The sequence below is a fragment of the Rhinopithecus roxellana genome, chromosome 14, assembly GCF_007565055.1.
Source record: "Rhinopithecus roxellana isolate Shanxi Qingling chromosome 14, ASM756505v1, whole genome shotgun sequence".
Taxonomy (NCBI): Eukaryota; Metazoa; Chordata; class Mammalia; order Primates; family Cercopithecidae; genus Rhinopithecus; species Rhinopithecus roxellana.
Genome location: NC_044562.1, coordinates 8,449,937 through 8,522,025, shown reverse-complemented (window position 1 = coordinate 8,522,025; position 72,089 = coordinate 8,449,937). Strand labels below are relative to the sequence as shown.

At 37.1% G+C, this 72,089-nt stretch overlaps 1 protein-coding gene across 4 annotated transcripts; it reads left to right on the top strand.

Moving 5' to 3' along the window:
• Positions 1 to 14,945: 14,945 nt before the first annotated feature.
• On the top strand, positions 14,946 to 66,611 carry HNMT (histamine N-methyltransferase). 4 transcript variants are annotated; one of them, XM_030916886.1, is made up of 6 exons: positions 14,951 to 15,300; positions 20,961 to 21,013; positions 51,170 to 51,277; positions 52,310 to 52,440; positions 55,116 to 55,209; positions 65,730 to 66,611. In XM_030916886.1, exons 1-6 carry the CDS (start codon positions 15,164 to 15,166, stop codon positions 66,083 to 66,085), a joined length of 879 nt encoding a protein of 292 aa, XP_030772746.1. In that variant the 5' UTR covers positions 14,951 to 15,163; the 3' UTR covers positions 66,086 to 66,611. The 4 variants fall into 4 exon arrangements, with proteins under 4 accessions (XP_010374046.2, XP_030772746.1, XP_010374047.1 ...); XM_010375744.2 differs by lacking the exons at positions 55,116 to 55,209; positions 65,730 to 66,611 and adding an exon at positions 52,553 to 53,035 and having other exon boundaries at positions 14,946 to 15,300; XM_010375745.2 differs by lacking the exons at positions 51,170 to 51,277; positions 52,310 to 52,440; positions 55,116 to 55,209; positions 65,730 to 66,611 and adding exons at positions 31,349 to 31,483; positions 31,818 to 32,013 and having other exon boundaries at positions 15,077 to 15,300.
• Positions 66,612 to 72,089: the final 5,478 nt, after the last annotated feature.

The following is a 72,089-nucleotide window of genomic DNA, read 5'->3' as shown; positions in this document are numbered from 1 at the left end:
AATTCATACCTCAAGTCAAACTTTCACATCCTAGTCCCGCGACCATTGGCAATTCACTGTTCTGGACCATGGTCTCTTCAACTGGAAAATGCGGGCAATGTAGGTTGATGGAGTATTAAAGAAGTTAATTGAAGATGACCATAAACTATAACAATTTACAAATACAAGGTACGATTATTATAATATCCTCCTCTTCTTCCCTCTGTTTAGACTCACAGGGAAAATTAAAAAAAAAAATAATAATAATAATAAAAGAGTGAAAGCATGCCCCTCTCCCACACACACACACTTTCCCTGTGATCCTTTTTCATCAGCACATTCTCCTGACTTTTGGAACATTCCTTCTCAGGTGTGAATTCTTTAATCACCATGATTAATCTGAGGCCTTGGTTCTCAAAGTTGGTGTTTTTCTGTTTGTTTTGTTTGTTTGTTTGTTTTTGGTGTGTGTGCAAAGGAAGAGAAGTCAGGAAATCCTTGAAAAATTTAAGGAAGTGAGAAACTGAGGAGAGGTGGGAAGAAGGAATTAGGGAGGTGGAGGGGACAGGTTAAACGTCAAGCCTACTGATGAGCCTGTCTAACCCAAAGCAAAACTGACACACTTCTTCAAAGTTTCCAAGTTGACAATGTTAATTTGTTTATTTTTTAAAATTTACATACAGTAAAATCCATTCTTTTTGGTGTACAGTTCTAGGAGTTTTGACAAATGCCACTGAGACGAGAAGTCTCCCGATTGAAGGTCTTTTCTCGATCCAAGGGTTCGTGGTCTCACTGGCTTCAAGGAATGAGCCGACTGCAGCAGCGAATGTTACAGCTCCATGAGAGAAACGCGCGGAGCCAAAGAGTATGCAGGGTGGCAGGATTTATCAAAGTGAAAACGAAGGTAAAACGAAAGCGAAAGCAAAGTTTCCATGTGTGCCCTGGAAGGCTAGCCCTTTCTGGGTTGGGTGTCTTATGTTTATATCCCCTCAGGACCCCTCCTTTTTTCATTTTTCTGTCCTATAGAATTAGCTTATTTTCTATCCACTTGTGGATTGGCGGGCCTGATTGGTTAAAAACATCAGGCTGCAGCCCAGAGCTTAAACTACCTATATGATTGGTTGAAGTTTCAATTCCCTAGCTTGCAGCTGTGACTCATTTTGGCTCAGGAGAAAGTCTTCAATTGGTTGAAGTTTCAATCCCTTAGCTGGCAGCAATGACTCATTTTGGCTTAGAGGAAAGTCCCCTTAGGCAGGTCCCTATTGACCCAGGAAGTCCAGCCAACTTAGCCAATTAGTCCCTCGATCACCATCATGTTCAGAATGCAGAATGGTGCCATCTCTCCATACAGACTCCCTCTTGCTGTTCTTTTGTAGCTCACCCTCCCACAGCCTTTAACCCCGGAAAGCCACTGATCTGCTCTGGTTCTCTCTCGGAATTTAAAAATTGGAAACGAAAATGTTTTATCTGAGCAGCAGATGTGATTTGCCTCTTACCTCAGTATTGCCTGTGGTCTGGATTTTTGTTGTACTGTACTTGTAGTAATAAAATTTAGAGAAGAGCTATTGTCTTCAGAGCATTCCTATCATTATTTTGGCAAACGCTGTCCTGTCTGGGTGCTAAAGGAAGGTCCTGAGGGCAGGGAGGATATATTGTGTTTGCAAAAATGAACAAGAGCTCATAGAAAGGTCATTTTCAGCACAGAATTGCAACCCTGGTCTAAAATTAAAATTGCTTCTCCATGAGAAACAACCTTTATTAAAGTAAGAACAAATTCTTTGAGGAGAATCCCAGGTTTGATATAATTTTTAATTAAATTTCTCAAAAACTGGAGCTCATTTATTCTTCCCTTTTTTTGCCACCTAGCAGCAAGGTGCAACACCCTGTATTCATGGAGATCTTGCTTTGAATTCTAATTCCAAGTTGAATTTTCATACATGATTTTGGCTCATTTGATATTTACTGAAATTATTTTCTTGAATATCATCAATATCTACTTTCGGCTCACATTTTCACTATGGAAGTCTCCCTGGATATGGCTATTAAGAAGTTTGAGCTGTATCGCCTTTCAATACCGGATTGCAGTTAGTATTTTAAAACAAATTAAACGAAATGAATTCCCCAAACAAATTAAATTCCAATATGCATTAATTTCCTATCCTGACTAGAGATAAAATGGTGATAAAAATGAAACTTAGAAAAATGATTCTAGCAGCAATATTATGAAAAACATGAGCTTTTCACTGTTTATCTGACTAGTAAAAGACCATATACGTACTGTGAAAAGTTTTAATCAACTTTGACATTTTGTTCCTGGTCCAAACTCAGGGTAGGGCAGCTATTTCTTGCGGGCCAATAACAAGATGCAGATGAATTGGGGAGAAAATAAAAAGTTTTTATTTCCGTAACCAGTTACAGGGAGAAGGCCTGGATCACCAGACCGACTCAAAATGACAAAGTTTTCCAAAGCTTATATACCTTCTAAGCTGTATGTCTACATGTAAGTGTGCATTCATCTAATGATGTAAGTGATTACCTTCTTTTAATATGTACCTAAGACCTGAGTCCTGAAGACCTTTCTCTGGAGTCTCGGTAAATTTACTTTATGTAAATGGGTCCAGGTACTGGTGTGATTACCCTTATCTTGTCTCCTGCTAAATCATGTAGGTTCCTGGAGTTCCCACAGACCTCCAATAAACTTGTTTGTGGAGGCCTGGGGAGTTGCTTCAGACCCACAATAAAACTTGTTTAATCCTGAATAGGCTCTGTTAAGAGTTCCTTTGTTATTTTGTCACATTTTAAGGCCCAGGAAAGGCAAAACTGGTGGTGGGTGTTTGTTGCATTCCAGCAGTTATGTAAGGGTACCGGCTTTTAATATTTAACTTAACCACTCAGCCAGTACTGAAACAGTTGCTATGGAGGCCTGCGTTAGTGAGACCTGGCCTGCCAACATTTCAACTAATTTCATTAGGCACCATAACTAGAAACACAGTATAAAACAGAGCATACATTTGTGAGAGACAAAAATCACTGTACTTTAAACAATTGTCTTTTCTTCCTTTTTTTTTTTTTTTTTTTGTTTTAGTAGTATGGAGTTTTGGAGACAAGATAATCCACAAATCAATTCAGAATTATGAAAAAGCAAATTTTCAAAAATTATTGAGTTAATCTCCATAAACTTTCACCATCTCTGACCCAATCTGCATTTCACTACTGCTAGAACTGCACCAGTGGAAGTATTAATTTGGAGTAGTAGAGCAGAAAGGCTTTAAATACACTTTTGGGAACATTACGTCTCTGTTTTTAACCATAAATTTGTGTTTATTAACCGCAAATTTCACTCAATGGCACAAAATGTGTGCCAAATTGATAACTCTGAAATGTATTTTGCCAGAGATGATCTTTGAGCTACTTGAAGAGACTGACACCCCATGCATCCTGGTAGAAGAGCTACTTCTTCTATAGGCATTGACTACATTTAAAAACAACTGCTTTGGGAGGCCAATGCAGCAGGATTGCTTGAGGCCAGGAGTTCAAGACCAGACTGGGCAACACAGTAAGACTTCCCAACTCTACAAAAAAAAAAAAAAAAATAGCCAGCCATGGTGGCTTGTGCCTGTAGTCCTAGCTACTTAGGAGGCTTAGGCAGGCGGATTGCTTGAGCCCAGGAGTTCAAGGCTGCAGTGTGATGACGGTGCCACTGTACTCCAGCCTGGAGACCCTGTCTCTAAAGACAACAACAATAACAACAACAGCTCTTAGAGTCTTATGTAGGAAATAATAAAATAAACATTGAATACATATGCCTTTTGTTTTTAGCCATATTGATAAACAGACTTTAATTATTTTCTACTGCCTGAGAACATAGGGGTAATTACTTTGATCCCCTTATGTTTTCCAAATTGTTAGTGCATCACAATCGTATAATCTATGCTTAGAAATGCAAAGTAGCTTTGAATTTGTATTAGGGAAGGAGGAGCACCAAAGAGTCAGAGAATGAGATACATCGAGTGCCAAATGTCTTACAAATGACATTCATAATTCCAGCCTGAAATATGAGCCATGTCTCTGATTAACAGGTGTAAACTCAAGTAATCTTAGAATTTTAGAACTGGAAGTGAATGATGGCATCTAGTTCCCTACAATTGAAGAAATTCAAGGCAACTGAATTAAGTGCTTGCTCAAAGTCACACAAGGAGTTAGTAAGCAGAGTAACATGGAGAAACAGGAGTGAGAGTCGCCCATTAATCTATCTCCTGATCCCCTGGGAGCACAGGAGGAGAAAGGGACAGACAGCTCTGAAATTCTCAGATCTGAAAAGGAATCCCATCATCATGGGACTCCTAATGACCTCCCATTATCGGGTGCCCACTGATGAGTTTCCCAAAACACTGATAGATTCCCAAGAAATAGTTTTCAGTCAAATACCCTCATCAAACAAAGGCAGTCTTCTTAAAGAGTTCATGAGTACTAGTCCTCATTGACCTGTAGCTATCATAATAGCCACCTTTTGTTTTCACTATTTTATCTGGCATTCAGTGAGTACTTAATACATTCTTGGTATTTTGCTTTACGCTTTTTTTTTTCTTTTTCTTTTTCCACTCTCACAACAAATTAATGTACTATAGTACGCACTTGTTCTGGTTATTGCCTGTTTGATGCTAGATACCATTCTAGTCCTTCCCATCCTCTACTAAATACTTCAAAAAGTTGAATTCTGCAAGTTACATCACTCATGCTTTTTTACCAATTGGTTTTCAGCTAGTTTTAGGAAAGTGGAAAAATTGGTAGAGATGAGGGGTCAGGAAGAGGAGACACTGGGTACTTCTGTCCATGTCCTGGTGTTTCAGGCAGCATCCTCAAGAGTGCTTGTGTCCCCTCCATTGTTCTACCTCCCAGTAGGCAGCTTGAGCTCCAGATAACACCTGCTCCTACAGGTGGTACAGGTGGCAAGGGCATGCTGTCCTGAGGGCTTGCTCACCTTCCTTGTTTGCTTTTCAGTTCCAACACCTTTATCATGAGCTACCCGTATTAAAAATTATCTCTGGAACCCTGGACAGAGATTTTGTCATTTGTATTGAAACCTGACTAATACAGCATTACTGTGTTCATCCCATAAATGAAGGAACTGAAAGTTAAAGAAGTCAACCTCACACCAGAGAGTTTATTATATGCCAGGCATTAGGTTGAAAACTTGATACACATTATTTCTTTTAATTCTCACAAACTTTTATGAGGTAGGAATTATTATCTCTATTTCACGGGTAAGAAAATAAAGCTCAGGGAACATAAATAACCTGCCCAATGCCATACTAGTAACTGGTAGATGTAGGAACAATGATATCTCTGTCTCTAGATCATAGCAAGTGTACAATCAATTAATTAAGAGATGCTGGAAGATGGCACCACCCCTTCCAGTGGTGCCCACATACAGTCATTAGCCACATGCTTCAGGAAGTTCATGCTAGAGACTGGAGAAAGTTAGCCTGTATGGCATTACCACAACTCAGCCATTTTAAAAGAAGGTTCAAGTTCTCCAAAGCAGCATTGCAAATAATCACAGGGCTAAAAACAATAGTGCACTGCTAATTGTTTAACAATCTGCTCTCCAAGGAGATTTTTTTTTAAAAGACCTGATTCATAGAGTTTTCCAGTCTTCATGGTGTAAATGTAACTGGGCAGCTTAACTTCAAAATGCATTTTAAACTTTTTTTTTCCTTTCTCTTGGGTTTTAAGATATAACCTTGCAGCAAACTGCAGAAGCCTTTTTCCTTAGTCTTAAAATATACTTCATGTCCCTTTTTTTCTCACCATATACTCCCCTCACATTTATCTAAACTGGATGCTAGTATCCAAGTATGTGCCTTCTTAGAAGTCCCAGGGGTTAATCATGAGATAGACCAAGTCTGAAGACCCAGTTGCAAAATTCTAGAGATATGTCAAGGCTGCTAGTTAACAACTGGCCATTGTTGAGAACACATCTGCCAGAGATCAAGGTGAACCAGGACTCAAGATAGCCACCAGAACAAGACACACAGACACTGTACTCAGCCCAATTCTTGCCTGCCTTCCTTAGTAAGTTTTCCTTCTTTAAATTCCTGCCTTCCCACAAAAAATCAAAGTGGTTGCTTTACATGGGAATCTGGCCACTTCCACTTTACTCGTATTGATTAACGAGTCAATACGAGTCTCTATTTCTTTCTACCAGACATTGCTCTTGTTACTTGGACTCTGCAAGCAGTGAGCATCCAGACCTGTGTTCAGTTACATAAGTACTCCCACCATGGCTCATTTCTAGCTACTCATGTGGTATCAACCAGCTCACAAAATTCCTGAAATTCTAACAATCAGCTCCACCATATCATTGGTTAAAGATCTAAAAGGCAGTCAGTATTTGTTGACTAAAATATAGACACTGCTACATACTCCCGGAAGGGTAAAGCAAATGTGACTGGCAATACAAAAAATGTCCTATGACATAGCAATTTCACTCATGATAATAGAAATGAGTGCATATATCCATGAAAGACAGGTGCAGAAATGTTTCTGCTAGCATTACTCCTAATAGCCCAAACTAGAAGAAAGAGTGCAAATGCCCAATTAAGTAAAAGAAAATGGTTTTTAAAATTATGGAATATTTATACAATGGAATGTGTGTTGACACGAACGAACTGCCGATGCACAAAATGTGGGTGTATTTCAAACATGTTATGTAGAGCTAAAGAAGGCAGACACAAAAGACTGTAGTATGCATAGTACTCTGTATGACCCTTTCATATGATGGTCAAGACAAGCAAAACATATCTGGGAAAGTTAAAGTCCAAATGGTGTTTGTCTCGGGGTGGAGAGAGTATTGTTGATTGCAGGCATGAGTTAATCCTCTAGGAGACTAGAAATGTAAATATTATAGAAAGGAGACTTGATCTGGGCAATGGTTATATGGATATATACATATATGAAATTTCCTCCACCTGTACCCTTGAGATTTGTATAGTTTATCATATGAAAATTATGCTTAAAAGTTTTAAAAAGTAGTCTTTGGGCCCCACGGGCATATGTTCTCAGATCATGCCCAAGCAAGGTGTATTAATCCGTTTTCACGCTGCTGATAAAGACATACCCAAGACTGGGAAATTTACAAAAGAAAGAGTTTAGTTGGACTCATAGTTCCATGTGGCTGGGGAGGCCTCACAATCATGGCAGAAGGCAAAGAGGAAGAAATCACATCTTACGTGGATGGCAGCAGGCAGAGAGAGAACTTGTGCAGGGCAACTCCCATTTTTAAAACCATCAGATCTAGAGAGATCCATTCACTCTCATGAGAAGAGCATGGGAAAGATCTGCCCCTATAATTCAGTCACTTCCCACTGGATTCCTCCCATGACATGTGGATAGTGGGGGTTATAATCAAAGATGAGATTTGGGTGGGGACTCAGCCAAATCATATTACAAGGCATCTCAGATAGGAATGTTCTAGCCCAGGAGAATGTTCTAGTCCTGAGGTTTCATAGACTATATTTTTTGGTATATTGAGCACATACTTCTTCACCAGATGCCAGAGAAGTTTGCTTACCACAATCCCTCTATAAAATTCCTTTTACATGAAGCTTTTCCCTTCACCAGATCCCCACCTCCACACTACTGCTACCCCTTACAGTAGTCACTGAAGTTTGCATCATCTGTAACAAGGACAGTGAGGCAAAATCTCATTTCACAAATTGTATTATTGTAGCTTTGTTTGCTTTTTTGTTTTGATAGCTGTCTAGTTCTTGCTAATTTTCCAGGTTCTAAATACTTACTGACCTTTACCTTTGAGAGGAGATCTAGTACTTTCAAGGTGACTTAAAAAATTTTTTTATTATTAAATGGAAAGTTATTATTAAATGGAAACAGACTCTTTTTTGTTGTGCCTTATTCTTTGTTCACATCCTAAATATTTCATATAAGCTTTATATCTCTAGAATTTCACTGATTACTCTTTATGTCTTTTAACAGGATTTGTCTGTCCATGTTCTCTCTTCCTTCTCAATTAATTATCATCCAAGTATTTCATCTGTATCACAAGATGGTTTGGTTTGTCCCTGATTGGGTATTTTGGGCCTTTCTTGTTTTAAGTTAATTAAAATAAAACTATCATAAACTCCACATTAATAAAGTGTAATTGAAACAACTAAGTCATTAATAGTAACAAGATATATGGCATTATTACCAGTTGTGTGACCTTAAGCAACTCACATTGGTAAATTTGCCTAACACCATAAAGTCAAGGGGCTTCTTACATAGAGACCATCTTTAGGTTATCATTTATGATTTATTGACAATCTTTAGATACAGTGGCTCTACCAGCTATGAATATATATACAACTACTTTTAGTTTCACAAGTCCACAAAAACTTATCTTTTTAAAAGATGGAAGGCATTTAACTAAAACTTCAAGAAAGCTTAAAGATCATCTCACCTCTCATCTTTCCACATTTTTTTTTATATAAGGAAAAAAAAGTTTAGAGCAGATTTACCTAGTAAGAGGCAAGGCTTGTATAGCACCCAATTTTCTTGCTTCTTATTTCCATGTTTTTGAGAAACTTACATAAGTCTCCTGTGGAATGTAAGATTCCTGATGTCTATTATATTTCAGTGAAGTTACCAGTCTAATCAAGCTCTGAAATTTTATGTGCTATAATTCCAATCCTTCCTTTGAGATCACATTTGGATCAATCTTCCTGATAAATTTCAAATAAGCTAGCAGATCAAGTAAATCAATCAATTTGTATAAAATACTGTCTTCCTCCATTCTTGTCAAATGAAAAGAAAATGAGATTCTTTGACCTATTTGACTAAGATAGTTTAGCAATATTGCTGTTAACATATACCTACTATGTATTGTGCTATTTAGATGATCGGACATAAGAATAAGAAGCTAGACCAATGAGTATGGTGTTCGGAAGACTAAAGACCAGGATGAACAGAAATATCTGAACAATGCTGTGTAAAAGAAAAAGGGTCCTGAAGACTTTGCTATTGTTTTTTCTTCTCTTTTGTTCATGTGTTTATTTTTTGGTATACCACATACAGAGGAAGAAGAATGAACAAGGGAAAGCCTTTGTTTTTTGACCTAGCAAAGATGGTGTTCTATTAAAAGGTGATAGAAAGAACACAGAATTATTCCACTTTTTCTTTGCTCCTATCTTCTGTAACATGGAAAATAATCCTCATGTTGGAAAGACACAGAAAGGTGAGAGGTAATATGGCATATTTTTTTTTTTAAATGAGCCTTGGAATCAAACATTAATTTGAACCCAGGCTCTTCTCTTAGGACTTATGCGGTCTTATACTATTTATCTGCTCTGAGTCTCACTTGATGGTATCAATAGCTCCATCCCCCAGAGTGTTAGAAGTATGTAAGGCACTTTGACACAGTAACAGCTTAATAATTGATATGTAATAGGGGATGGATGCCCAAAATAGGTAAGAAAATAAATAAGGATTTTAAATTAGGCGATAATTTAAAGTCTAAAAAAATTACATTTCAGTGTGCTGAAAGAACTTATAAAAGCAATACTGATGTCATTGCTGGTAACTTTTGAAAAGTCATGGCAAATGATAGATGTGCTAGATTGTTGCTTCAATTTTCCAAAAAAAAAGGAAAAAAAGATTTTCAAGATTTGGTAATTCCAACCAGCCAGCTAGAAGGAAATTCCAGATGTAGTATGGATTATGAAACAGATATTCTATATGCAATTTTAAAAGGAAGTTGTGATTGCTGAAACCAGCACTTAATCAAACACAAATCATGCTGAAAGCAACAAGATTTCCTCTTTTTTTTTTTTTTTTATCTTTTGAGGGACTGCAAGACTAATCAGAGAAATGTCATAGTCATGATATATTTGTATCTGAAGAGGACATGTGACAAAGGTTTTATGAATCTTTAATATATGAATGTGCATTATAAATATCCAGAGGAAGCTACTCAATTCAGCACTTTTTAAATTATTTGACTGTGGAACCCTTTTTTTTTGCAGAGTAAAATCTGAAAGAAGTTGGGTTGGGCGGAACTTTGGGAAACACTAGTGTAAACCTGGAAAATAAATCTCCACTTTTTAGGTAGCTTTGGGGATATTGTGTTTATTTTCAAACATCACCTTTTAAAGAAACCCAGACAAACTAGAGTATTTCCAAAGGAGGGGCCAGAGTAATGAATGATATAACGTTATATTGCAGAAGAAATAATTAGGAACTATGAAAGAGACACCTTGGGGTTGTCCTGATGGTTGATTTCAAGTTTTTTAATGGTTGTTATATGGAGAAAGAACTGGATTACTTCTGTTTAGTTTAAGCAACCAGAAATAGGAGTACTATCTAAGAATTACAGGGTAGCAGGTTTTGGCTGAATATAAAGATTTTTGTGAGAGCGCTAGTCCTGGGATTTGACAGAACTACAATGTAACACCAGTCCTACAGTTTTTGGTTAGGTAGCTTAATCTCTCAGAAACTTGGTTTTCTCATTTGCAATAGGGGGAAGTTGATGGAGCTACTACAAAGAGTAAATCCTACATTAAATGTTATAAGGTCCATACAATTTCTGGCACATAGTAAGTGCTCAAGAAATGGAATTCTGGTGTTATTGGTAACATAGAGCTACTCAATAATGAAAAGGATGGAGGACATCTGATAGCAGAGAACATCTCAAGAGTGTAAATGTTCAAGCACATTCTTAATTATTTAAAAAAGAACTGAAAGTCTACTTTGGGCAACACATCGGGGAAGTAGCTCTGACTCAGTTCCTGTCTTTATGAGCTAAGTCACATGGGGACAAGCAGGGGAGTTAAGGCAAATATATTAAACAACAATAACACAAGGATGAATGCTTGCAAGAATATCAGATATTATGAGCATGAGTGCTGATTATTTTGAGGGAAATATGGAAGGATATATGAAAGTGGTAGCATATGAAGAACAGAAAATTTTTCAATGGATGGAACATATCCAGAGAAGCAGCACAATTTGAAGGGGATATAAATGCAAAACTAGAGATAAATGAGACACAATTCTGGATAATTATTGGGGGAGTTGCAGAATGGATCTTGTACTTGACTTGGGGGTCAGTGGGGAGACTAAATATTATGAGAGAAAGAAAAGACTGTCTTTATCCAAACTTAAAAAAAAAAAAGGCCGGGCGCGGTGGCTCAAGCCTGTAATCCCAGCACTTTGGGAGGCCGAGACGGGCGGATCACGAGGTCAGGAGATCGAGACCATCCTGGCTAACACGGTGAAACCCCGTCTCTACTAAAAAAATACAAAAAACTAGCCGGGCGAGGTGGCGGGCGCCTGTAGTCCCAGCTACTCGGGAGGCTGAGGCAGGAGAATGGCGTAAACCCGGGAGGCGGAGCTTGCAGTGAGCTGAGATCCGGCCACTGCACTCCAGCCTGGGCGACAGAGCGAGACTCTGTCTCAAAAAAAAAAAAAAAAAAAAAAAAAACATGAAGTTGACAGTGGCAATAAAATTGGTTAGGATCTGTGTGATTCCTAAAGCAGGAAACCCAATTTAAAAAATAGCACAGTATAGGATAACTGGCCAGCCAAATGCAGAAGGTTGAAACTGCACCCCTTCGTTATACCATATATAAAAATTAACTCAAGATGGATTAAAGACTTAAATATAAAATGCAAAACTATAGAAACCCTGGAAGACAACCTAGGCAATACCATGCAGGACATACACATGGACAAAGATTTCATGACGAAGACACCAAAAGCAAAAGTTCACAAATGAGAACTAATTACACTAAGGATCATCTCTACAGCAAAAGAAAAGAAAACTATGAACAGGAATAAACAACCTACAGAATGGGAGAAAATTTTTGCAAACTATGCACGTGACAAAGGTCTAGTATCCATCATCTATAAGGAACTTAAATAAATTTACAAGAAAAAAAACATTAAAAGTGGGTAGAGGACATGAATAGATACTTTTCAAAAGAAGACATATGTGCAGCCAACAATCACATGAATAAAAAGTTCAACATCACTTATCATTAGAGAAATGCAAATAAAAACTACAATGAGATACCACCTCACACCAGTCACAGTGGCTATTATGAAAAAGTAAAAAAATAACAGGTGCTGGCAAGGTTGTGGAGAAAAGGAAACACTTATACCCCGTTGGTGGGAGTGTAAATTAGTTCAACCATTGTGGAAGACAGTGTGGCGATTCCTCGAAGACCTAAAGACAGAAATCCCATTCAACCCAGCAATCCCATTACTGGGTATATTATACCCCAAGGAATATAAATTGTTCTGTTATAAAGACACATGTATGTGAATGTTTATTGCAACACTATATGCAATAACAAATACATAGAATCAACCTAAATGCTCCTCAATGACAGATTAGACAAAGAAAATGTGATATATGTATACCATGGAATACTAAGCAGCCGTAAAAAAGGATGAGATCATGTCCTTTGTGGGGACATGGATAGAACTGGAGGCCATTATCCTTAGCAAACTAATGTAGGAACAGAAAACCAAATAATTCATATTCTCACTTATAAGTGGGAGCTAAATAATGAGAAAATATGGAAACATTAGATGGGAAAAACACACACTGGGCCTATTGGAGGTGGAGTGTGGGAAGAGGGAGAGAATCAGGAAAAATAACTAATGGGTACTAGGCTTAATACCTGGGTGGTGAAACAATCTGTAAAACAAGCCCCCATGAAGCATATTTACCTGTGTAACAAATCTGCACATGTACACTTGAACTTAAAAGTTTTTTTTTGTTTTTGTTTTTTTTTTTAAATAGGACAATAAGTGAAAAATAAAGAGAATCTCAAGTAGGGTGGAAACAGTGGGAATGGAAAGGAAGTCCTCAATGGGATCCACATGAAGAACAGGCTCTGTTGGAGAATATTTGACAGCAGACAAGGGAGGTGATAGTCTCAGGAGACCAAGTTTCAGTTAAGGGAGGTCTTAGCAGCAGCTTCCAAGAGAAAGTCATGTCAGGAGTATTCCTAAGAAGAATAGCCAACAGCGACTCTTACTGAACATTTATTCAATAGATGAATACATTATTGGCCATTTTTGGTTTGGGTAAAAATGAAACAAAAACAGATAGATGTACACATGAATGAATGAATGATTTGGGTTGAGCTCTAAAGAGAAAAATGGAAGATGGTAATACAAGCAAAAGTTTGTCAGAGCCAATCTGAGGAAACGGAAGGCTGGCTGGATAGAGACGTGAGTAGAGAACTAGCAAAGACCTTATCCAAGGATGAGTGAAGGGCAGAGGAGCTAAATCAGGACCTGACCAAATAGGGCCTGTGGCTGAACCCAGCCCTACCCACCTGTTTTGTGCAGACCATGAGCTACTAATAAATTTTATGTTTTTAAATGGTTAAAGTAAATTCAAAGAATGATAGCATTTCATGACATGTGAAAATGATATGAAGCTCAAATTTCAACGTCCATGAATAAAGTGACGATTGTTTTTGATATTTTATTATTATTATTATTATTATTATTTGCAGAAAGGACTGGCTTGCACTTTTTAAACATTAGTTATATTATTCTCACTACAACCCTATGAGATAAAATTTGTTGTTCCCATTTTACTGATGAGCAAACTGCAGCTTATATTTCAGCCAAAGTCACACAGTTCATTAAGGACAGAGTCACCCATGGCAATCTGCCTATCCAGATGTTCCATTTTCCCCTAGGGTAAAAGCACTGGCTCTAAGAATAGTGAGAACAAAACACACTTATAAAAGAGAGTTGGGGGAGGGGGTTGGGGGCTGGGCATGGTGGCTCATGCCTGTAATCCCAGCACTTTGGGAGGCCAAGGTGGGTGGATCACTTGAGGTCAAGAGTTCAAACCCAGCCTGGCCAACATGGTGAAACCCCGTCTCTACTAAAAATATAAAAATTAGCCAGATGTGGTGGCGGGTGCCTGTAATCCCAGTTATTCGGGAGGCTGAGACAGGAGAATCACTTCAGCCCAGGAGGCAGAGGTTGCAGTCAGAGGAGATCGCACCATTGAACTCCAGGTTGGGCGACAGAGCGAGACTCCATCTCAGAAAACAAAAACAAACAGAAAACAAAGGGAGTTGGGGAGTGTTTTGAATGCTTAGAGGGCAGTTTGGGAACTCAATTAGAAGGGGACGGTTTAAACAGACATATTTCTAAGAGACTTATAATGAGTTAACTCATTTGATCCTCACAACTCTTCCATGAGTTGGATGCTATTATTAAGAACCCAGTATTAGATAAAGGATGAGATACCTTCTTAAAGACCACTTCCCAGGAGAAAGACTGTGTGTGAGTGCTCTGAAGTTTTGGGTCTTCTAGTGGGTGACACCACTAGGTTTCCAAAGGCTCAACCAGCCAAGCGAAGTGTATTTGACCTAGTCGTGTTCAAAGTGCTTAGGGAAGGATTCTACAGACTGGGCTTTTACCCTGGTGTCCTGCATTCTTGCTCCAAGACTTCTCTCACCACTCTCAATCCCCTAAATGCAGCTTCTGACAGCTTCTAGCTGCAAGTTCTTGGGCTCCTCCTTGGTGATTTCTTCTTAAGATAATTTGAGTTACCACAAATCAGCATTTGAAGAAATGCAGCAGATAAGTTGAAAATTCAAGTGCTGAGGGATGTAAAGGCCAAAACAATCCTATAGAAAGCCTAGAGGCAGATGACAGTCTTTCGTCAAAGATTTCACTGCTGTAGATTTCTGAGAGTGTTGTGTAGCCCTCCTTTTCATCCTGTAGCCCTCCTTTTCATCCTGCGTTTGCCACTTTGAACAGTCACTTTCCCACTTGGAACTTACTTGTGGCTCTGCTGACAAAACAGGAAGTGATTTGAATACAGTCTGTTTTTATGACCTTTCAACATCAGGAGTTTGAAAAGTTTTAGCCGTGTAGTTACAGCCTTGCTTTAGTACTTTCATTTCTTATAAAACCGTGTAGGGGTTAAAGTATCAGTGTAAAGTGCTGTTCAAATATTGAGTCAGTAATGACCTCTGCACACCAGCCTTTGGTGCATGTTAAATTCAAAACAAGCTTAGCGTTTTTTTTTTTTTTTTTTTTTTTTTTTTTTGGATAGAAACTGGTGGGGGTGGGGAAAGACTGAGGGAACTGGGAAGAGAAGGAGGGGAAGTTAAACCTTGCTTCCCACTCTGTCTTTCTCAGAAAACCAAACATGGCATCTTCCATGAGGAGCTTGTTTTCTGACCACGGGAGATATGTTGAATCTTTCCGGAGGTTTCTCAGCCATTCCACGGAACACCAGTGCATGCAGGAATTCATGGACAAGAAGCTGCCAGGCATAATAACAAGGTAACAAAAGGGACGTTGTTGTCAAAGGGACAAGCCTGAGACTAGCTGTGCGTCAGTGATAGATGGGTCTAGCTCAGCCTCGCAGGCTGGGCACGGGGATAAGGGCGAGTTACTGATAGCAACTCCCCCTCGTCCCCCTCCTCGCTGCCCTGCCCTGCCTTTCTCCTGCGGTGCTTTGGTTCCACGTTTGCTTTAAACACTCAAAGGCTCCCATTTGTGCTGTATTTCCAGCTGCATAGAGATAAGCGTTAACCATTTGAAGGCACAAATCCATGTTCATTTGGAAAAAGATAAGATGCTAATCTTCAAATTCAGACTTTTCAGCCCTCCTCCAAATTTTACATCCCCAAAAAGGCCCAAAGGGCGTCTGGTATGCTTTTCATTAGAATCAAATATAAATAATTGCCAAAGTACGATTTGCCCTGAGGACTGAGTCCCTCAGTTCTCATAATATCCATTTAAATTCATTTTCCTTATCCATTGTTATAGTTATCACTCTCTTCCCCAAAATTGTCTTTTTCTTTCAACTTAATATTAGCAATATGTTCCTTAAAAGAAGAACCATTTTCCCATTATCAGTGAAACTCACTGGTTGCTATCCTTCTTGCAGAGTTCTTTTTTGGGGTGATTAATGTGTTCAATTTGTGCCAGAGCTGATAAGCATTATGAGAGTAACAGATTCCACATGCTAAAGATAATCAAATCACCTATCTGGGGGTGATTTGCTGTAACTCACTCTGCTTCAGGAAATAATAATGGAAAACTGGGAAGAAATGACTATGGATCCAATTTGCAAACAGCAAAGGAAAGTGGTATTTTATCTTTTGCTGAATTTCTCTATTGTAGGCCTGAAATTCTTTCACCAGGGCAGTACCTATGTCTGACCAGAGCAGGCATTATTAGATGTATATAAAATTTTATTTCCCTTTCTATTTAACATGATGCAGATTTTAAATGTTAGCTTTCAAAAAATAGGATATTACATATTAAAAATTAATATATAATAGGATAAGGATGCCAAACATCAAAGCAGATGGCAAACACAGATAACTTCTTATCTAGGAACTAATTATAGTTAACCTCTTTGTGTTTCTTTGCTCACTTCTAAAGTTAAAGGTAATGAATTAATTTCTCAATTCTTTTCCAGTACCAAAAGTATTGCTCATGTCTGTAGCTTACCGGATCCTTGGTTTTCTTCAGCCACACACAGTTTGGTTTGAAGAGGTGCTGTGGATGGAGATAACGTAATAAATGATGAATGACCCTTTCCTTATCTTCAAAGTTTAAATCTAACTGGAAATATTATAAAATCTGTGAAAGACTGAAGAATTTTTAAGGGCACACTGTTCGTCTTTTAACAATAGTATATAGTTAGGAATGATCAGACTCAGTGTCATTTATTTAAAAAGTAATTTTTTCCTGAAGGTAGTGTTTGAAATAAGATTTAGCTGAAGAACCTTTAAAATTGTTGCTTAAAGTTGTCTATGAGTGATGAAGTACCAAAACGTGATTAGGATACGCTTTGTGTATGTTAGGGCAGGGTTTGTTGAGTTGGTGGCTCACTGTGCTAATTGAGTGTGGAGCGAGCATATTAAATTTTTATTAAAGCAAGACATGCTCATATTTTAAAACATCAAATGGTTCTAAAAACAATCAAATGGTTCTAAAGTGGGTGAGACCTATAACAAATCCCACCCACTCCATTCTTGATTCTCACTCTCCAGAAGCAACCACTTTCAGCACTTTGAAATCTTTTAGTTATTTATGGAATTTTCTTTCATAATTCAAAATAACATGTTATTTTTCTATTTCTTCATTTTGCTGTATTAAAATAGCTAATTAGCATGCGTATTTCCCACCCTTTCATGTCACTATATTTAGTCAAAATTTTGGTTAAATAATTTGAGTGTTCATGTTATTTTGCCTATGTATATATTATTAATAATTGAGCAATATATTAGACTATACTTACATTTCCTTTTATGTACAACTTTTTGTTTTCCCTAGAGTTGACTATTGCCTTAATTTTGGTTTCTTTTCTTAGTTCTCTATGTACCTATTACTACTTTGATTCCGAAGCAGATATACTAATCTCGTCTCAATATATGCAAACATATCAAGGAATCTGTTTATTTTACCCCAAAGGAACAACTTTTCTGAAGCCCTCTGTTCTTTTTTTCAGTTTAGGAAGATCTGCTTTGGCCTGCTATACAACTATTAAGGAGGGAGTTTATTTCACTTTCTGAGAATCATTTTCTTTCTGAAGTATTTGATTCCCTGATTCTGTGTCTCATGCCTTTCTTTTGTTTCCTCAGTCCTTTGTTTCCTGAACTAATGCTTTAAAAGCTTTAAGAGTGAATGAGAGGTAAACTTTTTGAGACTTTGTATGTTTAAAAATCCCTTGGTTCTATGTTCATCATTAGACAGTTTGACTGGATATAGAACTGTATACTGAAAATGGTTTTGTATCATAGATCTAAAGGTAATTTTACATTGTCTTTTAGATACCAGAATTGCTGTTAACAAATAAAATACTGGCCAGGTGTGTTGGTTCGTGCCTGTAATCTCAGCACTTTGGGAGGCTGAGGCGGGAGGATTACTTGAGCCCAGGAGTTTGAGACAAGCCTGGGCAACACAGCAAGATCCCATCTCTACAGAAAAAGTAAAAAAAATTAGCTGAACAAGGTGGCGTGCACCCGTAGCACTGGCTACTCCAGAGGCTGAAGTGGGAAGATTGCTTAAGTCTGGGAGATCAAGGCTTCAGTGAGACATGATTGCAACACTGCACTCAGTCTAGATGACAGAGTGAGACCCTGTCTCACACAAGAGAAAAAAAGTACAGACATGCTACTCAAAATTCTCATCCTTGGCTTGTGGAATAACTTTTACATTATGTGTTTTGTTTTCCCTATTTTGAACTTTTTAGAATCTTCTTATCTCTAATACTCTGAAATTTTAAAATAGTGAGTTGTGAAATGATTCCTTTTCACCCATTTTGTGGGTACTCCCTGGGCTATTTCAATTGAGATTCAGACCCTTCAGTTATGAGGAACTTTGGTAATCATTCTTCCCCTCTGTTTTCTTTTTCTGAAACTTTTACTCATCAAATACCTCCTGGATTGATTACCTAATTTTCTTGTATTTCCAGTTTGATACGACTTTCTCTTTCAGCCCATCTATTAATTTTTTCTATTATATTTTTAATTTCTAAGAATGTTTTCTATAGCATTATTTTCATCATTCTCAGATGTAATACCTTCTTATTCATTACAAAATGTTCCTCTGCTCTCTTTGTTTCTTTCAGTCTCTGTTTCTTATGTTCGACAGCTCCCTAACCGCCTAGTGAGCCTTGGTTTTCTGTTCAATCAAATAATGACACACGAAAAGGTAGTCAGATCCTCTTTGTGTAAGTCAGGGCAGGGTTTGTTGAGTGAGTAGCTCACTGAATAATTGAGTGTGGCCTCAGCTCTTTCCTATGTGATCCTCAGATATAAAATCATGTTAACTTTATTACTGAAATGATTTGTTTCCCTATGGAGGAATTCTTCAATTCCCTATTTGGGGGTAGATGGTGGGGCAGGGCTAGAGGGCAGGAAAAATTATAGTATATAACTAGTAATTATAGTATATAAATTATATATATAAATAGTAAAATGTATATATTATATATATGGTATATAAATTATAGTATATAAATAGTAAACTTGGTTATTGGTGTTGCATATAAAACTTTTAAATCCTTGGCTAGAAAATAGTAAGTTTTCAACAATTATTAGATGTCATTATAATATGTGAAATGGGATGAATAATAATATCTAACTCATAGAGGAATTTTAAGGATTCAAAGAGGTAATTCACATAAGTCACTTACATGTGCCTAGAATCATAATAATTTCTAATATATGTGGAGTGCTTGTCATGTGCAGTTACATTTCTAAGAGCTTTAAATGAATTAAATAATTGAATCCTCACAATTTCTCCATGAATTAGAAACAGTTACTAATAATCCTACAAGAGAGGTGATATTATTATCTTATTTCACAGAGATGTCAAATAACTTGCTCAAGGTAACATATCAGTAACCTGGGATTTCAACTTGGGTCCTCTGCTTCATAGCCTCCCTATGCTGTCATAGATGTAAGCATTTTAAAGAATGAACAAAAGGTTAAGATAGAAATGGATGTGTTAGGATGCAGGATTATGAACTGGAGGATAATTAGAACTGAAAAAGGCAACTCGTTTATAGGTGTTCTTGACCCTAGACTTTGCAAGATTCCTTTAGAACCTTACTTCAACCTTTGTTCCCATCCTGTGACTGTGCAAGCTTTTGCAATGAAGACAAAACACAGGTTTGTTTACCATCCCATGGTCCAAAGAAACAAACACCATCCTTTTCCCTTCATGGTTCCCCTGTAGCAGTCATCTCTTTTCCTTCTCTCTTTCATCCTTTTTCAACAGACTCCAGATCTGCTTCCTCATTTTTGAGCTCACTTTTAATCCCATTGCCATCTGACTGCAGTCCTCAGTCTTCTTTTAAAACTGCTATTATTAAAGACACTCGTATTGCCAAAGTCGATATAGATTTTTCCTTTTTTAAGTAGTACACTCTGCTGCTTTTGCCACGACTAAGGGCTTTCTCTGCCTCCAGTTACTCTAGTACTTCTCTGTGCTTTCTTTACTTCTCTGTCTTCTTTGTATATTCTTCACAATCCAGTTATCTTTAGAAGTTGGTATTGGATCACCATCCACTACTACTCTAACTCTGCAATATCTTTGGTTGATGGAATCTACTCTTCTAGCACTGACCATTACTTTATGATGATGATTCTCCAGAATACATCACTGACCCTGATTTCTCTTCTCCCAGCTTAAATCTTGCAAATTCAAATGTTTGCCGAATTCTTATTTATTTTTTTAAAAAGCCCTGACAAAAACATAAGCTTGCTACCAAACTATATTTCTCAGCTTCCTTTTTGGCATCACCCTTTTCCCAGTCATCTAAGCCTGAAACAGGGAAGTCATTGCGCACTCATGTTTTCTTTTCTGACGTCTTCACATCAATCTAACAGCAAGTCCTACTGGCTTATTTCCCAATCTGTCTACTGCATTCTATTTCTAGTTCCTGAATTATAATTCAGGGCTTTATTATCTCACATTTCATTTTGAGAGCAAAGTGATATCTGTTTTTTTAATGCCTAGGATAGAATACACATAATACATGTTTAATAAACACTTGTTCATTAAAAGGAAGGTAAAAAAAAGGGGTGGGGGAGGAAAGAAGGCAGACATTATAGATAGTGGGAACCACCTGAGCCTTTCCCCTATCTGCGATGGGTGGCTTATTTTATTACCAGACTCGAAACTCCACTTTTTCTATTCTTGTTCTCCAAACAATATTCAAACAAATGGCATTTTCTACCTCTGAGATGTACATACTGCCATTTCCAAGTCTCCCAGCTCAAGATTGTTAATGAATAAAACCTGTATTTTGAAATATACTCTAAAGATGGCAATATAACTGGTATAATTGGGAACTTTCATGTTGGCCTAGTTTTTGTTCATTGTATTTTTAGTCTGTTCTCTTCAACTAGACTAGATAATCAGATTTCACAAAGCACCTAACACATTTTTCTAAAACTACATAATTTTTTTTCTTTCAGGATTGGAGACACAAAATCAGAAATTAAGATTCTAAGCATAGGCGGAGGTGCAGGTATGAATAATATATTTTTAAAGTTAATATTTCACTTCAAACATTATGCTGTGTTATGACAATATTGTTCATTTTTTAAGGAAGATTTCTTTTTCTTTTTCTTTTTTTTTTTTTTTTTTGCTGTTGGAAGAGATCAGCTTATTAAACCTAGCAATATTACTTCAACTAACATTAATTCCCCCAGAGATTTACAAGGTATAGGACACTAGCCTTCATTACTACCTCTATTGTGAATAAGGGATGTGACTTATTCTTTTGATAAATGAAAGATCAAGTAGGATAATTTTAATCCAAAATGATTAAACTACTCACAGAAAAGGAAAATCTCATAAGAAGCTTCTTAAGCTTATGCCACTTAAAGCCTTGTTCATGGACTGGTTACTGCTTTTCAAACTGTTATTTGTCCATGTGAAGATTAGAAATATGCACTGGAATATAAACTGATGCATAGCTTTTTTCATTGAGAAAGTCTCACCATGGGGAAAAATTGTGCTCAACAACAGAGTTAATTTACACTCTTGTGGACGCATTCTGTGACTGGCATGGGCCTAATCTGTTCCTTTCCTCTTAGTTCCAAAACTGAATGTTTAGAATTATCTCTAACATTCCGAACACTCCTAAGCACCAGCACCCCAGTTTTTTTTTTTTTTTTTTTTTTTTTTTTTTTTTTTTTTTTGACGGAGTCTTAGTCTGTCGTCCAGGCTGGAGTGTGCAGTGGTGCAATCTTGGCTCACTGCAGCCTCCACCTCCCGGGTTCAAGCAATTGTCCTGTCTCAGCATCCTGAGTAGCTGGGATTACAGGCGCCAACCACCGCACCTGGCTAAATTTTGCATTTTTAATAGAGACGGGGGTTTCACCATCTTGGCCAGGCTGGTCTTGAACTCCTGACCTCATAATCCACTCACCTTGGCTTCCCAAAGTACTGGGATTATAGGCGTGAGCCACCACACCCAGCCCTAAGCACCCTTTTACAGGCATTTTATAGTCTCATTACTTTTAGATCCAGCGTTTTCATTCTAGGGGAAAATTGAAAGTCTGGAAAGGTAGATGAACACAGGTAACTCGGCCTCCAATGAACTGTATGATCTTGGTTGAAACATCAGTAAAATGAGAAAAATGAATTTTATCTCATAAGGTTGTAGTGAGAGTGATATAGGTAGCATTTACGAAGTGCTTAGGACATCTTATTGCTCCTGGAGGGTGAAGGCTATTCTCTTCTGCAAAAGTGAAATAAGTTTCATCTCAAGACTTTTCCTCATATCAACTCCTGAACAGTGTTTGCTTCATTTTTAAGTTGCTACTCATCTGGAAGTTTGGGTTAATGCATTAATGTATAAAATATGTAGATATATTATTGATATATTTATCTTTAATTATTTTATTTTGCCTGAGTGATAGTTCAATAATGGTTACAATTTGATATCAAGCGGACCCTATTGTCACTTGTAACTTAATGCCAAGTGGTAATCCCTTGAACCTCTTAAGTATAAGTGTTCTAGTGCCCCATGAATGAGTTCAATTGTGGCTCATATTAACACAAAGATAACTAAGAGCTCTCTAATGAAATGAGATCACTGATTTTTTGTTTTTTTGTTTGTTTGTTTTTTGAGATGAAGTCTCATTCTCTTGCCCAGGCTAGAGTGCAGTGACACGATCTTGGCTCACTGCAACCTCTGACTCCCAGGTTCAAGCAATTCTCCCTGCCTCAGCCTCCCAAGTAGCTGGGATTATAGGAGCCCACCACCACACCAGGCTAATTTTTGTATTTTTTAGTAGAGATGGGGTTTCGCCATGTTGGCCAAGCTGGTCTCGAACTCCTGACCTTGAGTGATTTGCCTGCCTCGGCCTCCCAAAGTGCTGAGATTACAGGCATAAGCCACCATGCCTGACAGAGATCGCTGATTTGTAATGTCATTATTTGTTAATTTTTCTTGAAATACACTGTGATATAGTGTAATAAGAACTAATCCTTCAAATCATTTTACTTTATTATCATCTTTCACCAAGAAAATAGAAACCAACAAAGACAGACAATGAAGGGGATTGTCATGAACAATACCATGAAGGGTATTTAAGCTAAAATACTTTGCTATTGGTTACAGGTACTTTAAGTCCCCAAAATTATAATACTTACAAATTGTCTAAAGAATGTCTTATTAATTCATTTAACCAAGACAGTTATTTCCTGTGTGTTTTGGATACGAGTTTCAGGCAACCAACAGGCAATGAGACTATCATTTGATAGTGTCACTTGTGCTTGGACAAGAAGAGAAGGCCTACAAGAAAAAGTAATTAAAAACAATCTCTATCATGGCCAAGTTAATTGACCTTTTAATATAAAGTTAATTGAATTTCTAATGCAAATTTATCCAGATGCTTATAAGCTATCTAGAGAAAGGAACATTTGGCCTGCACGGTGAGTCCTTACATAAAGGTGCGCATAGAAGCTGATACAGAGAACTTAACAAAATAACGGGAGCAACTCTTGGAGTTCTTCTGACTGAGCCCTAATAATGTATTAATAACAAGCTCCGCCTTGGGGAGAATGTGGGTGCCCTTTAAGGTCATTTTTCATAAGAAATCAATCAGAAATGTAAGAAAAACTCCAAGAAAAATTCAAGTTATATATACTTAGTTTTCACTACCCAACTAAGTTATATGAAATCAAAACAATGCATTTAAAATCCCTAGGTCTAGGTGTCTGTTGCTTGAAAAACCAGTGTTTTGAGGAGAGAGGACACTCTACTTTAGTTAGTTTGAGTGCTCATGTAGCAACTGAGAGATGGTTACCTAATCACCTATTATTGGCCTGACTGCAGAACAATGCATTACTATACAGCAAGGAACTTTCTATCCTTGCCTTAGAGAAATGGTCTCCCCACATATTCTGTGATCTACAGGGTGCCTGAAAGTTTTGTATTGTCCCATGGCTTGAGTATCCTTCCAAATCATTCATTAAACTCCAGTCCCTAGCAAATGAAGCCGTTGATCCTGTTCAGTCCTTTGTGCTCAGCTCCTGTAATGCATCTCAGAGGGTCCCATTTCTGTCTTAGTTTACAGGTTTTACTGCCTCAGTTTTCTTTCCTTGTTTGCACAGATAGGTAGGCACATGGCTTTGATGCAAATATTCTCTAAGCATTCATAATGGTGCTACCACTTCTCCCGCTGTGCTTCAAAAACACACAAAAGCAAACCAGCTAAAAGCCTTCCTAGATGAAATTGCTACTTTTATACCACTTAATTATCATGTTTTGAGGTGGGGGGGTCTATTTGATTTTTTTCAGAAACATGAGCAGGGAGGGGATGCACATATGCCCTATCGATTAGATTCTCCTCTTGAATCTGGTGTTTGTGTGGAAAGAGTTTTCATAGTTTAAGAGAGAATGTAAGGTTTTTGCAAAAGGTGCTTGTCACTTCAGTTTAGAAGCCAAGCAATTATTAGGGTTCTGAGAAATTCAAAAGAAAGGAAATAGATGACAAACTCTTTGAGTCATCTTCCATATCAATAAAGTATAACTGATAAATAACACTGTTATCCATAGATTTTGCATTCTAATGTTAGGAAAATGTATGAAATAAATATTATATGAACCCAATAGGAATAAAGAGAGGAAAACAAACCATGAACAGAAAAACAGACCACGTAACTTTTACAGAGAACAAACTGGGAAGTGTAAAGTTACGCGTGTATGTTCATGTATATGAGCTTGTGTGCTTTAATGAGACACAATGAGTGGCCAGAATTGCTTTATTCAGGGTCTTGAAGTATTCTTGTTGTTATTTTCTGCAATTGTTTTTAGGTTTTGAGAGTAATGCATATATTCTAAATCTCATAGAACATACTTTTGGATCCATCAGCATTGGTGCTTTCATAAATTAAACCACTCAATGGATGTTCAGTATATTCAACTTCTAATGAGTGTTGCCTTCATGCTAGATGGTACATGGGAAAAAAGAAACCCATATTCTTTTTGGTAAGAGAGAATGCTATTAATTTACAGTGCATATATTTATACCTGAAAAAATGTTCCAGAAAGCAGTCATGGCTAATGTGTTCTCCTTGCTCTGGGCTCTGCTTAAAGGATAATCATTTTATCTTTCCCACTGTTTGGTTCTTATGTTCAAATGCCAGAAAGTTTTTTAAGAGTTAGAAAGAACTACAACTCAAATAATCACATTTAATCCAGTTTCCTACTTCTATTTTCATTAACCTATTGTATACTAACTCAACCACTGTATCATTGCTATACCAATAATTGTGTATACATTTATAATTTTTTAATCCACTCAAGCAACTCACATATGAAATACAGGTGTTATCAACCCTCATAATATTTTTTGTCATAATTTTTCTGACATATGTTGAGAGCAGTTTGATGGTTCTCTTGTTCTGCAGCATATAGACACCAGCATTTCTACAGAGGTTAAAACCTAAAATAAACTTAAGAGACCATCAACACTCTCACTTCACAAATAAGAAACCTGGGGACAAAGAAGGCAGAACAAAACTCAGATCTCTTGACTTTAGTCCAGTCCAACAAATTGCACTAAACAGATTTAATAATTAATTCTTAACTTGCTAAGGGAGAAAATGTCTGAGACAGCTCTCTATCAATTTAGAGGTTTATTTGACCAAGATTGAGGATGCAACTGAGAAAAAGAGACACAGATTGCAGTAGCATCTGTGATCTGTGCTTTTTCCAAAGAGGTGTTTGAGGGCTTCAATATTTAAAGGGGGAAGAGAAGCAGGAGAGAGGAGGAAAGAAAGTAATAGGGAGGGTAGGTAGTGAGGTAAGTGGTCACTTTCTTGTGAGGGTTTGATCCCTCACAAGAATCTCACTGAATCCACATGTTATATGTAAAAGGAGGGGGGCCACCTGGAGAAACAGTGGCCTTCTATCATTGCACCTATCTGTTTACATACGAAAGGGAAGGCAGATTTTGTGTGACCCAGTTCTCAAGTGTAACTCTTCCTTTTAATATAGTGAGTTGGGAGTCTCAAGATTTTATTTTCCTTTCACAAGAGAAATTAGGTACTTAGCAATGACTAGCTATTTGACAATCTAACCTTATCAGATTATTAATCTTGTCTCCTTTCATAAATGACATGCTAAGGTAACACAGAAGCTTAATACTTTATGCTGATTGGACAGCAATAGAATGAATGTAATTCAAGTAGGAACTGGAAGATCCAGTGTGTCAGGTTTAGAAAGTAGGAGGTGGCAGGAAGCAAAGGTTAATATTTACCAGTGATCCAAAGTAAGCCAACAGTACAGATCAACAAATTTAAAATGTGTGAGAAAATGTAGGGAACTGAGGTATTTTTTGCTTGGAAAAAAGAATTTGATTGTGCTTATTGCCATTTTTGTATATTTTCTGATGGGCAAACAATAGAATATTTGCCCTCAAAGGCAAATTGAAAGCTTCAGAGAGTGATTTATTGGCTCAGTGTAAGAGCATGTTGGCCGGGCCTGATGGCTCATGCCTGTAATCCCAGCACTTTGGGAGGCCGAGGTAGGTGGACCACCTGCTAGGTCAGGAGTTCGAGACTAGCCTGGCCAGCATAGTGAAACCCCGGCTCTTCTAAAAATACAAAAATTAGCTGGGCATGGTGGCACGCGCCTGTAATCCCAGCTACTCGAGAGGCTGAGGCAGGAGAATTGCTTGAACCCAGGAGGAGGAGGTTGCAGTGAGCCAAGATTAGGCCATTGCCCTCCAGCATGGGTGACAGAGCAAGACTCCATCTGAAAAAAAAAAAAAAAAAAAAGTAAAAGAGCATGTTAATGACGAAACCTGTCCATAAATAGAAAATAGCTTCCACTCCTTGGGAGATAAAAAGTTATCTGTGATTCTAGTGGTGTCAGCATAGGTTGGGGAAATACTTTACAGATATGCTATGGAAGGGACTCAGGCGCTGATTTCTTGTGTGTTTGGGCCATTAAACATGCTTTGAGTCTTGAAATCTTCTTTTACGAGTCACCTTCTAGAGAGGAGGTAGGATTTTTTTTTCAGAATAGTGTCGCTATTACCATGTTTGTTGTATTGAGGAAGTGATATTCTAATGGGGTTTCTAGACCTGCAGACAATTTTGGGAATGGATTTTAATTGCTTAGAACGAAAAATAAGTAAAAACTAATGTACTTATATGCAGCATCATAGCAGTTACTCCTTTATCAGAAGGTTATAGATTATAATCATAAACTAATCTACAAGATTTAGACCTACTTTAGATAAATACAGTTATAGTTTGGGGCATCATTTTATTAAAGGCATTTATTAAATATATGATTAAAAATAAAATATTCTTCATAATTTTACCCAAATAGTTTACTCCATCGTATTGTATTTAAAACTTTCAGTGAACATTGAGGTATTGTTAAAGACAGATAAGTTACAGATTTGAGAGAATGGAACATAGTGTTAGAACACCAGAGTGATTGTCATTAAAAGTAGAGTAAACAAGATTGTTTTGGCTAATTCAATAAGATTTGAAACAGCAGAACAAGGGATAATGAACCAAGTGAGGACAAAACTATCATTGCAGATTAAATGACTGTATACTTACAAAAGCAAATAAACTTAGTTCTAAAGCCTTAGAATTAATAAGAATGCAGCAATGGGCTTATACAGGTGACATAGAAAAAAAAGCAATATGGTAGGTTCTCATTTTGTTTTGTTGTTGTTAACGTCTGAGTGTTTTCCGTTCCCAATTTTGATTATTTACAATCTACATAAAAGTCCATGGCATGTGTTTATCTGTAATTTTGCTGAAGGACAAATTTGTATCTTGCCAGTTTTTGTGCCATTTTGGTCTGCGGTGTCTTAATTAGTGAGTAACTTTCCTCTTGACAGTCACAATGAATAAAACTTTGCAATTTAATATACACAGTCATGTAACTCTGGTGTAGGCGACCTGTTGTTATCTTCATTTTATGGATGGTGAACCTAATAATATATGCCTGAAGGGAATCGGGGATGTTACAGGGCTTGAGATCAATTCCCTGGGTCTCCTTCAGCTTGATCTCTATTAACATTAACAATCTGAGAGAAATAATGAAAAAATATTTGGTTAATTAGCTAATAATGTATTTTATTCAAAATATAAAAAAAGGAAAGTTCAAATGTTTACTAAGAATAATTCAAGAAGACTTAAAAACCAATAACATATAATACTGATGAGGTTACAATGATATGGAAGCTTTCATGTGCAAAAGGTAAGGGTATGATATTAAAATTTCCCTGAAAGTAATTTGGCATTCTATAGCAAGAACAGTTCTGATTTTCATCTAATATGCCCTGGCCTGGCCCTGCTGGTTGTTAAAAATATTCAAATTCTTGATAAACAGCTACTTTTCTTCCATATTACCACAGTCCCAGATATTGCTTCAGTGCTTTCTCCTGGACGTCCTGCCTTGCTTCCCCACCCCCCATCTCCAGGGCTCCAGCAACTGGCCTGGCCTTGCCAGTCCAGGAGGGCTGCTAGGACTGTGCTACAGTTCCTCAGCCTGCATCCTTTCTGAGCACCTGCCACCGTTGTACTTGGGCTTTTTGTTGTTGTTGTTGTTGTTTATCACTCTTTTTAAAAATATCATCACAGATCAAGAGTCTTATTCCAATAATTAATTCCCATTATGGGAATTAACTTTAAAAAATTAATATTTTTGCACAAAAATTTATGGCTCATTTTCAGTCTCCTCACAATAGCAAAACATCTAAAACTATATATGAGACTGATAATAGTCAATTTTAAGTATATTTAGATGTGTTTATATTAACTGTACTATAGTTATATGTGTATATATTAACTATACTATACTATTTATAATATAATTATATAATATAGTACTGTATAATTATAATTATATAATTATATAATATAGCACTGTATAATTATAATTATATAATATATAACATAGTATTTTATATTATAACTATATTATATATAATATATCATATATTATATATAATACTATATATACTATTTTATATAGTATAACTATATTATGTATATTATATAGTATATGTGGTATATAATATATACTATATTATAACAATATTATATAGTATATATAGTATACATACTATATATAATATGAATAGTATAATATATAATATATAGTATATATTATACTATACTATAATATATTATGTATTATGTATACTATATATTGTATATAATATTATATATAATACTATATATACTATATATTATATAATATAGTATTATATACTACATTATATTATATATACTATTCTATAATATAGTATATAATAGATAATAGTATTATATAATACTTTATAATTATGTAATGTAATTATATAATATATAATATAGTCTTATATAATATATAGTATAAAGTTTACTCCATATTACATAATAGGTAATATACACAAAATAGGTAATCATATTATATATAAGTAATATATTATATAATATATAATTGGTAGTACAGTATATAATATATAGTATACTACATAAGCATACTATATTATATAATATAGTATATTGTATAATATATAGTATAGTTTATATATGTTATATAGTATATTATTTATAGTATATAATATATAAAGTATAGTTTATGTATATATAAGACAAATTAAATGTAAAATTATATTTTCACATATAAACATATATCCATGTATATTTCCATGTATAAAGTATATATAAATACAAATATAAATGTATTTTACATAAATGTATACTTTTATTTATATTATATATGAAAGATTAATGATTAAATGAATTATTTCACATGTCCATTTAAGAGAATATAGTATAGCCACTACAAATAACACATTGAAATAAATTTTGATATATTCATAGTTTAACACTCAAGAGAAAGGCAAAATAATTTATATACATCATAATAATCTCACCTAGATAGACTAAGAAAAACCTTAATTTGATCAATGGAGAAAAATAAAAGTTTAGGGAGCAGTGAGATATTTCTTTTCTACTTTTTTACCGTTTTCTATGTCCCGAGTTTTCTGCATTATTAATTTTTAGCCAGAGAGAGAAAGAAACAAAACTATAATTTTATGTACGAGAGATGATGGTAGAGACTAGACTCCCTGGCCTCTCCTTCATCTCCTTCAGCTAATTAGCTGAAGCCCAAAGCACTGCTCCAATAAGTGTGTTTTCCTAACAGCTTTTCTTCAGAAGATTTTAATTCACCTGTAACGGGTTTTTGTGTGTGTATGTGTGACGTAGTCTACCTCTGGCACCCAGGCTGGAGTGCGGTGGCGCGATCTCGGCTCACGGCAAGCTCTGCCTCCTAGATTCACGCCATTCTCCTGCCTCAGCCTCCCCAGTAGCTGGGACTACAGACGCCTGCCACCATGCCCGGCTAATTTTTAAATATTTTTTAGTAGAGACGGGGTTTCACCTTGTTAGCCAGGAGGGTCTCGATCTCCTGACCTCGTGATCCTCCCTCCTCGGCCTCCCAAAGTGCTGAGATTACAGGCGTGAGCCACCGCGCCCGGCTCTGTAAAGATTTTATACCTGTGCAAATACTTAAAGAGCGATCTCAGTTATGTTGTAGATTAGCAGAGCTTTTCTTCAGAGCCGGTAGATGGTCAGTGCCTAGAACCGAGTATTCTTCAGCTCTGGGGATGGTGAGGATGATGCTGATCAAGAGAATGGTGGCTATCCTCTGTTTCTTGAGGTATTTGATGTATCTTTTCTGAGTTTTCCATCAAATATCTGTACATTTCAGTCTTCAGCACCCTTTGAAGCATTTTCTCTAAGTTTGTGTTTTGTAGAACATTTTTTCCTGCAGTTGCAAAACCCTTAGGCAGTAGATTTCCTGGGCCAAGGGCCAGAAGACACGTGAAAACAAATGGCAACAGCCTTTTGACTAAGAATTTATAATCTCCTTCTTGAAATTCTATAGTTATTTTAATATTTTATACTCATATTTTCATACAGACAGACTGCTTCAATACTGAGGTACCAGGGGATTGGAGGGAGATAGAGAAAGAGAGAAGTAAAGAAAAGAAAGGATCTTGTCAGGAATCTTCTATCTTTCACATTGCGATTCACAATCAGATTGTTCTTGCGCTAGCTGCAAACCCACAGCTGAAATTATCTTTCATCTCCAAGCACGGAGTCACATGAGCAATCGCTCTTCCTAGAAACCATTTTTTTTACTGCCTGATATTCTAGTAGAGGGAACAAAAATGATAATAATCTTAATGCAACATGTAATAGAATTAAATTTTTCCTGCTGATAATATATATTTTGATATGAGAAATGAAGTAGGGATAGGCTGAAATAGAATGGCAGGAGATATGGCCACAGTCTTTAATCCCCTATTTTCTTGACCTGCAGATTTTCTCATTTGGGGAAGCTCCAGGGTTCTCAAGCAGAATTCGTGTTTCATTTTGTGTAGGACCTGTCAGAACGACAAGTCAGGCATGAGGATACATGATGAGCACTCTTCTGAGTTGCCATTTGGAGCTGCCCGTTTAATAAGGCACGTCTGGCCGGGCGCGGTGGCTCAAGCCTGTAATCCCAGCACTTTGGGAGGCCGAGACGGGCGGATCACGAGGTCAGGAGATCGAGACCATCCTGGCTAACACGGTGAAACCCCGTCTCTACTAAAAATACAAAAACTAGCCGGGCGAAGTGGCGGGCGCCTGTAGTCCCAGCTACTCGGGAGGCTGAGGCAGGAGAATGGCGTAAACCCGGGAGGCGGAGCTTGCAGTGAGCTGAAATCCGGACACTGCACTCCAGCCTGGGCGACAGAGCGAGACTCCGTCTCAAAAAAAAAAAAAAAATAAAAAAAAAAAAAAATAAGGCACGTCTTCGTCTTCCTTTCCCTCATTCCTAGTTTCCTTTAGCCTCTTTTAAGTGTCACCTTTTCCTTGAAGCCTACTTGACCACACAGTTGAAAATTGCAAAGCCTTCACACTGCAGCTTCCCTTTTCTTTGTTGCTTTGGTTTTCTCCGTGGGACTTCTCACCATCCATAAAAAATAGGGTATTTTTGCCTGTTTTATTCACTGCTACATCTCCAGTGGTTAGAACCTGACATTTAGTAGGTGCTCAAAAAATTGGTTGAATTAATGTATAATAGCTTCACTTTATTAAGTAATTACTATATATCATGAACTGTGTGGTAAATTACCTCCATATAATGCCTGTAATCTTTACAATGCCTCTAACCCTGTAACATAAACCATTTTATATCCATTTTACACATATGCAATTTAAAGGACGGAGAGGCCCACACATTTGCATAGGATAATTCTGGTGAATAAGAAATTTGAGTTGTTTTGTCTTTCTAGAGGCTTCTTCTTCTTATTATTATTATTATTACTATTTTGAAATGGAGTCTTTCTGGGTCATCCAGGTTGGAGTGGAGTGGCGCGATCTAGGCTCACTGCAACCTCTGTCTCACAGGCTCAAGTGATTCTGGTGCCTCAGTCACCTGAGTAGTTGAGATTACAGGCTCATACCACCACACGCAGATAATTTTTGTATTTTTAGTAGAGATTTCACCATGTTGGCCAGGCTCGTCATGAACTCCTTGCCTCAAGTGATCCACCAGCCTAGGCCTCCCAAAGTGCTGGGATTACAGGCAGGAGCCACTGTACCCAGCCTTATTTTTTTCTTTTCACATTTTTTTTTTCCATTTTAAATTAAATGTCTTTGGATTTAAAAAAAATGCAGCATTTCTCTTCTATCTTATTAAACGTATCCTTGAACTTCAGGGAGTGGAGAATAGTTGTCTGGAAAATGAGGCACTTCCTTTTCTTTGTTTTTGAACTTATAAGCTCCACATTCAGAGATCTCCATTATCTGCTCTTCATTGAATGTAAGTGTGATGCATTTAAAATACGGCTTATGTGAAAGCAGGATATTATAACCACAAAAATATCTGACTTTAAAATTAAGTAAAATACTCAATATTGCCCAGAATGGAGACACGGGAATTAATTCTATGGCTGTGGCAGATTTGAGGGACAGGGTGGTACCAAAAATTGAGATTTACAGAGAAGGAGATTTTTAATAATTCAGTTTTCATTAACTTCCCAAATCAAAAAGCCAGCATATTTTGTTTGGTAGGAAATTACACGGGAGTGAAAAAAAAAAAAAAATCCACAATTCAGCTGATTAGAAAACAAGTTTTCATAAAACTAAAATTTATTAAATTTTTAAGAAATTTATAGCCAGCTAGCTTCCAAAAATTTGCTCAATGATATTGCTTAGTAAAAAGTTTTCTTTCCCTTTATATGCTATAATAACACAAGCTGCCTACGTGCTATCGATTTTGGAAGCGGAATCACAGAGGGGCTAAGTGTTACTGAAGGCTTATTATTTTCCAGACACTTTACTAGTCACTTGACATATGTAATCACATTTTATTCTCATGGAGACTCTGTGGGGACTTCCTTTAAAAATGAAAGAGCTGAAGTTAAGATATTTTGAGGCTCAGACGGTTTAAGATGCATTTCATCATGTAATAGGCTCTCCAAGCCCAGGTCGGATTTTTCCTGAAGCACATGATTTTTTCCTATTATCCCAAAACCTCATCCATAAATATCATGCAGAACCTATGTAGTTGCTCATTATTATTATAGAGAAAGTTCTAGAGCCTAAAGTAGTCTAAAGTAAGTAACCCAAAACCAGGAAGAGAGCTAACAGTAGAATACACAGACTTGCCCAAGGGGTATTTCCTCCACATCCTCCACAAAGTATTTCCTGCTCTTCTCCTTGGACTCAGCCTCCCTTGTCCTCACCACAGTCACTAACTCTGGCTTTGTATTTTCACTCTTTGCCCTGAAGAATTCCATTATACCATTGTTATAATTTATTGCACTTAATGTGTTTTATGTTTCCCATTACCAATCTGTACATTTTTATTATCCTATTGTATACTTTTTATATAATATACATATAGTGTATACAATATGTATTGTAGGGAACAAAAAAAATTCCCCCCTCAGCCCTCATGAATTCTTAGTTGGGATAGATCCCTATAACAAAAGATAGATTAATAAGATGGAAACAAACACGTTTATTAACGTGCAGTGCTCATCATATAGGATAAACCCCATGGAAATGTAACTCGAAGTGGTGGTTTGGAACTCTGGCTTGTAGAGCACCTTCAACAAAAAATAAACTTGTGGGGAAATGACAGGGCAAAGGAAAATTATTTTAGGCTTCCAAGGCTGGGAAACTGTGGGAAGGTAAATATATGGGTGGAAAATATGAGTAAGTTTGTTTGCGGATTCCTCTGGTGCTATCTCTGGGCCGCTAAGAGTTTAGAGTTGTCTCCAGTAAAGGAGAATTTATGTCCTGCTCTTAGGCAGAAAAGCAGGAGGATAGGGAAAATTTTTCCTCCATTTGCTGCTTCTTAATTGCCTTTAGTTCAAAAATAATTTTCTTGTCAAAGAGGCAGATGTTGAGGTCACCTATTCTGGTTTCCCTCAACAGATTACTCTTTCTTGCATTGTCACTGAGTACTATACCCTGAAGATTACCTGTATTGCTAAGTATTGATCTGATCTATGCATTCTGACTGTTACAGAATATTGAATGTTGTGCATCCACCACAATTTTTCTGCCTTATAACTTTCCATCTAACCCCCTTCTATCCTAAGCAATGCTGTAGTGAACGTGGTTCAATATCTCCTTATCCACCTATGTGAGAATTTCTTTGGCTTATGCATTTTTATTACGTGCTCAATTCAGAACTCCTGAGTCATAGGTTATGCATATATTTAATTTGAATAAGTATTACCAAATTAGTCCCCATAGTGGCTGCTCCAGTCTATATTCTCAGTGGCCTGGATGAAATTTCTCTATCTGAATATCCATCATTACTTAGCATTCTTTAGCTTTCTGATGTTTTACAAGTCCAACAAGCATCAGATGATATTGTATTGCCATTTTAATTTTCATCTCTGATTATTAACGAGTTTGAGCAATGTCAATGTGCCTATTAACTTTTTAAGAAATTATCTCTGTAAGCCCAACAGTGGGCATTTCCTGGCATATAATGGATCCTTAGTGTATGATTGAAAGAAAGACAGTATAGCACACAAAATTCCCAAATTAGTCTCAGGCTTTGATTTTTGGTTCTTGTTGGTTATCTCAAAATCTGAACAATAAGTAAATATTGGAATTAAATTTTTGAGGTAATTAACTATATTAATCAGTTGTCCTGATTTTACAGTAGAAGATTGTCGATAAGTTTGGCATAGAAAAATTAAACTTAAAAAATTTATAAAAATAGCATTTTTTAAAAGTTACCATATGATGTAAGGAGTGAATGTGAGTTATATTTTCCCATTTTGTAGATGAGCAAATGAGTTCAGGAGAGATTTAAATACCCTATGAAAAGCATGCAGAATTCTGGAAGCACTATAAAGATAAAGAAAAAAGATTGGGCCATTTAGCTAGGGCTGGCATGAGTTAATTATAATCATTATGTGATTAATAAAACATCTGATATACCACCAATCATGTCATGAAGTTCTATTCTCTGCCTTTGAATAGTAGTAAAGTAGGATTATAATTTTATAATGACAGACGAGTTTAAGACAGAAGAGACATGACATATAAGACTCTCAACTTCTCACTATCTGCCTACAATGTGCATGGACAAAATTGGTGTGTGCTAAAGGCAGTGCCACAAGAACCAAAACTAAAAGAAAAAAAAAGAATTAAGAATGTGTAAAACCGCTCTAACTCCATCCCTTGACTGCCTTGGGATCTCAAATAGCAGAAATGTATGTCCATCAACAATGCAAGTGGAAGTGTATGTTCAATTTAAAGCCGTGTCCTAAGAATAGGATTCCATATAATGTGCTAGCTAAAGAGTAGGGGATTGGTAGAGCTTTTATTAGGGATTTTCTTTCAGCCCATCTTCACATCCTGCCCTTTAAACATGCTTTTTTAAATGTCACAGCAGTGCACCTAGAAAACCTATTTTTCCAACTTGTGACTTCTCTCTTTCCTACGTATTTTTATTCTTCTAGTCATCCAAGTAACTATCTTACTAGTAGCAGTCTGTGAGTCTGTCTGTGCATTCATGCATCCATCTAATCAGCTGTCTACCTACTTATCCATATATTTTAAGCAATACGAATTTCATTTTGTAGCCTCTTTTACTAGTGCACTTACCCAGAACAGAAAGTCTCCCACTCAGAAGACCAGTTCTTGGAGTCGCCAGATAAAGTTCATATATGATATAAGGTATAATCACATCTTCAGTATACTAACATTTACTATAATACAGCCATGCCTTTTAAAATCAAATACATGTGATTTTATGAAACCAAATGTAAGCCTCCAGGATGTGAGAGAACAACTCGCATTACAAAGTATCCTTGAACCCAGGATGTGGAGCTTGCAGTGAGCCAGGATCATGCCACTGCACTCCAGCCTGGGTGATAGAGTGAGACTCCATCTCAAACAAACAAAAAAATTAATTAAAATAAAATAAAGATGTTTAATTAGACACTTAGTGGTAAATGTGGTATTAGTGTTAGTGGTAAATATGGTAATTAGCGTAGAGAGGTTAAATGATTACAGTAAGCTAAAGGCCAAATTGTTACTAATATGAGTTGTTTCATATATGTTGATAAATGCCTTGGGATAGTCATTTGCATATAAAATAATAACAGAATAAATTTAGACTTGTAATAATTAGTCAGGGTTCTCTGGAGAAACAGAACCAACAAGATTACATATATATATATATACACTATATATACTATATATATACTATACTATATATACTATAGTATATATAGTGTGTGTATATATATACACACACACACACACACACACACATATATATCTTAATATGTAAAATAAGGAATTAGCTCATATGATGATGAAGGCTGACAAGTCCCAAGATCTGCAGTCGATAGGCTGGAGACCCAGGAGAGCCCATGGTGTAAGTTCTAGTCTCAAAGCCAGCAGGCCTGAAGGCTTGAGACTCAACAAGGGCTGATAGTTCAGTCTGAGTCTGAAGGTCAGAAATGACCAGTTCCAGCTCAAGCTGTTCTCTTCTGGTCTTGGATTGACTACACGAGGAAGGGCCATCTGCTTTACTCAGTCTACCAATTCAAACATTAATCTTATCCAAAAACACTCTCACAGACACATCCAGAATCATGTTTTAACCAAATATCTGAGCACCCCATGGCCCAGTAGAGATGACACATAAAAGTAAGCATCACAGAAAGGTTTTCTAACTGGGAGAGGAACACTTCAAGAATAATTAATTTGAATAAATTTTTATAGAAATATTTCAAATTATAAACAAAAAAAGAGAACTAAAAATAACCTATAATTCTGTCACCGTAAGATAACTCTTGATTTTAATTTGGTGCATATCTTTCTAAACATTGCGTATTGAAATGAAGTGCTCTGCATCCCATTGATTTATGCTGATACATATTTGGATTTGCCCAACTTTGCTAAAATTACACACATGGGATCAACTGAGAAAATCAGTTACATCATCATCACAAGCACAGACTGAAAAATCATTAATTTGCCTTGCTGATTAATGTGTTGGTGTGTTTGTATCTAAAGGCCTTAGGAAGTCAAAACTAAGTAGTCCTCAATCATCAGAGTTATGACCAAGCAACGACCATGAGAGGTCACATGTGGGAAGAGACTGACTATAAACTGAGCATGTATTGCCCTATTCTCCTTAAATGCCATTTTCTGGATCTCAAGTTTAAGATTCCTAGAAAGTTTTGCGATGTACAATAAAAGTAGATTGTTGCCTTCCACATTTTTTTCACTTACCCCTGAATTTGTTGAGAATTTCTGAATTATTTGACTCAAGTCTAGTTTACTTTCTGCCATTATTTTGAAACATTAGTTTGGCTTGTGTTCTCTCTGAAAGCGTTTGTAGAGCACTTCATACCTGATACTGGAACATATTCATAACATTGTGGGTCCTGCTCTGAAGGATTCATTTAGAAAAGACAAATGGCCACTGTTTTTTTGTTTGTTTGTTTGTTTGTTTGTTTGTTTACTTTGAATCTGTAATTCTGATGGCTCATGGTTCTATAGGGTATAATAACCTCTCATATGCTTGCAGTGATTAATGATCAAGCCAGCTCAGTTATTCAATCCAGCATTTAAGTATCTTTAGTTTTTTTTTTTTTTTTTTTTTTTTTGAGACGGAGTCTTGCTCTGCCACCCAGGCTGGAGTGCAGTGGCCGGATCTCAGCTCACTGCAAGCTCCGCCTCCCGGGTTTACACCATTCTCCTGCCTCAGCCTCCGGAGTAGCTGGGACTACAGGCGCCCGCCTCGTCGCCCGGCTAGTTTTTTGTATTTTTAAGTAGAGACAGGGTTTCACCGTATTAGCCAGGATGGTCTCGATCTCCTGACCTCGTGGTCCGCCCGTCTCGGCCTCCCAAAGTGCTGGGATTACAGGCTTGAGCCACCGCGCCCGGCCGTATCTTTAGTTATTTTTAACAAACTTATTGGAATCAAGTCTTTGCTAGTATATCATATAAATGAAGAAAAGCAGTAATTTAGATCAGTAAAGACAAGTGTGTTTTATCTGTGTTACCAGCTCCAGTCAATTGATGGGTAGTGTCTGGAGGATTCTCATGCTGCTTCTGGGCTCTGTGGGAAAGACCACTAAGATTATCAGCTATGAATGGTAGAGTTTTAGATGTGTAGGAGTTAGCCAGTTGAAGTGAATAAGTGAGGGAGAGCTTTTTAGGCAAAGGAGAAAGCATGGGAGAGGATGGTACATAAAGGAAAGAGGGTAGAATGCAAGCATTTCAGGGCTTCTGGAGCCACAAATTTCAGAATATAAAACTGTGAAAGATGAGAATAAGGGCCAGGCAGATAGTCTATGTTTACTGGAGCAGCTTGACCTTCATGCATTTTATAGTCACTAGAAGATTTTAAGCAGGGAAGTGATGGGTTTGCTTAGCAGGGTTTAAAATGGTTGTCATGGTAAGGGCTTTGAGGAATACAAGACCAGAGGTAGGCTGACCCTTTGGAATATTATTGCAGTATTCCAAAGATGAATAATCTTGGCCTGCATAAGGGCATTGCCAGTAGGGACAGAAGAGACAAAGTAAACTTCTTGATGGCCAGGAAAGGGAGATAAAGGAAGAAGAAACTTTGAGTGATGATGGATAACAAACAGCATGGGTGAATGTTTCAAGAAAAGATAATACTTAAAACTAAATGAACTAAATGTTAAATGGTTAAACAAGACTATAATATGACAGATCTGAACTATTGACCCCCCCCTTTTCTTTTTATAGACAAGAGGATTATATAAATCTTTTGGTTGGCAAGGCAAGATTACTCACGCCTGTAATCCCAGCACTTTGGGAGGCCAACGTAGGCAGATCACCAGAGGTCAAGAGTTCGAGACCAGCCTGGCCATTATGGTGAAACCCCGTCTCTACTAAAAATATGAAAATTAGCCTGGCATGGTGGTGCATGTCTGTAATCCCAGCTACTTGTGAGGCTGAGGCAGGAGAATCACTTGAACCTGGGAGGCAGAGGTTGTAGTGAGACGAGATCGCACCACTGCACTCCAGCCTGCGCAACAGGGCACGGCTGTCTCAAAAAAATAAAAATAAATATTTTTGTCCTTGTTGTTTTGTTTTAAAGAAAGGTTTTTAAAAGAGAAGTTTAGGGTTTGCAGATAAATTGACAGCAAGGTACAGAGATTTCCCATACAACCTCTGCTCTCAAGCATGGATAGTCTCCCCATTATATATATATTCCCTCCCAGAATTACAGTCTGCTACAATTGATAAACATTCATTGACACATAATTACTAGAAGCTCATAGTTTACTTTAGGGTTTACTTTTGGTGTTGTATTCCATGGGTTTAAACAAATGTATAATGGCATGTATGCACCATTATAATATTATACAGAGTAGTTTTACTGCCCCCAGAATCATCTATGCTCCATCCCTTCACCTCCACCCCTCAGCCCCTGGTGGCCACTGATCTTTTCACTGTTTCTATAATGTTGTCTTTTCCACAGTGTCATCTAGTTGAAATCATACAGCATGTAAGCTTTTCAGATTGGTTCCCTCCAGTTAATAATATGCATTTAAGTTTCTTCCATGTCTTTTCATGGCTTAGTAACTCATTTCTTTCTTGTGCTGAATGATATTCTATTTTCTGCATGTACCACAGATTTTTGTTTGTTTGTTCTTTTACTTATCAGTTTATATGCTGAACCACACATCTTGGTTACTTCCAAGCTTTGGCAATTATGAATAAAGCTAATAAACATCTATGTGCAGATTTTTGTGTAACTATAAGTTTTCAACTCCTTTGGGTAGTAACCAAGGAACTTGATTACTAAATCCTATGGTAAGATTATGCTTAGTTTTTTAAGAAACTACCAAACTGTATTTCAAAGTGGCTCCAGATTTACCTTTCCCACCAGTTCCCGTTGCTCCACATCTTTCCCAGCATTTGTTGTCATTAGTGCTCTGGATTTTGGCCCTTCCAGGTGTGTAATGGTATTTCGTTAATGTTTTAATTTGTATTTCATTGATGGCGTATGATACGAAATATCTTTTTATATATTTATTTGTCATCTATATATCTTCTTTGGTGAGGTGTTTAGGTCTTTGACCCAATTGTTAATTGTGCTGGTTGTTTTCTTATTGTTGAGATTTAAGAGTTCTTTGTATACTTTGGATAATAGTCCTTTTTCAGATGTGCTCTTTTCAATTATTTTCTTTCATGCTTGTCATCTCATTCTCTTGACATTTTCTTTTGTAGAGCAGAAGTTTTTAATTTTAACAAAGTTCAGCTTATTAATTACTTATTTCATAGATGATGCCTTTGGTTTCTATCTAAAAAGTCATCGCCATACCCAAGGTCATCTAGGTTTTCCTCTATGTTATATTTTAGGAATTTTACAGTTTTATATTTTACACATAGTTCTGTGATTCATTTTGAGTTAATTTTTGTGAAGGATGTAAGGTCCGTGTCTAGATTCATTTTTTTGCAGGTGGGTATCCAGTTGTTGCAGCACCATTTGTTGAAAAGACTATCTTTGCTCCATTGTATTGCCTTTGCTCCTTTGTCAAAGATCAGTTGACTATATTTATGTGGGTCTATTTCTGGTCTCTCTATTCTGTTCCACTGATCTATTTGTCTATTCTTTTGCCAATACCAGGCTGTTTTGATTAATATGGCTTTATAGTAAGTCTTGAAGTCAGGTAGTGTCAGTTCTCCAACTTTGTTCTTCTCTTTCAATATTATGTTGGAGATTATGGGTATAAATTAGTTTTTAAAAATACATGTCTCCTATTTCTCAGGGATACTGAAAAGCAAATCATATAGAATACAATGTCAAGGAATATTTTATTTTATGATTTTATATCTTATGGATATGTATATATACACACATATATTTATGTGTACATACATATGTATATATTCTGAGGGAAAAACTCAAACTTTTTCCTCTGCTGTCTCACCACAACAATCAACACTGAAGACTTCTGTGACCAAATGCATGAGTTTTTTTTAATCCCAACACCAAGCAGCAGATACCATTAGGTATCTTCCAATTCAATTCAATTCTGATGCTGTCTTCCTGAAAATAATGTCAGATCCCACAGGTTGAGGGCCCAGTTCCACAAAGACTGTCCCCTTTTCAGACACCAGTTGCAAGTTTGGGGCTCCAGAACTTCTGAGCAGCCAGCTTCAAGTTGAGGTTTCCACAACCTCTCTTTGGGTTTGATTAATTTACTAAAGTGGCTCACAGAACTCAGGGAAACTGGCTTACATTTGCTGGTTTATTATATAAGATGTTACAAAGGCTACAGATGAAGAGATGCATAGGGTAAGGTATGAGAGAAGGTACACAGAGCTTTCATGCTCTGCCTGGATATGCCACCCTTCAGGAGCCTACACATGTTCATTATCTGGAAGCTCTTCAAATCCTGTTCTCTTGGGCCTTTTATGAAAACTTCATTGGATAGGCATGACTGAAGCATGGACAACCACGTAGTAATGTGATTGGACAAAAAGGTTGTAATCTAATGCTGATAGACTGAGTGGGGAAACCCAGTGAGGCCTATCTGTTCAGATTCTTCTTGACCTCTCTGTGCAGCATTAATTCCTCTAGAATATGGGACAGGACCTCCTCTGAAACAAGGTCTTATGACCCTCAATCAGAAAGGTGGAAAAATGTTTTAGTCCTGTCTTATGTAGGTGAAAGGTTTTCTGAGGTCTGCTCCTGATGCCAAAAGCACCATAACATTATAATAAAAGACTATTAGTAAGGGCTATGGGAATCATAAGCCAGGAGCCATAGATAAAAACTAATATATATAGATATAAAATAATATCACATATTGATATATGCATATACATGCATTTCTATAAAGACACATATATGTATGTAAATAGAAGTAGACATTTATATAGCTAGCTATAGATATAGATGATTGTATTATTTCTTACATTTATATCACAGTAAGAAATACTAATACCTATTATAAAAATAACACAGGGTGGGGCCAAGATGGCCAACTAGAAACAGCAGCCTTTGGAGGCTCCCATTGAAAAAAAACATAATAAGCTTGTGAATACTTCACCAGCAGCTGAGGCATCCAGATTCTCTCATCAGAATGGACTAGGAGGCTGGCGTGAACCACGAAGAGAAAGAAGAACAGTGTGGTGTGGAGGCCCACAGGAGAGCCCCATGGGATGGGGGAGTCCGCTCCCACCAGCCAAGAGAGCCAGTGGGTGAGCGTGCTTTTTCCACAGAACTGTGCAACCCACAGATTGGAAGATCCCACTCGTGAACTCACACCACCAGGGACTAGCGTCCCAACCCAAGAATGCACAGACTCATAGCCTCACAGTTGGAAGGAATCTGCTTAAGCCTACCGAACTCCTAGGGGGAGGGGCGACCAGCACTGGCTGTGGCTGCCTGCTGTCAAAGCTATTTGAGCTCCCTAGGGGAGGAGCAGCAGAGGGCACTGGGATTCGCATCTGCCTAACACAAAGCTCCCTGGGCAGAGGAAGGGCGGCATCCATCTCTATAGCCCCAGGCTGTGCTTTTCCCCTTCCAGAGAAAGGGAGGCTGGACAGCTTGGTCCCAAGACTTGTCCCTCCCAGTCCAACACACTGGCTATGGCAGTCTGTGGCCAGAGTGCCTCTTCAGGCCTGACCCTGACCCATCCTTCCTCACTGGGTGAGTCTTCCCCACCTGAATTCCAGTAACGCCAGCCAGAGGCTCAGGGACAGAATCCGGATCTCCCGGGGCCTGAGTCCCTATGGGGAGGGATGGCTGCAGTCTCTGTGGACCAGCAGACTTAGCCTTTCCTCTTGGTAGTTCTGAGGAATCCAGGCAGCCCAGACAAATGGGTTCCCCCCAAGTGAGGCACTGTGTTCAACAGGTCCTGTTCCCCATGCCACCCAACTGGGTGAGACTCTTCAATAGAGGTTGTCAGACACCCTATACAGGAGTGTATACTGTGCCCTATACTGGCATCAGGCTGGTGCCTCTCAAGGTCAGAAGTCCCAGAAGAAGAAGCAGGCACTCAACTTTGCTGTTCTCCAGCCTCTTTGAGTAGCATCTCCAGGCCCAAGAGCAAATTAGATAAATAGGTCCTGAAGTGAACCCCCAGCAAATGGCAGCAGCCCTACAGAAGAGGGACCTAAACATTGAAAGAAAAACAAACAAGCAGAAAGCAACAACAGCGTCAAAAACAACAACAACAAGTCTCCACAAAAACCCCGTCGAAGGGTTAGCAGCCTCAAAGACCAAAACTAGACAAACTCAAGAAGTTGAGAAAATATCAGTGAAACAATGCTAAAAACCCAAAAGGTCAGACTGTCTTTACTCCTCCAAATGATTTCAGTGTTTCTCCATCAAGGTCACAGAACTGGAGGGAGGATCAGATGGACAAATTGACAGAAGTAGATTTCAAAAGATGGGTAATAAAAAACTACACAGATCTAAGGGAACATGTTCTAACCCAATGCAAAGAAGCTAAGAACTTCGAAAAAATGTTAGAGGAATTGCTAACTAGAATAACCAGTTTAGAGAGGAGCATAAACAATGTGAGGGAGCTGAAAAACACAGCCCAAGAACTTCCTGAAGTGTACACATGTATCAATCGCTGAATCAACCAAGTGGAAGAAAGGATGTCAGAGTCTGAAGACCACCTTCCTGGAATAAGGCATGCAGATAAGATTAGAGAAAAAAAGAATGAAAAGGAATGAACAAAGCTTCCAAGAAATATGGGACTTCATAAGAAGACCAAACCTACAATTGATTGGAGTACAAGAAGCAGATCGAGAGAATGGAAACAAGCTGGAAAACACACTTCAGGATATTATCCAGGAGAATTTCCTCAACCTAGCAAGACTACCAACATTCAAACTCAGGAAATACAGGCAACATCATTAAGATACTCCACAAGAAAATCATAATAAGATACTCCCCAAGACACGTAATCATCAGATTGAAGATTAAAATGAAGGAAAATTGTTAAGGGCAGCCAGAGAGAAAGGCCAGGTCACCTACAAAGGGAAACCCATCAGACTAACAGCAGACCTCTCAGCAGAAACTCTACATGTCAGAAAAGATTGGGGGCCAATATTCAACATTCTTAAAGAAAAAAAATTCAACCTAGAATTTCATATCCAGCCAAACTCGCTTCATAAGTGAAGGAGAAATAAAATCCTTTCCAGACAAGCAAATGCTGAGGAATTTTGTTGTCACCAGGCCTGCCCTGCAAGAGCTCCTGAAGGAAGCACTAAACATGGAAAAGAAAAGCCAGTAGCAGCCACTGCAAAAACACATCAAAATATAAAGACCAATGACACTATGAAGAAACTGCAACAACTAGTGTACAAAATAACCAAAGAGCAGCATGATGATAGGGTCAAATTCACACATTATGATACTAACCTTAAATGTAAATGAGCTAAATGTCCCAATTAAAAGACACAGACTGGCAAATTGGATAAAGAGTCAAGACCCATCAGTGTACTGTATTCAGGAGACCCATCTCATGTGCAAAGACACACATAGGGTCAAAATAAAGGGATGGAGGAAAATTTACCAAGCAAATGGAAAGCAAAAAATAAGCAGGGGTTGCAATCCTAGTCTCTGACAAAACAGACTTTAAACCAAAGATCAAAAAAGACAAGGGCATTACATAATGGTAAAGGGAACAATTCAACAAGAAGAGCTAACTATTCTAAATATATATGCACCCAATACAAGAGCACCCAGATTCATAAAACAAGTTTTTAGAGACCTACAAAGAGAGGTATACCCCCAGACAATAATAGTGGAAGACTTTAACACCCCACTGTCAGTGGGTGTTATCAGTAGATCAATGAGACAGAAAATTAATAAAGATATTCAGGACCTAAACTCAGCTCTGGATCAAGTGGACCTAGTAGACATCTGCAAAATCAACAGAATATACATTCTTTGCAATGCCACTTGGCACTTATTCTAAAATCGACCACATAATTGGAAATAAAACACTCCTTAGCAAATGCAAAATAACTGGAATCATAACAGCCTCTCAGACCACAGTGCAATCAAATTAGAACTCAGGATTAAGAAACTCACTCAAAACCACACAATTACATGGAAATTAAACAACCTGCTTCTGAATAACTCCTGGGTAAATAATGAAATTAAAGCAGAAATCAAGAAGTTCTTTGAAACCAACAAGAACAAAGAGACAACGTACCAGAATCTCTGGGATACAACTAAAGCAGTGTTAAATTTATAGCAGTGAATTTAATAGTGTTAAATTTATAGCTGAGGGAAATTTATAGCACTAAATAACCCTATCAGAAAGCTTGAAGATCTCAAGTTGACACCCTAACATCACAATTAAGAGTTACAGAGGCAAGAACAAACTAATCCAAAAGCTGGAAGAAGACTAGAAATAACTAAGATCAGAGAAGAATTACAGGAGATAGAGACCCAAAGAAACCTTAAAAAAAAAAAAAAAAAAAAAAAGCAATGAGTTCAGGAGCTGGTTTTTTGAAAAAATTAACAAAATAGACAGACTGCTAGCTAGACTAATAAAGAAGAAAAGAGAGAAGAATCAAATAGACACAATAAAAAATGATAAAGGGGATATCCCTACTGACCCCACAGAAATACAAACTACCATCAGAGAATACTATAAACACCTCTACATAATAAACTAGAAACTCTAGAAGAAATGGTTAAATTCCTGGGCACTTCCCTCCCCAATTAAGACTAGACCAAGAAGAAGTGGAATCCCTGAATAGACCAATAACAAGTTCTGAAATTGAGGAAGTAATTAATAGCCTACCAACCAAAGAAAGTCCAGGACCAGATGGATTCACAGCTGAGTCCTACCAGAAATACAAAGTACCATTTCTGGTACCATTTCTTCAGATACTATTACAAGCGATTGAAAAGGAGGGATGCCTCCCTAACTCATTTTTATGAAGCCAGCATCATCCTGATAACAAAATCAGGAAGAGACAAAACAAAAAAAGGACACTTCAGGCCGGTATCTCTGATGAGTATCGGTGGGAAAATCCTCAATAAAATACTGGCAAACCGAATTCAGTAGCACATCAAAAAACTTACCCACCAGGATCAAGTCAGCTTCATCCCTGGGATGCAAGGCTGGTTCAACATACACAAATCAAAAAACATAATCTATCACATAAGCAGAACGAAAGACAAAAACCACATTATTATCTCAATAGATGCAGAAAAGGCCTTTGATAAAATTAAACATCTTTTCTTGTTAAAAACTCTCAATAAACTAGGTATTAATGGAACATATCTCAAAATAATAAAAACTATTTCTGACAAACTTACCCAACCAATATCATATTGATTGGGCAAAAGCTGGAAGCATTCCTGTTGAAAACTGGTACAAGACAATGATATTCTCTCTCACCACTCCTATTCAACATAGTATTGGAAGTTGTTGCCAGGGCAATCAGGCAACAGAAAGAAATAAAAAGTATTCAAATAGGAAGAAAGGAAGTCATATTGTCTCTGTTTGCAGACAACATGATTGTAGGGGATTGGAGGGAGGAAGGGAACATTTACTTTTCCAAGGTGGATGTTTTCTGAAGCCATGGGGAGGAGCGTCACTGTCTTGGTGGAATCATAATAGCAACCTGCCTCCTCATTCACTGGTTCTGGGTGTGAGGGAAATGCCTCTTCCCAGAAGATTCTGGGGGATCTCAGAGGATGCCTAAGGTCCAGCCTGGGTCCCTCTCAAAATAAAAAGAGAAAACAACAACAAAAAAAAAAAAAAAAAAAAAAAAAAAAAAGAAAAAGAAAACCCCATCATCTTGACCTAAAAACTTCTGAAACTGATAAGCAGCTTCAGCAAAGTCTCAGGATACAAAATCAATGTGCAAAAATCACAAGCATTCCTTTACGCCAACAATAGACAAACACAGAGCCAAATCATGAATAAACTCCCAATCACAATTGCTACAAAGGGAATAAAATACCTAGGAATACAGCTAAAAGTGATGTGAAGAACCTCTTCAAGGAGAACTACAAAGCATTGTTCAAGGATGTAAGAGAGGATGCAATCAAATGGAAAAACATTCCATCCTCCTGGATAAGAAGAATCAATTTTATGAAAATGGCCATACTGCCCAAATTGATTTATAGATTCAATGCTATTCCCATCAAAATACCATTGACATTCTTCACAGAATTAGAAAAAGCTATTTTAAGTTTCACGTCTAATCAAAGAAGATCTCATATAGCCAGGACAATCCTAAGCAAAAGGAACAAAGCTGGAGGCATCATGCTACCTAACTTCAAACTATACTACAAGTCTACAGTAACCAAAACAGCATGGTACTGGTACCAAAACAGACATAGAGACCAATGAAACAGTACAGAGACCTCAGAAATAACGCCACACATCTACAACCATCTGATCTTCAACAAACCTGACAAAAACAAGCAACAAGGAAAGGATCTCCTATCCAGTAAATGGTGCTGGGAAAACTGGCTAGCCATATGCAGAAATCTGAAACTGGACCCCTTCCTTACACCTTACACAAAAATTAACTCAAGATGGATTAAAAACTTAAATGTAAAACCCAAAACCATAAAAACCTAGAAGAAAACCTAGGCAATACCATTCAGGACATAGGCATGGAAAAAGACTTCATGACAAAAATGCCAAAAGCAATTGCAACAAAAGCCCAAATTTACAAATGGTATATAATTAAACTAAAAAGCTTCTGCACAGCAAAAGAAACTATCATCAGAGTGAACAGGCAACCTACAGAATGGGATAAAATTTCTGCACTCTACCCGTCTGACAAAGGTCTAATAGCCAGAATTAACAAGGAACTTATATGAATTTATAAGAAAAAAAACACCCCATCAAAAAGGGGGCAAAGGATATGAACAGACACTTCTCAAAAGAAGACATTTATGTGGCCAACAAACATATGAACAAGTTAGGACCAAAAAACAAAAGCAGATGGACACTAAAACAACAAGTATAAAATGGAAATGTCCCTAACAAACAAGTATGGTCACCCTACTTACGAGGTCAGAAATAGATTTTATGTTCTAATTGACTCTTAAGGAAATAGTTGCATTATCGCCTCTTCTTAAACTTAATCTATTTTTGCTAGGAATCCAGCACACATGGGCTTACACTCTAGAGGCTGTTATGCAAACCAACGGGTTCCGTATGTCAATTGTGATTCTAGCATTGTGTCCTCTATCAGTGCCCCAGGAAGAGGGACTGCCTGGCTGTGAACATGTCCCAGATTGTGCTAGATATATTTTGCCAACCAGGCCAACCTGAAATGTCTAGGTCCATCTTTGGAGGAGAGCTCATCGAGCTCTGAGGGAATATAATTGCATTTCAGTTATCTTTTTCAAAATGTCAAATTTGAGATCCTCAAATTTTTCATTTAAAATTTGTGGCTAGGTTAATATGAGGCAAGAACAGAAAATTTTGGTCTCTAGTCTTTTGGGGGCAAGCTAGAATCTATTTCCCATTAGCCCACAGCTACTCTTATCAGGCTTTTGTCTTAGTTACCTTTTTTTCCCTTCAAAATGGTTGCTGAACAGAAGAATATAAGGCTTTTCATGTCTTTTTAGTATTTGTTATCTTTCTACTTCTTACATGAAGTAGTTAGAAGAACAAACATTGTAGATTTAGACAAATGTGACTTAAACTTCAGGTATATCAATATCCCTTGAATGTCAACATACTCAAATCACCTAATCCAGTTGAGAATATTAATAATATCATGGAACTTGCTGTCAGGATTAATGAGATGTTCCAGGTAAAGAGCCTAGCACAGTGTTTGGCAATTAGTAGGTGGCCAATAATAAATGGCAGCTATAGTTATCAATGAAGAAATACACGATTTTAAGTAGGTAGGGCTGGCTGTGAAGAAAATGGTCACATAAGTGACTTCATACTCTATTTCAGCTTCCTTCCCACTCTCCCTCCTTCCCTCCACACACACCATGTATGCCATCTCCTATTGCCAGTGCTTGGGACTCTCATGCTCCTGGACCACTGTCTTTTCCTAGTCTAGCATCTTCTGTTCCTGGTTTATCTTCCTCATCTCTTTCCTTCCAGACCTCCCAGTCTTATGACCTCTGCTTTTGCTTCCTGCCATGTGCAACCTTGGAAAGGTTCTGTTAATGTCATTTATGCCAAATGTTAAAGACTAACATTTTCCTATGCTAATCCTGCCAGGAGGTATTTCCATTTTAATGAAGGTCAACATCATAACCTAATTGAATTAAAGTGCAAAACATAAGTTGGAGGTATCAGCAATAGGGAGAGGAGATATTTTCAAAGAGATGTACTCAAAATAACAATAAAAATAATGAACAGCTAACATTTATTCAGTGCCAACTTTATTTTGCACTGTGCATTATATGCATTACTTCATTTAACCCTCACAACTAATAAATTAGGTACTATTATTATTTTTATTTTTCTAATTTAAAAAATGAAGCTTGGAGAGGTAAAGCAAATTGCCCAAAGTTGTATACACCCAGTAAGTGAAGAAGACAGGTTTAAAACTCAAATCCATCTGATTATTGTCATCTCTCTTACACTGTCCCTTACAGGCTGAATTTTCACCAGGGCAGGTATCTACTGACCCTTCTTATAATCATTCTGTAGAGCCTAGTGCAGTGCCTGAAACATGGTGTAATATGAATAATATATATGAATAATATAATTATATTATATTCATATAATAATATGAATAATATAAGTATGAATAAATATCTGCCTTGCTCACAGTCACCTCACCATAGCTTTCTGGAATCACCTCTTGCTTGGAGGCCCTGCCTTGCTCCATATTCTAAGAAATCCAGACTGCTAGTAGGTTCAAATACTCTCTTCTATTTTCTGTGTGTGTGTCTGTCATCTTGTCCCCTGTATCTGCAATCCCTCACTTCCCCACAGTTTCTGGGCTAACTGCCATTTACCCTGAGAGTGACAGAGTTCACAAGTGATCTTCCCCCATGAAGCACCATCACCCTGGCCTCATCTCTCGTCCTCTCCCCACATGTTCTCTTCCCCTTTCCTACCTTGATTCAACTGAGCCAGGGCTATTTCTGTGTCTGTGTCACAGATAATAGTGTTTATGAGGGCAGATATCTGACATGTTTTTCTTCTTTATTTTACCTGACTTATTTGTACCCTTTTTTAATCTGACTTTTTTTTCTTGTACTCTTCTGGCCTAGCCTACTCTACCAATTCTGAGGTGCATTTTTTTTTCATATTTTAATACCTCTGATACTGTTATGTTGTCCAGCTGATAAAATCTTAAAATTATAATTGACCGTGGCTTTTTTTCTAACTTGGTGAAACAAAAATAAGGGTTAATTTCCTTCTATAATCAACAGCATCTTTGATTTGATGAAATATAGTGATAGATATTAAAGATCATATGAACGAATGAATGGCACTCACAGCCCTCCTTGAGTCACATTACTATGGCTACTTAGAACCTAGCTGTTCAGCATCACGGGCCTCATGGCAGGGCAGCAGTTGAACATTATTCTTTATTAATGCTAGGCTTTCCTAGTAAAGGTAGGGTAAATAATAAATCAGCTAAAATTGTTTTTAATCATTTCTTGCTGGAATGATGTGACCTGTCCCATATGTTTATCTTCCAGGTGAAATTGATCTTCAAATTATCTCCAAAGTTCAGGCTCAATACCCAGGAATTTGTATCAACAATGAAGTTGTTGAGCCAAGTGCTGAACAAATTGCCAAATACAAAGGTACCTGTAACTCCTGGTCCTCTACCCCAGATCCTATCCCAAAAGACTTAACTCAAATTGTTCCCCTGAATGATTAATAATATAGTTACTGTGATATACTTTTCACAAGCTTAGTGGGAGAAGAACTGAATTAGTTCTTGGCAGGCATGACTAAACATCTCAAAATGTGAACAGTGAATAATAAACTCCCTTTTCTATTGACGCTTAATCCATTCCCCAGTTGTCATCAATGATTACCTTTTGATGTTTATGCTTAGATAGAGATTCATTCATTGATCCAGAATTATTTAAACCAACCTTAAAGAGCTTATGTTTAGTGGATTACAGTAAAAGTTCATAAACTTTTCCTGGCAAAGACCAAATAGTAAATATTTTAGACTCAGAAGGTCAATCCAGTCTCTGTCACAACTAATCAACCTGCCATGTGCCACAAAGGCAGCCAAAAAGAGGTAAACTAATGAGCATGGCTGTGTTTGAATACAACTTTATTTGTAAACACTAAAATTTGAATTTCATATCATTTTCACATATGAAATGGCATCCTTCTTTTTTTTTTTTTAATCATTCAAAAATGTAATGACGTGAAACATGAATGGCAGTCACACAAAGTCAGGAAGTAGAACAATATAAGTTTTTAGCTTGCAGTTCATACAAAAATAAGTAGCAGGCTAGATATAGTCCCTGGACAGTGGTTTGCCTACTCCTGAATTATACAAACATATCATCTGTTTCCAATTCACTTTCCATTGATAAAATTCACCAGTTGATTCTTCATTAATACTAAGACAATATAACCTATGTCTGCCCAGGGTTCTTGTAATTATTTCTTACTGACTCTTTCTTTCACCTCTAATTTCATTAAATACTAGAAAAAAAAGCAGTATGAACTCTCTGGTCTCCCAGACATAAGAAAGAAAAATGTTCTTTCTATCTGTTTGTATATAACATTGATTGCATTAAAATTCTAAATGGAAATGGGTTCCACATTTGCAATTAAAATTGATGGTGTGTCACCTCTTCTCTGTATTTTAGAGCTTGTAGCCAAGACATCAAACCTTGAGAATGTAAAGTTTGCTTGGCGTAATGAGACATCATCTGAATATCAAAGAAGAATGTTGGAGAAAAAGGAGGTTCAAAAGTGGGACTTTATTCATATGATTCAGGTAAGAATATGTATTATAAAAAGAAGACTTTTCAGATATATATATATATATATATATATATATATATATATATATATATATAATGAATACCTACTATTCTAACTTTTAAAAGGAAAATGAAAATCTTCTGATTTCTAATTTTACAAGTGACCATGATCTGCCCAAATAAAGGATAAAGATGTTTATAATACTAAGATTCTCTTTAACATTCAAAAAACCAGTTTTCTCTAATCAAAATACCTCTACAATTATCCATGAAAAATATTGGCTTAATTCTTATTTCTTTTTTTGAGATGGGAGTTTCTCTGTGTCACCCAGGCTGGAGTGTGGTGGCATGATCTTAGCTCACTGTAGCCTTAACCTCCTGAGCTTAAGCAATCCTCCCACTCCAACTTCCGGGTTAGTTAAGACCACAGGTGTGCACCACCACACCCAACTAATTTTTTTATTTTTTGTAGAGCTGCGGCCATACTATGTTGCCCAGACTGGTCTTAAAATCCTGGGCTCAAGTGATCTTCCCACCTCAACCTCCAACAGTGTTGGAATTACAGGTGTGAGCCACTGCACCCAGTCTTTAATTTATTTTTATATCATTGAATGTTTATATAGAGATTTGAGAATGATAACATCATAACATATTCTCTAGTGACTCTAAAGGTTTGAGTGGACCAATGTCCCAGAGTGTTTCTGTAGTGGACATATCGTCGAAGGGGCAGATTAAATGATACCTCGGTTCAATAAATTTGTACTTCCATCACCCAGATCCAACAAACTGACTCATACATGTTATAGAAAAGGAGTGACTATTGAGTAGATAGCATGGGGCTGGATTTCCAGAGATAACTGATATTTCTGAATAGCATAAGGGATGTATGGGTTTTGGAAGTTGGTTACCATCGGGAAATGTATGTATTTTGGCAATACCACTTGATTAACAACAAAACACTGTTTTTCTTCCTGGTCTACAATGATAGTCACCCCAAAAGACTAAACTTACTACAAGTCAAAGGAAGAAATACTCGGATTTTGTCATATACAGGCAATTCTATGTCTCTGCTTCTTTAGCTGATGAAATCTTTTGCCTGTCAGGTAGTACTTATCACCGTCCAGGATGCCAAGATATTTCTCTACCAGATTTGCTTTTGTTCCCACTTCCTCACATAACTATTTTATAACTCCCCTCTCTCCTTACTACTACTGCAATCTCTCCCAGATCATTCGTTCTGAACCGATGACCTCACTTCACAATGTATAGAGAAAATAGAAACTACCAGATAGAAACTCATTTTTCACCAGCTAACTTTGCAAACATAACTGCATTTGTGCATCATCTCCTTCTTCCATCTTATTGCAAAAACCTCCTTTTATCAAAAAACACTCCCTCTGCTTAACCCTGGATCCCATTCTTTTTTCTGTTATAAATGTTGTGATTTCGGGAATCAACTTCTCTTTCCTATTTCTCTTAAAACTTCCATGTTTGTTCCTTCTTTCTTATGACAATTCTGTTTCCCTCTGCATCTCTATCCTGTTCTTCTCTCTCCATCTCTGTCTACGCCCCATTTTTCTGTGCAGCATCTCTGCCTCTCTGTTACTCACTGTAGTCCTCACACTCTCATGATACTTTTACAACCTCACTGTCAATTCAGAAAATTTCACTGTTTTTGAGAAAAATTTAAGGGATCTTCTATGGGCCACCTCCGCATTTCTAGCCAGGTCATATTGCAGATTATTAGTCATCATATTGATTTGCTATATTTGGGTACCTGCCTATGGTCCCTGTGGTGGAAAATGTGGAGTGTGGCCCCTAAGGCACTGTGAGCCATGCACAGGTCAGGTCCATTTTATTTCATTCATTCATATGAAACAGGCATAGCTAAAGTACTTTTCTTTTGTGCAATGAATTCTCTAAGGACAGGCTACATGGAACATTGAATTCTTGTCCAACAAAGATGAAGAGGAGATATAAGAAGTGTCTATGGGAGTGGGGTCCAAAGATGCAAGCCATGGGGAACAATTTCCCACTGTCAATACCTAAGTCCAAGCTCTGTGTTGGGTGGAAAGGCCTGTACTTCACTAGAGATTGGTCCATAATTATTAAAAATGCGTGGCCTGACCCCTAAACGCCCTGTGGCCAAGCAGATAACCTCATGCTTTATTTAGTCCAACTTCCTACAGAATCTGTCATCATCAGAGCCTGTCATATTTTCTGTGATTTTAAAAAAGCATCTGTGAGCATATGGAGAAGCTGGTGCAAAGGGCTTAATTGTAAAGCAACGTTCCATGAAATGGGGTCTGTTTTTATGGTGCTGAAACCATTTTCTCCCAGAAGAACTGCAATTCACGAATTATAGAATAGGCATAGGATTCATGTCCCCATGTGGAATGGTGACTAAGTGTCTCCAGCTATAAATGTCTGTGCTATGGAAGCCAGAAAGAGTAAATTTAAAACCATTTGACTCTAGTCAAACAAATACCATACTTTTCCATTTCCCCAAATATTTTCTCACATTATTGTTCTATGTCTTCATGCAGTGTCTTTTATTTTTAAATTTCTTAAGTGTTTTCTTGGATAAAAATTAACTCAACTAGAAAATCAAACTTTCTAGGAGTATCCAGCCCAAGCAATAAAGACTTCAACATAAAGAAGCATCTCATTTCTCCTTTTCCATTTCTAGATGCTGTATTATGTAAAAGACATCCCAGCTACCCTGAAATTCTTCCACAGTCTCTTAGGTACCAATGCTAAGATTCTCATTATTGTTGTGTCAGGTAAGTTATTTTCATTTTAAAACAGCAATAGTACATGTATGCATGGATCCCTGAATTTTAAAACAGCAATAGTACATGTATGCATGGATCCCTGTGTTTGAAAGAAGCTTATATATTTTGTCTTCATTATGAAATTCTTGCCTTGGCCTCTAATCATCACCAACTAATTTTCACAGTATTAGGGAAGTCATTCACAACAGTTCTTAATTTAGAAGGTATAGTGGAATTAAACATTTGTTTACTTCTTTCTTTTGGTAAAATATGTCTTTCTCTTCTATATAAGAATCTTTTTTATAAAGCTTAGAGTAAATTCAACTGACAAAAGATTTTAAATGAGACTAAAAATAGTAAACATTTATTTTACCTACTTTGTGCCATTTGAATGTTTCTTTTCCCTCTGTAATGTTTACTAATAAATAAAGGTTTAAATATTTCAGATATCATCAAATTTAATTAACTTGCATTCTTAGAGCCATGATCAACACTGCTTGCTATAGGTTTTTTCAAATGCCTATCAAAAACAGTTCATTTGTTGTGCTTTGTGTTGGTGTTTTATTTTCCAAGGAGGCATGTGAGCATGAACAGTTGCTGCCAGGGATCTAGTATCACACAGAGAACACAAGTAAACATGTTTAGATAATGAAACATTGACATTGCTGAGGACAATATTTATTACTTCTTTCATTCCTAATCTTTATGGATTGTCCACCAGTACTTATGGGTTGATTTTAGATACACAGCAGACTCTGTCTCCCTACGGTTATACCAGACCCCATACTTGGACACTGTTTGTCAAAAAATTGATTTGTTCTTAAATATGAATAATTGCTTTAAAGATGGCAAACATGGTTATAGCTTGAAATCCTGGGTTTGACCTTATGTGAAAGTTTGGCAATAGAGAGCTCCTGTACACAACCTCTTCCCCAAGGGAACATTTAGATACACTATTTTTATCTCTAATTAATTAAAAATACTCATTTATGTGGGAGAGGTCTCACTTCCCATTTAGAAGGGCTTATGGAAACTGGATTCATCCTACTAACCTCTCTCTGAGCTAATAAAGTGTTATGAACCGCATTTAGAATTGCAAAGTAAACTTAGTTATCAACATTGTAGGCAGCCTATTCTTGATGATATTCATCAATCATACAGAAAAAGTATTGTAGACAGAAATAACAATTCATTGAGAAGTCATATATTTTTTATCTTAGAATATGTTTCAACTCAATGGTAGGTCTAATCTCTTATTTATATTTGGTTTATTCCAACATATTTTCAGAAGTTAAGTATCTGAGCACCCAGAAGTTAGCTTTCTATGAGTATATATTACCAATAAGACAAAGCCAGCCCGAAGTTTAGAAGGGAGCATGAATAGTCCACATGTAACTGAGAAGTGACTAAGTGCCCTTATGGCTACAGTATTCTGCTGACTGTATCATGAATGAATTAATTGATGATTATTGGCATCAATACTGAGGCACTTCTAGCTATGTGAATTTGGTCTCTGCATCTAGGTTTATTCAAGGGCTATTTCTGGATAACCATATCTGCATTATATTACATCTTTTCATATATGTGGTTCATAAGTACCATCTGTAAATAAACATTCATCATTTAAAAAATCAAAAGAAAGGGAATAAAGACTCAAAAATCAGTTAGCTTTTTTTGAAAAGCATTTTGAGTCAAAAATTATTTAATCAATGTATTTGATGATGGAAATGTTTTATTCACTTTCTCAATATGCAGTTAACAATTCTTCGGCACAAGACAGGGATGCCCTCTCTCACCACTCCTATTCAACATAGTGTTGGAAGTTCTGGCTAGGGCAATCAGGCAAGAGAAAGAAATCAAGGGTATCCAGTTAGGAAAGAAGAAGTCAAATTGTCCCTGTTTGCAGATGACATGATTGTATATTTAGAAAACCCCATCGTCTCAGCCCAAAATCTCCTTGAGCTGATAAGCAACTTCAGCAAAGTCTCAGGATACAAAATTAATGTGCAAAAATCACAAGCATTCTTATACACCAGTAACAGACAAGCAGAGAGCCAAATCAGGAATGAACTTCCATTCACAATTGCTTCAAAGAGAATAAAATACCTAGGAATCCAGCTTACAAGGGATGTAAAGGACCTCTTCAAGGAGAACTACAAACCACTGCTCAGTGAAATAAAAGAGGACACAAACAAATGGAAGAACATACCATGCTCATGGATAGGAAGAATCAATATCGTGAAAATGGCCATACTCCCCAAGGTTATTTATAGATTCAATGCCATCCCCATCAAGCTACCAATGAGTTTCTTCACAGAATTGGAAAAAACTGCTTTAAAGTTCATATGGAACCAAAAAAGAGCCCGCATTGCCAAGACAATCCTAAGTCAAAAGGACAAAGCTGGAGGCGTCACGCTACCTGACTTCAAACTATACTACAAGGCTACAGTAACCAAAACAGCATGGTACTGGTACCAAAACAGAGCTATAGACCAATGGAACAGAACAGAGTCCTCAGAAATAATACCGCACATCTACAGCCATCTGATCTTTGACAAACCTGAGAGAAACAAGAAATGGGGAAAGGATTCCCTATATAATAAATGGTGCTGGGAAAATTGGCTAGCCATAAGTAGAAAGCTGAAACTGGATCCTTTCCTTACCCCTTATACGAAGATTAATTCAAGATGGATTAGAGACTTAAATGTTAGACCTAATACCATAAAAACCCTAGAAGAAAATCTAGGTAGTACCATTCAGGACATAGGCATGGGCAAGGACTTCATGTCTAAAACACCAAAGGCAACGGCAGCAAAAGCAAAAATTGACAAATGGGATCTAATTAAACTAAAGAGCTTTTGCACAGCAAAAGAAACTACCATCAGAGTGAATAGGCAACCTACAGAATGGGAGAAAATTTTTGCAACCTACTCATCTGACAAAGGGCTAATATCCAGAATCTACAAAGAACTCAAACAAATATACGAGAAAAAAACAAACAACCCCATCAAAAAGTGGGGAAAGGATATGAACAGACATTTCTCAAAAGAAGATATTCATACAGCCAACAGACACATGAAAAAATGCTCATCGTCACTCGCCATCAGAGAAATGCAAATCAAAACCACAATGAGATACCATCTCACACCAGTTAGAATGGCAATCATTAAGAAGTCAGGAAACAACAGGTGTTGGAGAGGATGTGGAGAAATAGGAACACTTTTACACTGTTGGTGGGATTGTAAACTAGTTCAACCATTATGGAAAACAGTATGGCAATTCCTCAAGGATCTAGAACTAGATGTACCATATGACCCAGCCATCCCACTACTGGGTATATACCCAAAGGATTATAAATTATTCTACTACAAAGACACATGCACACGTATGTTTATTGCGGCACTATTCACAATAGCAAAGACTTGGAATCAACCCAAATGTCCATCTGTGACAGACTGGATTAAGAAAATGTGGCACATATACACCATGGAATACTATGCAGCCATAAAAAAGGATGAGTTTGCGTCCTTTGTAGGGACATGGATGCAGCTGGAAACCATCATTCTTAGCAAACTATCACAAGAAGAGAAAACCAAACACCGCATGTTCTCACTCATAGGTGGGAACTGAACAATGAGATCACTTGGACTCGGGAAGGGGAACATCATGCACTGGGGCCTATCATGGGTAGGGGGGAGGGGGGAGGAGGGAGGGATTGCATTGGGGAGTTATACATGATATAAATGATGAATTGATGGGTGCTGACGAGTTGATGGGTGCAGCACACCAACATGGCATAAGTATACATATGTAACAAACCTGCACGTTATGCACATGTACCCTAGAACTTAAAGTATAATAAAAAAAAAAAAAAAAAAAAAAAAAAAAAAAACAATTCTTCATTACTGCTTATAGCACAGGAGACAGCTGTTCCAAAGAGGAAAACATTGTTAATAGACATAAGAATGCAACGAATAACATTTGACAGATTATTAAAGAGATTTTGATGATCTCCTTCCTTTACCATATGCACTTCTTAGAAGAGATTTACACAGCTATAGCCATCCATTTTTTCCTAAAAGGAAAACCACTTAGCAAAAGTAGAAGAAAGACTTAGATATTTTATTTGGGGTTTTCTGCTTCTCTTTCTCCTAAGGCTAAGAATGTCTTGGCTTTTTTTGCCTCTATTTGTCAGAATGCTAAGTAAATAAATTAATTAAATATAAGTTAATTTTTTAAAAACTCACTTTTCACATTAATGATTACTTTGCAGTGAAAAATAATTCTACCTGAAAAGAGAAATAGAATTGTGAAATATGTTGATCATTGTCATCAATTTAGTATAACTGGAATGTTCCCAGATTCTCCAGTCCTATGGGCATGTCATACTTAACCCTTAAACATCCAGAGTAAATGATGGAGCTCTCAATATTTCAAGTAACTTGGGTAATCCATCCCCTCATCACCATTCCTTTACTCCTGAGGATTCCTGGGGTCAGACTTAAATGCTCTTGGTGACTGCCATCCACTGCCTGCTCCAAGTTCAACTTTTGATTTCCTCTCTTCAAATCTTGCATGTGCTGCAACTGCCCTTTCTCATCTTGTTTCATATTGCCCTAAACATGGACATAGTCCTGCCTCCTTGCTTCTCCAAAACACCGTTCTTGCTTTTGACAGATGTTGAGACCTGTGGAGGAGAAAGAGGAACAAAGAACAGAATTCAGCATTAAGGTCCCACTGTGACTCTCTTTCTCACCTTTCTCTTGCTCGGTCTGGACTCCCTTCCATTGAACCTGCTCTCATAACTTCTCTCAGTCTTCCCTCATATCCTCTTAGTTCAGTGCTGAGATGCCACCTCCTCACTTTCTATTGCAACCCTCTTTTTTAACTTTTATTTTAAATTCGGGGGTACATCTGAAGGTTTGTCACATAGGTAAACGTGTCCAGGGGGAGTTGTTAAACAGATTATTTCATCACCCAGGTATTAAACCCACTACCCAATAGTAATCTTTTCTGCTCCTCTTCCTCCTCCCACCCTCCTTCCTCAAGTAGACTTCAATGTCTGTTGTTTCCTTCTTTGTGTTCATCAGTTCTCATCATTTAGCTCCCACTTATAATTGAGAACATGCAGTATTTGGTTTTCTGTTTCTACATTAGTTTTCTAAGGCCAATAGTTTCTGGCTCCATCCATGTCCCCGGAAAAGACATGATGTCATTTTATATTTTTATGACTGCATAGTGTTCCATAGTGTATATGCATCACATTTTCTTTAACCAGTCTGTCACTGATGGGTATTTAGGTTGATTCCATGTCTTTGCTACTGTGAATAATCTTGCAATGAACATTTATGTGCACATGTCTTTGTGATAGAATGATTAATATTCCTCTTGGTATATACCCAGTAACGGGATTCCAAACTATACTATAGGGGGGTACAGTAACCAAACAGCATGGTACTGGTACAAAAACAGGCACATAGACCAATGGAACAGAATAGAGAAACCAGAAATAAGGCCACACACCTATGACCATCTGATCTTTGACAAAGCTGACAAAAACAAGCAATGGGGAAAAGACTTCCTATTCAATGAATGGTGCTGGGATAACTGGCTAGCCATACGCAGAAGATTGAGGCTGGACTCCTTCCTTATACTCTATACAAAAATCAACTCACTATGGCTTAAAGACTACCCAAAACTATAAAAACCCAGAAGACAACCTAGGCAATACCATCCTGCACATAGGAACAGGCAAAGATTCCATGACAAAGACACCAAAAGCAATAAAAACATTGGCAAATGGCTTCTACTTAAACTTAAGAGCTTCTGTACAGCAAAAGAAACTGTCAACAGAATAAATAGACAACCTACAGAAAGGGAGAAAATATTTGCAAACTATGCATTTGACAAAGGTCTGATATCCATCATCTATAATGAACTTAAATTTACAAGAGAAAACAACCCCATTAAAACGTGGGCAAAGGACATGAATAAACACTTCTCAAAAGAAGACAGAGATGTGTCCAACAAACATTTGAAAAAAAGCTCAACATCACTGATCATTAGCAAAATGAAAATCAAAACCACAATGAGATACCATCTCATACCAGTCAGAATGACTATGTATTAAAAAGGCAAAAAATAACAGATGCTGATGAGGTTGTGGAGTAAAAGGAACACTTATACATTGTTGGTGAGAGTGTAAAGTGGTTCAACCACTGTGGAAAGCAGGATGGCAATTTCTCAGAGAGTTAAAAGCAGAACTACCAGTTGACCCAGCAACCCCCTTATAGAGTAGTTTAATTCCCTTTTATTCTATTTCTGTCACCTAGATAAACCTGTGCATACATGAACTTGTCTTAACAACAACACATTTCCCTGAGATAAATTATTTTGCTCTCCCCCCTGAGATGAGCCACATCTCATTCATAAAGCATCAGAGGAGAGTTCAGTTCATGTCTGTCTCCCTCAGATAAGGTATATGATGAAGGTGACTGTAGTTTCCTATTTTTAAAAAATAGCAATAGTTTCTTTGTTATATTAACATACCCAATACAAATATATTGGTTAGCTTTTGGAAAAATAGATAAAATCTAGTTTCCAACATTGGGAACAAATTTGATCCCAAGAAATTTCCAATCAGACATTTTCATATCGATGTCAGTGAACAAAATAATTCTTTAAACCCCATTTTTCATTTGCTCAACAGATTGAAACATTTCCTGAAGTTGAATATTGACCTAGAACTTGGAATATCTATACCACATTGGTTTACACTAGGTTCTGTTTTTATCAAGATTCTTTGGGTCACTTTCTCAATGGAATTTGCCTCATAATTACCTAAAAGGGAAGATGCTTCTGTGTATGTTCATTTGTTGCAGGGTAATATTGTCATCCATAGCTGCTCTGCAATGCACAAAACTGAGTACTCATGGTATATAGGGAGGCATATAGGGAGATTCATCTCTGTTCCTAGATCTTTGTAAAGACTTTGGCAAAGAGACAATACTCAGTAAACATGTTTTAATTGAACTGAATAATTGTTTGTTATTTCTGCCCTATGATATTAGAACTACAATAAGCTCTGAACATACATCCAAGGAAAAAGAGTGTATTTCAGCTAAAACTGACTTGATGAAATCAGAGCACACAGGAATTTCTGGATATTTGTAGATGGAGTTTAATAAATAGGAATAAAAGACTCAATAAAAAAGACACGCGCACACACACACACACACACACAAACACACACACACAGCAAATGGAAGCAGCCAGACAAAAGCAATGACGAACAAATAAAACTAATTAGGGAAAGAAAAATATATTGAAATCAGAATTAAATGACAACATTTACTGGTCAGCTTATTGAAATTTATATTGCTTGATGGAATCAACCTTTCCTCTGTGTTTCTAAATATCTATTACGGAATTACCCCAGCTCAAGAGATAGTCATTTAGTGATAACTAGTAGAAGTTCCTGATAATGGAGATGAAAGAAATTTGATCTGGGGATAAAAAAAGAAGAGACATAAGAACAAGAGAGTTGGATTTCTTAAAAAAATGTGGAGTATCCCACACTAAAATTGTATCAAAGAAATGTTTTTTCTGCAAATGTTATAGCCAAACATCAATTGGGAGGGTTGCTATTTAAAAGGCAGCCTGTCTGGTTAAGGGAGATGAGCCAGAAGGAGATCACTGAAGCTTTCTGTCTATCCTCTCCTTACCTGAGTAAGGAAGGAGGCAAATCATTGTGTGTTATTTTTAATGCAGTGAAAAAAAAATCTGGTTTATATCATGTTGAAAACAAAAGTAACACCATATGTTGTGCCCACCGAGAGCCATTATGATAATGCATCAGTCGGGAAGTGCATAATTGCTCAGCTCAGAAATGGCACCAAGTCACATCACTGACACCAGCACATTTTCTGCAATTAGTGTTTGGTTCTTTTTTCTCTGCCAGGTTAAAAATAATAATAATGATGATAACAGAGCCTCTCTTCAACCACTGAAATGCTGATTTTCTTGTAATGTCTTGTTTGCCGGCAAACTCTTATTTAGGAAGACAATTCACTGTCTTTGGAATAAAAGATTTTGTAATAAATACTCACAAACCTCATTTATTTTCATTGAATGGAAGTTTTATTCTTTCTACTTCATTCCAATTCCACCTTCTCCTAGAGCATATCCAACAGTTACCTCTCCCTCTTCTGAAATGTAAGTAGAACATCAATTATCCCAGGCTATTTATTATTTAGCCTATTCTTTGTCTTGGTTCATCTCTTGGATTGAATTAAATCTGGGAACTTTAGCTTAATCCATGCATGAGAGTCAAGGGTCTTTGAGCATTCTAAAATCATATGCAGAACTGTGTGGGTATGTATTGTTTGTGTATTTTTCTGGAGAGTCAGTTTCTCTCACTAAATCATAAAGGGGACTTGGGAACCAAAAGTAGCTCAAGACATTTAATCCTAGAAGCACAAAGAAAGTATAAGTTGTCTCTTATATTGCTTTTGCGAAATCCACTTTAACACTTCAGTAATGTTAACTAATGTGTCATGGTTCTAAGGGCCTTTACTTTATTAGCTCAGTGAATCCTTGTAGCAGTCTATGAATGGATTATATTATCACCCCTGTTTTACAGATGATAAAACTGAGACACAGGTTCATAAAGTTAGTAAGAGGGAAAGCCAGGCTTCATACTCAGGCAATTGGGTTTTAGAGACCATGCTCTTTATTACTGCCTGTACTGACTGTGTATGTAATATGCATGTATTAGAAGGCCCATAAATAGAAACTCATTATTATTGTAGATTTCTGAATAGCAGGTTTGCTTTTTTAGTCTCAAGATTACAATCAGTGGAAATACACTAGCAGACTAATTCATGTATTTTATGAGCACTTATTACACATCTTTCATCTGCTTACCATTGTGCAATAATTCACTTAAATTATCTCATGTAATGCTTGTAGTTGCATTCAAGGTAAGTAAGATAATCTGCATTTTAAAGATGAGGAAATTTAAGTTCTGAGAGGCTCATCTCACAAGCCTCATCTCATTCATAAAGCATCAGAAGAAGAGTTCAGTTCATGTCTGTCTCCTTCAGATAAGGTATTCCGTAGCTTCTCTGCAGGGTTAGAATTTCAATTAAGTACTACAAACATTGCTAAAGGGTCTTCTGAACTTGGGGACAAGATTTATAGAAATCCACCTAGTTATTGTCAGTCCAAGGCAGCATCTTTTTTTATATAGGGAAGAGAGTAAAAAAATCATTTATTTGAGTAAATCATCATTACTGTGCTCTTTTTTTCCATTTTAATTTTTACTGTTAAAGACTGTTGTCTGAATTCCAGACTAACAACTACCTTTCTCATATCACCACCTGAATGTCCACTAGGTATCTCAAATCTATATTCCTGAAACCAGAAGCCTGATGATACAAAACTGCTCATCCCTCATTCTTCTCCTCTCCAATAATGGCAATTCTGTCTTCTCAGGCTCCCACGCAGAAATCACTGGGGTCATCACTGATTCTTCCCATTTACCCATATCCTACATCCAAACTGTTGGCAAGCGTTGTTGGATCTAGGAGTATAATACATAAAAACTCCCACCACTTCTCTTCACCTCCCAGCTCACTAGTCCATGGGACCTGCCCCCACCTATCACCAGGTGATTATAGTAGCCTTCTCACTGTTCTCCCCACCTCTGCCCTTATGCTCCAGTACTCTCTTCTCATCTGTGTGGCCAGGGTGACCTTATTAAATGTATATTGAGTCATCCTAATGTGCTGTTCCATACAGAAACCATGTATTGGTAGTGAAGTTGAAACTGAAATTAATTTAAATGAATGCAACTTAAAATTCAGGTCTTCAGTCACACTTGAAACTCAAGTCCTAAGCCACCTTTCAAGTGCTCCATAGCAACAAGTGGTGAGTGACAATCCTGCTGGACAATGCAGATATAGAACATGTCCATTGGTTCAGAAAGTTCTATCAGACAGCCTTATGGTGGTTTCCCATTGGGCCCCAAGTGATCTGGTGCCTTCATCCACTCCCCACCCCTAATCCCTCCAACCTCATCTCCTTCTCCTCTGCCCTCACTCATTCAGCTCCAATTTCACTGGCTTCTCGGCTAGTTCTTTAATGGACCACATATCATCCTGCTTCAGGTCCTTCACAGCTGCTCATCTGTCTCCTGGAGTCATCTTCCCCTTGATATCTTCATGGCATGCTGTCAGGTCTCTGCTCAAATGTCAGGTTATTAGAGAGACTCTGTGACCACCCTAGTTAAAACAGCAGCCCATCAAAGTCTTTAACCCTCTTAGCACTTACTCAGATTACTTTTTCATTTAGCATTTATCACCATATATTTACTTATTTTTCTCTCTCCTCCCGTACTCCTTGAAATATGAACTGCACAAAGGACAAGATTATTATTTTGTTCTGTTCTAAGCATCTAGTGTACTTTCTGGCAGACTGGAAATGAAATAAAGAATAAATGAAAGCATGAATTGTGTTTTATTGCACAGGAAGCAGTGGCTGGGACAAGCTGTGGAAAAAGTACGGATCACGCTTACCCCAGGATGACCTCTGCCTGTATGTCACATCAGATGACCTCACTCAGATGCTGGACAACCTAGGGCTTAAGTATGAGTGCTATGACCTTTTGTCCACCTTGGACATATCTGATTGCTTTACTGATGGTAATGAAACTGCAGACCTGCTTTGGGATTTTTTGACTGAAACCTGCAACTTTAATGCCACAGCACCACCTGATCTCAAAGCAGAGCTTGTGAAAGATCTACAAGAGCCTGAATTTAGTACTAAGAAAGAGGGGAAGGTTCTTTTTAATAATAATCTGAGTTTCATAGTGATTGGGGCATAACTATCAATCACAAAAGTATATTCAAAAATTATATTTTGAACAACTCTGATTGCGCATTGATTTCCATATTAAAATTACAAACACCTACATTAATGTAGATAAAACACTGTTTGGGTATGAGATGTAGCAAATTCCAAGACATTATTGTACTTCCATTTGTAATCATATGGGACACTGCTGGTCTTATCCTGTCCCTCCTCCAGGAAGAGAGACCACATGCAGGCTCAACATAACATAAGCTAGAAAAATTAGATGACTGAATTTCTATGGCATATTGATAATAAAATTCATTCCATTTGCTGATTGTCTGAAATTTTCTAGAATAATAATAAAATATATACTATAGATTATTTATTAGTGAAGTATGCACTTACCAATACTTTGAACACAAAGCCTATGTTACTGGTTTGGCCATTTTGTGAAGAAATATTTCTCTTTGTACATTCTTCTATTGTACTTTTTATCTCATTTTTATTAATTTTTAAGAGTAAGCACCTTTAGAATATTAAGAATTAATTCTTTATCATGTGTTGTCATTTCTTCCCATTGTGTTTCTCTTGTAATTTTATCTGTGAATTAATAGCTTTTTGTTTGTATTTTTGATATTCTGAAGTTTTCTATTATATTCAACCAAATTTTTTAAAGTCTAGGCTTTGACACATTTTAAAAGACCTTCTAAAACCAAGGTTTTAGAATACTAACATTTTATAAAAATAATATTATAGTTTTGCTTTTCTAAAAAAATGAAATCTTTAATATGTTTGAAATTTAGGTGAGTGTAACAGTGAGAACAAACTGTTTCCCCTCAAAATAATAGCCAGATGTATAAACAAAATTTATTGAAGAACAAAAAAACACAAAACTAAAACCTGTTCTAGCTTAAAATGCACCTTTTACCAGATTTCTAGGAATTGCGTAAATGCAAGGTTCTAGAAAACCTTCAATGCATTTCGATACTTTATAGTTTCTTATGTCACTCTTAAGACCTCCTGTAAGACCAAGAGTCATTTGGACTGTAGGATTTCAGGGGGGTTTTGAAAACATATTTGATGTTTCTTATTTTTAATAATAACCCTCTATCATTTTTTTTACATAAACAGTACATATCTTTAGATAAGTAAATAGCTAATTAATAATTAATAAATAAATATTTTAAGTATGTAAATAATTAGTACTCCCTGTCAGAAACAAAACAAAAGTAAGGTTTTACTAAACAGCTCATGAGCCCTCATTCTGCCAATGAGGAAGCCTTCAACCCAGTGTGATACTCACTCTTTCATGTAATAGGGCTTCCTTGTAATGCTGATGTATAATCACTCTAAAAACTTAAACGACTTCTCTCAATCACCTAGTTTATCCCCAGGAAATATACTGGCATAGAGAGCCTATTTATACTGATAAGCTACCAAGCTTTGTTGTTCATAATAATTAAGACGGACTTGCATTGCTCTCTCTTTTTTTTTTGGACAACTTCATCAATGCTTTTTGAATTATATGTTCCAACAAATGAAATGACAGTTCTCCAATTAGATTCCTGAGTATGAACACTGAATCATTAATCATACTGATATGTACTACTGACAAAGGAAATCTGTGAGGCACATATGATTGATGGGTATGGGGCCATGAAGATCTGGAAGAGCTTCACCAGAAATATGGAAATCAAGACTTTACGGAGTCTTTTGTATAAAGCACACGTGCAAAAACAAACAAAAATAGAACTAACAATCTTATTGAAAGATGCAAAACAATTGCAGTCCATAGATTGGTGTTTGTAAATATGACCTTTTTCTTGTCCTTGTTAAACCTTTAGTATACAAGGATAAATAAATTCTCACCTGCTTAATTTTAATGCAGTTGAAACACACAGCCTTTTTAAAGAGAGAAATTCCCATGAAAACCTACTAGCTAGCCATGGGAAGCTATATAAGTTCAAGGGATAAACCTATCCTTGATTTCTTCTTGCACTGTATGATATTACCAAAATTTGGGGCAGTCACATGCTGGCTTTTCAGGTTTGTTCTTGTGTTTCAGAAAAAAGCGCTCAGGGTGAATTTGGAATGTTGTTTTATGTATCATAGATCTCTCAGTGTTTAACATGGTGCCTTGCATATGGTAAATGCTAAGTAAAGGGGCATCAATGAATTCTTTCCTTCTCAAGCATTTATTTTGTACCTTGTGTGTTCATATTATTGCTGTAAACAGAGCTCAAGAAAGCCAACAAAGTTATGTGTTGCCATTAGTATGAGTGTAAACCTTAACTTATTTAGGACTCTTTCAGACACTTTTTTGCACGTATTGTTAGGGCATATTGCCAAAACCCAAAGAGAAAGCATGATATGGAGCACAGCATTTTAGGGTTTGATATTTGCTTATTATAAAAATTGGTGACTTTCTTAATTAAAAACCCTGCCATTCTGGGCCATAAAAATTAAGTAATTTCTAATGCACATCCATAAAAAGAGATGCAAAGGCCATAGAGAATACTAGATCTTAAGTCTGTGGACCCAAATCTGTATTTAATGTATTTTAAATGTTTGTTTAATGAGAATAGCTTGCACATAATACTTTATTATTGAAATCATATTTGTATGTGTCACCTCATCAGAATGTTACTTCTAAGAAAATGTGAACTTCTTGCGAAGTCCCACAGTGGAGTGAGTGTATTAAAATAACCTTGTTAAATAAAGCTGAAAAGCCGGACTTAACTGGGTACAAATTCTGGTTGTATTAATTACTCACCAAGTGACATTAGGCACTTTATTTTCTCTCTATTCTCACATTTCTTCATCTACAAAATGAAGTGAATCATGGTATCTACCTCAGAAGATGGTTATGAGAAGCTCAGGAGTTAAGCTTCACAAATATGGACATAAAGTGTTAGACTCATCAGGAATACTCAAAAATATTAACCACTGCTGTTATTAGTTACTCATGGAAACTCAATACAAAATGCAGAGTAAATAAAAAGTTTAAGGAAAATTACAACTAAGGCCAGAGAGCTAGTACGTGTAGGATCTGGCCTAGTTTCTGACCTTGAGATTCTTAGCCACAGGAAGATGGCCTCTGTGTCTTTCAGAGCTAAGCTGGTCGTCCAAGAGACTCAACGTGCCTTCAGGATTGCACCATCCAAGCCCCAACGTAAGGGATCTGCCTCCCTTGGCTATCCATGTTCTAAGTGCCTGTGCTCAGTACTATGTGAAATGGCCCCATCTCAACCCTGCCTGATGAGACTATCCAGCTGGCACATGGATAGAAACCTATAAGCAGAAATTGATGAAACGGTCTTTCTGAAAATTATGAAATGCATCCATTAAAAATTCTCTTAAAAATTTGAAACTACAAATCTGGGGCAATGAGACATTCATTCACTTATCTGTGATATACACAGTAAATCAGTGTCTATTGAGTTCCTCTTAGGTGTGAGAGAGTTTTCTAAGCAAAGGACATATCACAGCAAAACAACAACAACAACAACAATGAAGTTCCAGACCTCATTGACCAGATTTCTAATGGGTGAAATAGACAAAAAATAAGTATATGCCAGAGAATGATAGGTGGTATTAAGAAAATAAAAGTAAATAAGGGGAAAAGAGTACCAGATGGTGTAATATTAAGTGGAGTGATCAGGGAAGCTATCTTTAAAAGAATGAGATTTGAACACAGATTGAAATGCAGTGAAGGAGCAAACCATGCATAAAGTTGGGAGAAGAGCATTTGAAGAAGTGCGAATACAAAGGCCCTGATGTGGAAATGAGCTTGACATACCTAAAGGACAATAAGGAGGCAAGTTGGCTTTCTATAGTAGCTGAACTGAAAGGTCCTAAGATAGATTCAAGTCTAGAGTCGCCACTGTGGGCCACATGTGGGAGGATCTCACTGGGTTGCCATGGTTTGAAGGTGAGGCATGGAACCAACTTGCAGAGAGAAAGAGAGATGCCAGGAGTGTAAGACCACATGGGCTTGGAATGGGAGATGAGCTTTGGCTGTCTCAAGGAAGGGTCCTTGCAATTTCTATTCCCGTCTGTGTCTAACCTGAAAACAAATACCATTTTACTCCAGATGTCCTTGTGGGTGTCTGCTTCTTGACTCCCAAATATCTTAGGTAGAGCAAAATAGAAGATCTTATTTGGTTCTTACCTCATGAATTAGAAAGATTATTTATTATTATCCTATTTCATAGGTGAGGAAACTGAGATACTAATACGTTGAACAATTTAACCCAGCTCCCAAAGCAAGTTGATAATAGGAAATTAGTCAAACCCTATATCTACCGACTCCCACTGTGTGTCTATATATTGGACAAGTTAAATACGTGATCTTCATTCATCTTAGATGCAGAGTATGACTTCATAGAACTAAATCACCATTGCCCCCAAATATCCACTTGCACATTGAAGGGGATCTGATCATAAAAGGGAAGAAGAAACAATCAGAGGATCAGAGTACTATGAAAAAAAATCACCTCCTTGAATAACGAGATAGGACTCTTTCTAAATACTACACTAACAAGTTCATTTTAAACTTGTCATAAATATCTGATTTTTCCATCCCATTGCCTTGACTTTTGCCTGTATTTTTCTGCCTCACCTCCTACCAGGTCCCAGACATCACCAATTTCATGTTTAAATTATCTGTCATCCATACCCTAGCTCCCCTATGATTCATAAACTGTGAAATACACATCCATAGTGCACGATCAACTAATGCAGGATAGTTAAAGCTAAGGATCCTGTAATCCATTTCTCAATGTGATATACACCATAAAAAGGCAACTGCATTAAAAGGGGGGTTGATTTAAGAGGCTCCCTGGGTAACGACAGTCACAATTTCTAAATGTGCCAAAAATTAATTAGGACTCTGAGTCAGATTGTAGTAATCTCTGTGGCAATGGATTAATAAATACAACAAGACACTGTTCTGGAGGCTGCACTGACACACGGGGATACTCTGTATAAGCAGTGTCTTTCCATGATCATATTCTTCTCTTGAAGAATTATCTGTGTTTCCTGATTTGTCTTAATGATACTTGAAGGACTTTGCAAACAACTTGCTTAGGATAGAAAATATTGAAACAAATCACAGGAGCCATCAGGTATAGTCCAAGTTTGGTGAGTTCTCCAAAGACATTTGCTATAGAAGATGGAGAAAAGTGTTAGTACCTTTATTTATGTTCTACAGCTAACTAATTTCATGCTAATTTCATTTCTGTACTGTGATTCCTTTTTCTCCATGTGTTGATATATGAGTTTCATGAGTTAATTCTCTGGTTTTCAATGCAGGCAGACTGGACATAAATCCCAGGGTTTTGTTGAAGAGGCAGTTGTTCCATGCTGCTTGTTATCAGCACGAGCACACTGCAGCCTTAGCTTATTTATCAAGATATTGCTGCCATGCTGCACATTTCCCAACAGACTTCATCTACCCCACAATAGCCTTTAATGGAAGGTGCATTATCCTCCTCGTGGTTTGTTTATAATTATATTTATTAGGGTTTTTATTTCTCCAGGACTGACTGGGAGAAGAGTTTGAACTTATTCCTCATTGTATAAGTTACCCAGGCAAGGAAATTAGTCAGGGCTTACTAATCCAGGAGAAGCCTCATGGCATGAATTTGTTTGGGCAAGGTTGGCAACTTTTGAGTTTCCCATCTGTGTGTCCTAGGAATGGTGGAGCAAAAACTGGCTCTTCAGGTTGGCTGCTTCCCTCTGTTTTCTTTGGCCACTCTAATTCATAGTTTCCAGCTTGAAAAAGAGTTAATCATGGAGGAAGATTATTTGCTAAATAAAACAGACCACAGGGGATTTAAAAGACCCCATTTTAATAATAGTTAACATTTATTGAGGGCTTATTATGTGTCATACTCATGTTAAGTGTTTATAGGCATTATACAATCTAATCCTCATAACAAGCTTATGAGTGAGTTAGTTACAATTTCTATTCCAGTTTCACAAAGAAGGAAACTGAGGTTTAAATTATATATTAAATTATATAATGTGTGCCA

Coding starts and splice junctions, on each gene's coding strand:
- HNMT (XM_030916886.1), top strand. CDS start 15,164: ATGGCATCTTCCATGAGGAGCTTGTTTTCTGACCACGGGAGATATGTT. Junction 51,278..52,309: donor ACAAATTGCCAAATACAAAG/GTACCTGTAACT, acceptor TCTGTATTTTAG/AGCTTGTAGCCAAGACATCA. Junction 55,210..65,729: donor TCTCATTATTGTTGTGTCAG/GTAAGTTATTTT, acceptor TTTATTGCACAG/GAAGCAGTGGCTGGGACAAG.